This window comes from Oryx dammah, unplaced genomic scaffold (genome assembly GCF_014754425.2).
Source record: "Oryx dammah isolate SB20612 unplaced genomic scaffold, SCBI_Odam_1.1 HiC_scaffold_5, whole genome shotgun sequence".
NCBI lineage: Eukaryota > Metazoa > Chordata > Mammalia > Artiodactyla > Bovidae > Oryx > Oryx dammah.
In genome coordinates, this window is record NW_024070189.1 from 11,074,615 (window position 1) to 11,146,703 (window position 72,089).

Below are 72,089 nucleotides of genomic sequence, written 5' to 3' on the forward strand. Positions count from 1 at the left end.
ATTTCTAGCTCAAGCACCACATATGTGATCTTAAAGTTTCTATTGCTCTCTGAGGGAGACCCTTTCCTTCTATAGCTTCAGGGCTGAGATTGCTAAAAGTAAGTGCAGAATCTCCTTCTGCACTGGCCGAGATACAAGTTGAATTTACAGTCTTACAGGATGTTTATGGTTAAAGTGAAGGCAATGATTAGTAAAGAATGAGACCTTGCGGACAGTAGTAAGGGATATGTAGGAAGATCCTGGCGAAGCTGGAGATATTGAGTTTCTATATTCTGATGAGCTCACTTTGCCAGTGAACAAGGCCTCCCTACTCCCAGTAGAAGCAGTCTCCCCATCCTCAGTAGAAATGGCCTCTTTACCACCAGTGATATCAGCTTCTCCATCCCCATCATATGAGGTGTGAGGGAGCTGGCACTGTGTTGTCTGAGGAAACTGTTCTGGCCTCACCTGAGGCATTGGTATGACCTATGAGAAGGCATACTACACTTCCAAAAGAAATACTTGAGTTTTCAAATGTATACAGATGGGAATCCAGGGTATATGTATGGGTATAGATACTAAGGGTGTGGGACAATGGTAAAAACTGGGTTAGTGAAAGTGAAAGTCACTCAGTCCTGTCCGACTCTTTGGGACAGGAGGCCCAGAATACTGGGGTAGGTAGCCTTTCCTTTCTCCAGGGGATCTTCCCAACCCAGGGATCAAACTTGAGTCTTCCACACTGCAGGCAGATTCTTTACCAGCTGAGCCACAAGGGGTTAGGTAGAATTTTTTGATGTAGGTTCACTAAGCAGAGATTCTGCATTTCATGTTGCAACTTAGGGAGTTATAAAGGTCACTAACACTCTGGCTGAGAAATGGACTGCTAAATGGCAAACAGTCTAATTCTAATAAATTAGAATTGTGGAGTCTGTCTTGGTTTAACCCAAAGGAAGGGATTCAAAAACTTAGAGGGTATTGAGTGTTACAGTAGCTTTGTCATTACAGTCTACTCACCCATACTGAGAGGTTTCAGAATACATAATTTTCACCCGTGCTGTGACAGATAAATTTGTGATGGTTTGTCCTGGCATCCTTGAAGAGCTCTGTAATTGCTCTTCTCTGTAGGCCAGACCTCACTGCAGCCCCTGACCTGGGAACCCTAAATGCACTGGGAGAATGAGTAAGCTTTTGTAAGCTTTATCAAGTGGTGATTCCAATTGCACCTACTGTATGATGTCTTTGCTTGAGCAAAGTAACACATACCCTGGTATCTGACATGCAACTCTTGACCTAGAAAATGTCTTTTTATCCTTCCCTGTCAATGAGCTCCACCAGAGGTTTGCTTTTTGATAGCAAGGTCAGCAAAACAGTGGTTTATCAATGATCCAATCCCGTTTCATCATTTAGTTTGCAGGAATACTGGTCTTCTTTTCCTCCTACAAGAGATCACACTGGTCCATAATGTTGATCACGTATGGACCTCATGAGCAAGAAGTAGCAAATACTATAGACATTTGTGTGCCGAAGGGTGGGGAATAAATCTGACCAAAAATCAGGGGCCTTGGTGTAATTTTTAGGGTTTCAGTGGTGTGCGCTATGTCCACATGTTCCTTCCAATGTAAAAGCATACGTCACGTTATTTGGCCTCTTCTACAGCCATAAGAGAAGCACAGCAGCTAGTTTGCCTTTTTGGTTTTTGGAGACAGTATCTGGTTTTGTCACTTTAGCCTGCTTACCAAGTGACCTGAAAAGCTGTTTGTTTTGAGTGAGGCTCAAGCCAAGAGAAAGTTTTATGTCAGGTCCAGGCTGCTGTGAAAGCTGCTTGGACCACATAAATAGATCCAGTGGTGCTTGAAGGGTCTGTGGCAGATCCAGATGCTGTTGGCGGTTTTTGGCAGACCCATCTACGTGAGTCATATTGCAGATCTTTAGGATATTGGAGCACAGCCTTACCACCCTCTGCATACGGGCTGTTCAGTTCACTGTTCTCTTTTGAAGACACATTTCTTGGCCTGATACTGCGACTTAGTAGAGAGAGAATACTTAACCGTGGGCTCATTAATAAGATCTGAGCCTGTCCATCATGAACTGTGCTGTTCGATCCATGAAGCCATAAAATTGGGCGTGCACATCCTTATCGAATGAAGTGGTATGTACGTGACTGGACCTTAGCTAACTCTGAAGGAACAATAAGCACCATGAAGAAGTGGCCCAGATGCTTTCTGGTCCAAACTCCTGCTGCCCTGCACTCTCCCTGCATTCATGGCCTCATGGGGGGTTTCCTACAATCAGTTGACAAAAGAAGTAGAGACTTGGGCCCGGTTGGCTGATTCTGCACGATATTCAGGCACCACCCAAAAGTGGACAGCTGCAGCACCACAGCCCTTTTCTGGGACATCCTATGGAAAGAATCTGCTTTTGACATAGCATTTCCATTTTCTGGTGCAGGGTTCCTTGGTCAACATTAAATAGTATGAGTTGAGAAATCAAGCTTACTGATTAAAAGGCAAAACAGAATAAACATACACACATTTATTGAGAAATATCTAGAAGTATCACTGCCTTTATACATATAAATCATTTCATTAAATGTGGACTTGATTTTTTATATGAACTTACATCTACAAAGTTACTTATTAATTTCCTGTTAGTCCCTCTCTCTACACAATTATCCCTAACTTAGAGTAACAATTTATAGTTATTCTTCATACAATTTCAGTTGAAACTGAAATCCTACAACAACAACAACAACAACAAAAATCAGTAAATGTTTTGTTGAAGTGTAGAATACACCTATGGCACTTTCAGTGTTACTAGGAAATGAATAAAATTCCCACTATAAATTATACTGAAACTTTTTCATTATAACTACTAGGGGAAGGATGGTTATACATTTAATGGAACTGGAAAACTGTATGAATGATTCATCTGGCCAAGAAGGTGTCAAATGCTAAAACAATTTTTTTGTAAAAATAAAAGATAAAACAAACATAGTAGAGCTTCAAACTTTTGTTTCTTTTCAAATTCTGCAAAAAATGCAATATTTGCATTTTAACTACTATTCTTTCCTTTATCTGATTAAGAAGTTCAGTATTAGCACATTAATCTCAGCCTTCTGTCTTTCAAGAGTGGCAGACACTCATGAATGTAGGAGAGAATAGCAGTCAGAAGAAACCATCAGAAATATATATTTTCTTCTCCCCCAATATGCAGAACCTCAGTAGGTTTTGTGCCTGTTACCTTACAACATCTATATGTGGTCAAGGAACAGGTGGAATGCAACAAACTACTGCTCATGCATGCCTCATGTTGCATGTTTATATGCAAGGTAAACCTCAAAAGCCAAATTAAAAATCGGTGTAATGTCATGTACAACTTATGAAACATGTAATCACCCTAGGAATGTCAGAAAAAAGCCTCTGGGACTTCATTTAATTGATCTTGGGTATGGTCTGGACATAAGGATATATAAAAGCCTTCCAGGTTATTCTACTCTTCATCCAAGGATGAGAACCACTGAAGTTATATTTAATTTGTATTATTTCAGTTTCAATTCAAATGTTTTAGATGAAAGATAAGTAGTTAATTGTAAATAGAACATATCTCATTTTCACATGTGATTCCACTTCAACTGGGACCTAAAATGTGATTAAAAATAAAGCCCCCAATGAAAATGTAATGTGTCTGTTCAAATCAAATATATTTGATATAACTTCACAGATTCTCAAATTTCAAAATATTCATTTCTACATGAAAACAAATATGATCCTATTTGAGATTATTTCTTCCTAAGGGTTGAATAATGATGGTTGAATAATGATTACTAATTCTTAATTCTTCAGGTACAAAGATATTTGTGACACAAAATATAAAACTAAAGAAAGTTAAATTGGTAATTGTTAAGCATTTTCACAGGAAATATTTTTGTACTCTTTTAAAGTAGTGTATATACTAGTTAAGCCCTCTGTTAGAGAGAGGTTGTTAAAATGCAAAGCATTTTAATTTTGATTTTATTAAAACAAATTGGTTTATTTCCTTACAGTTTTCCCTCCACATATAGGTTGTTTTACTTGATTGAAATTATACACTATATACAATTTGCATCCTGATAGAATAGTATTTTATATATTATACAGTACACTTAATTCTCCAGAAAAATGCAGCATTTTTTGGAAAAGATTAGGTCACAATTGTATATGTAATTTTTCACCTACAAGTTCCATTTGGTTAAACTGCTTGTAGATAATTTTATATATAAAAGGCTTTGTGTATGTGCTAAGTTGCTTCAGTTGTGGCTGACTTTTTGACCCCGTGGACTGTATCCTGCCAGGCTTCTCTGTCCATGGGATTTTCCAGGCAAGAATACTAGAGTAGGTTGCCATTTTCTTCTCCAGGGGATCTTCCCGACCCAGAAATTGAAGGTGAATCTCTTATATCTCTTGCATTGGCATTGGAAGGCAGGTTCTGCCACCTGGACTTTGTTGAAGGGAATTTTCAAAAAGTTATCTTTCTGTTGCTTCATATATATTTACTAATGTTTTCTTTATCATTAGAAAAGAAGTAAGTGGTCAACAGAAAAGAATAAATAATATCACTTAGTTCTTAATGATGCACTAACCACACCAAGTGACTTGGATGTCTATATTATAAGTGTATTTTCCATGAATGGGTAGCTTCCTATCATCTCTCTTCTGGCAAAAATGTGAAAGATAAATGTGTGAATAAATCATTGCATATTAGCAGTTTTGAATTTTGCCTTAAAATAAAACAAACAGCATTATGTAGAGAATAATACTTTGATTCCAGTTATACATAAAGTGAAAGTGAAGTCGCTCAGTCGTGTCCAACTCTTTGGGACCCCATGGACTGTAGCCTACCAGGCTCCTCAGTCCATGGAATTTTCCAGGCAAGAGTACTGGAGTGGCTTGCCATTTCCTTCTCCAGGGGCTCTTCCCCACCCAGGGAATGAACCCGGGTCTCCCGCATTGCAGGCAGATGCTTTACTGTCTGAGCCACTAGGGGAGCTGGAATATTTTAAATAGGAAGCTGGCACTAAAATAAGCATGACTAACAGGCTATAATGATAAAGTAACTCAGGGGGAGCACTAACTTCACGGATCATTCTTTGGGCATGTGAAGTTTTGTACTTAGTTAGTATTACAAAACACATTGATTAGGAAATTAAATTATTAACTCCACATTATAATCAAAATATCAAATGTAATTTTAAAATGTGCACTTTCACCTCAACAAGTTAAAGGTGTTTGAGTTAAGAAGATTTCCAGTGGGAAGGAAATGTTTTGTTATTTATTTTTGAGCCTTCTAGTCTTGGGGGAAATCCTGGCATTATTTTTGCTTATAGAATGTTTTTAAGAGTATTTAGTGAACTTCTCTTGTACACAGATAACTAAAGGATACTGACTGAGTCTTATATATTTATCTTTCAACCTACCCCTTTTCATCTGTATGTCGGTAGATCAATCTGTTTATATGCTTATTTATATTTTAGCTCACTTGAAATAGAAATTTTGTTGATTTGAATAAATAGCAAATTAGCAAGATAAAATAAATAGCATAACAAAGAAATCATCCAACTGCAAATAAATGAATGGATCAATAAATATATAAGAAAGACATTTTAGTACCAGTAAATGTGCTAGTAATTTGTGCATGCCTAGTTCAGTTCAGTCACTCAGTCGTGTCCAAATCTTTGTGAACCCATGAATCACAGCCCGCCAGGCCTCCATGTCCATCACCAACTCCCAGAGTTCACTCAGATTCACGTCCATCGAGTCAGTAATGCCATCCAGCCATCTCATCCTCTGTCGTCCCCTTCTCCTCCTGCCCCCAATCCCTCCCAGCATCAGAGTCTTTTCTAATGAGTCAACTCTTTGCATGAGGTGGCCAAAGTACTGGAGTTTCAGCTTTAGCATCATTTCCTCCAAAGAAATCCCAGGGCTGATCTCTTTTAGAATGGACTGGTTGGATCTCCTTGCAGTCCAAGGGACTCTCAAGAGTCTTATCCAAAGTTCAAAAGCAGCAATTCTTCAATGCTTAGCCTTCTTCACAGTCCAAATCTCACATCCATACATGACCGCAGGAAAAACCACAGCCTTGACTAGACGGACCTTAGTCGGCAAAGTAATGTCTCTGCTTTTTAATATGCTATCTAGGTTGCTCATAACTTTTCTTCCAAGGAGTAGACATCTTTTAATTTCATGGCTGAAATCACCATCTGCAGTGATTTTGGAGCCCTCCAAAAATAAAGTCGGCCACTGTTTCCACTGTTTTCCCATCTATTTCCCATGAAGTGGTGGGACTGGATGCCATGATCTTCGTTTTTTGAATGTTAAGCTTTAAGCCAACTTTTTCACTCTCCACTTTCCCTTTCCTCAAGAGGCTTTTTAGTTCCTCTTCACTTTCTGCCATAAGGGTGGTGTCATCTGCATATCTGAGGTTATTGATATTTCTCCCGGCAATCTTGATTCCAGTTTGTGTTTCTTCTAGTCCAGTGTTTCTCATGATGTACTCTGCATAGAAGTTAAATAAGCAGGGTGACAATATGCAGCCTTGATGTACTCCTTTTCCTATTTAGAACCAGTCTGTTGTTCCATGTCCAGTTCTAACTGTTGCTTCCTGACCTGCATATAGGTTTCTCAAGGCAGGTTAGGTGGTCTGGTATTCCCATCTCCTTCAGAATTTTCCACAGTTTATTGTGATGCACACAGTCAAAGGATTTCACGTAGTCAATAAAGCAGAATTAGAGGTTTTTCTGGAACTCTCTTGCTTTTTCCATGATCCAGCGGATGTTGGCAGTTTGATCTCTGGCTCCTCTGCCTTTTTTAAAACCAGCTTGAACATCAGGAAGCTCATGGTTCACGTATTGCTGAAGCCTGGCTTGGAAAATTTTGAGCATCACTTTACTAGCGTGTGAGATGAGTGCAATTCTGTGGTAGTTTGAGCATTCTGTGGCACTGGCTTTCTTTGAGATTGGAATGAAAACTGATCTTTTCCAGTCCTGTGGTCACTGCTAAGTTTTCCAAATTTGCTGGCATATTGAGTGCAGCACTTTCACAGCATCATCTTTCAGGATTTGAAACAGCTCAACTAGAATTTCATCACCTCCACTAGCTTTGTTTGTAGTGATGCTTTCTAAAGCCCATTTGACATCACATTCCAGGATGTCTGGCTCTAGGTGAGTGATCACACCACTGTGATTATTTGGGTCTTGAAGAGCATTTCTGTACAGTTCTTCTGTGTATTCTTGCCACCTCTTCTTAATATCTTTTGCTTCTGTTAGGTCCATGATATTTCTGTCCTTTATCGAGCCCATCTTTGCATGAAATGTTCCCTTGTTATCTCTAATTTTCTTGAAGAGATCTCTAGTCTTTCTGATTCCGTTGTTTTCCTCTATTTCTTTGCATTGATAGCTGAAGAAGGCTTTCTTATCTCTTCTTGCTACTTTCTGGAACTCTGCATTCAGATTCTTATATCTTTCCTTTTCTTCTTTGCTTTTCACCTCTCTTCTTTTCACAGCTATTTGTAAGGCCTCCCCAGACAGCCATTTTGCTTTTTTGCATTTCTTTTTCATGGGGATGGTCTTGATCCCTGTCTCTTCTACAATGCCATGAACCTCCTTCCATAGTTCATCAGGCACTCTATCTATCAGATCTAGGCCCTTAAACCTATTTCTCACTTCCACTGTATAATCATAAGGGATTTGATTTAGGTCATACCAAAATGGTCTAGCGGTTTTCCCTACTTTTTTCAATTTAAGTCTGAATTTGGCAATAAGGAGTTCATGATCTGAGTCACAGTCAGCTCCTGGTCTTGTTTTTGTTGACTGTATAGAGCTTCTCCAACTTTGGCTGCAAAGAATATAATCTATCTGATTTCAGTGTTGACCATCTGATGATGTCCATATGTAGAGTCTTCTCTTGTGTTGTTGGAAGAGGGTGTTTGCTATGACCAGTGAATTTTCTTGGCAAAACTCTCTTAGTCTTTGCCCTGCTTCATTCCGCATTCCAAGGCCAAATTTGCCTGTTACTCCAGGTGTTTCTTGACTTCCTACTTTTGCATTCCAGTCCCCTATAATGAAAAGGACATCTTTTTTGGGTGTTAGTTCTAAAAAGTCTTATAGGTCTTCATAGAACCGTTCAACTTCAGCTTCTTCAGCGTTACTGGTTGGGGCATAGACTTGGATAACTGTGATATTGAATGTTTTGCCTTGGAAACGAACAGAGATCATTCTGTCATTTTTGAGATTGCATCCAAGTACTGCATTTCGGACTCTTTTGTTGACCATGATGGCTACTCCATTTCTTCTGAGGGATTCCTGCCCACAGTAGTAGATATAATGGTCATCTGAGTTAAATTCACCCGTTCCAGTCCATTTTAGTTCACTGATTCCTAGAATGTGTACGTTCACCCTTGTCATCTCTTGTTTCACCACTTCCAATTTGCCTTGATTCATAGGCCTGACATTCCAGGTTCCTATGCAATATTGCTCTTTATAGCATCGGACCTTACTTCTATCACCAGTCCCATCCACAGCTGGGTATTGTTTTTGCTTTGGCGCCATCCCTTCATTCTTTCTGGAGTTATTTCTCCACTGATCTCCAGTGGCGTGTTGGGCACCTACTGACCTGGGGAGTTCCTCTTTTGGTATCCTATCATTTTGCCTTTTCATACTGTTCATGGGGTTCTCAAGTCAAGAATACTGAAGTGGCTTGCCATTCCCTTCTCCAGTGGACCACATTCTGTCAGACCTCTCCACCAAGACCCGGCCATCTTGGGTTGCCCCGCGGGCATGGCTTAGTTTCATTGATTTAGACAAGACTGTGGTCCTAGTGTGATTAGATTAACTGCCGGGGTCCAGCCCCGGTGGATCCAGGGTGATTCGTAGGTGGGGGGATGGCGTCCGCGTCTTTGTAAAAATACATATTTAATTACAGATATAGAGAGAGATTAGAAATGGATAGTGTAGTAGGAGAATTAGTGGACAAAAGAGGCTGAATTCAGCCAGAGAAACGGGAGCAAGAAAGAAGCGACATGGTGGAATCAGTCTTTCCAGAAACTGATCCGATTTCTTTATTTTGGGGTTTGCTTATATACCTTTTGTTACACAAAGGGATGAATACAGAGTCATGCAGGGGTCTTAGGGATATTACATCATCTTCTGGCCATGAGTGAGACCTGCTAACATTCTATGATCCTTTTTTTCTGATAACCAAAAACCTTATTTCTTCCAAGGGTGTTTTTTCTTAAACCAGGCACCACCCTCTAGATAAAGTTGCATTTCTATAGGGTGAGGGTGTAGTGAGTTACAATCAAGAAAGGAATTTATTTAACCCAAGGTTAACAGGATTAATCTTAAAGGTTAATACTTATTTCTCCTATATGTTTAAAGGTTAATACTTATTTCTCCTATATGTTAGTTATATTCATTATACAGGCAGGGAATATGGAGATTTAGCAGCAAACATCAGCCCAACAAATGAAAATCCTTTTACCAATGCTCCCCTTAAGATCTATTTAGTCTTAAGATGGTGATAAAGTTACATTTTTACATAACAAGGACAAAGTGATTTATAACAAAGCACAGTGATCTATTACAAAAGAGAAAATCCATTAACTCAAAAAGTCTAGTATTGCTAACATCAAAAACTACTATATTTCCTTTTCTATATTCCAAATACATTGATTAATATATTCCCAGGTGCCTAAGGATATGGAGGCCTGGCGGCAATCATTGACTCAATGATAAGAAAAAGTCCTATGCTAATTAAGACTCTCAAAATACTCTTTGCTGTTTATGGTTAAGAGGTAGTAAACAATCATGTGGCAGGGCGAACCTATACAGGTGGGCTAGATAACCTTCAGAGGGGTCCCTAAGCTGAAACACTCTTGTCACGCCCAGGAATTTTTATTGCCTTGGAGCTGCACGTTTACTCCTTCTCTGAGAGAAACAGTTATGGGGGAGAGCCCCCGTAAAGTCAGAGGTGTAGGTGAGAGCATAAAACAGACTCTGGTTTGGGGGTAGATGCTCGGGAACAGGGGGTTTCCTGAGGCTTGGTCATGCCTTTGCGTATGCCAAGCCTCCTTCCTCATGACCTTTGCCATGGGCAGAGTTCCTCACGCTGGCCCCCAACAATTAGCTAGTTTTTTGTGAGTATGGTTTCAGTGTGTCTGCCCTCTGATGCCCTCTTGTAACACCTACCACCTTACTTGGGTTTCTCTTACCTTGGGCGTGGAGTATCTCTTCACGGCTGTTCCAGCAAAGTGCAGCCGCTGCTCCTTACCTTGGACGAAGGGTATCTCCTCACGGCCGCCCTTCCTGACTTTCAATGTGGGATAGGTCGTCTAGGACCTCCTGTGCCAGGCAGCCATGGCTCCTTGGACAGGGGGTTGCTCCTCCCGGCCACAGCCCCTGGCCTCAGGCGCGAGGTGGCTCCTCCTACCGCCCCTGACCTCAGACACCTGGTAGCTCCTCTCGGCCACGCTTAGTGCACAGGTTGCAGCCGCCCGCACTAAATATTTGGCTTTTAGTTTTTGAGAGGATAAAGCAAAGAGGTCAGTGGAGTATGTTAATTCAATGCCCCTAAGATGAACTGCAAGGAGATCCAACCAGTCCATTCCTAAGGAGATCAGCCCTGGGATTTCTTTGGAAGGAATGATGCTAAAGCTGAAACTCCATACTTTGGCAACCTCATGCAAAGAGTTGATTCATTGGAAAAGACTCTGATGCTGGGAGGGATTGGGGGCAGGAGGAGAAGGGGCCGACAGAGGATGAGATGGCTGGATGGCATCACGGACTTGATGGACGTGAGTCTGAGTGAACTCCGGGAGTTGGTGATGGACAGGGAGGCCTGGCGTGCTGCGATTCATGGGGTCGCAAAGAGTTGGACACGACTGAGTGACTGACCGGAACTGAACTGAAGATGAAAACAGATGGCTTGATTAGGAAAAGCAAATGACTGCATTAAAAAATTTTATCCTCTAAGGCCTTATAACGTTAGCTAATGTTAAGGAAAGGGTTCTTAATGTTAAAGTGCAATATTCAGAGTGAAATATCATGAGTCTCATGCAAACATAATATTAAAATGTCAATTGTCTTATTCCCTAATCCATTTATGGAGAACCAATAACATGTTATGATGGCTTGAAAGACCATTTGAAATACTAGGCATATTTATGTATTGTTAGGTTAAGATTTATCAGTTAGGTACAAAGCTGGCTAATATTCTACACATCTCTACCATGTTATCTATTTCCTCCCCTGGAGAGAAAGTGTTTGCATCACTATCAGACAAATTCTACAAGTTAATCATAGGTTGAAAAGGTGTGAAATAACCCAGGAGATAGAAAAATCAAGACTATCACTGCACTGAAAATACATCCAGTAATCTCTTAATAAATTGTTAAGGCTCAAGAGACTACCACTGAAAAATTAAAGAATAAAAGGGAAAAAATGTGCTGAAATATAAATAATCTATAGCAAGATAAAGAAAAATAATATAAAGTGATGAGGTTTGAAAAAAACACATTTTCAGAAAAACTTGAGGTTTCTTTCTCTTAGTTGAAAATTACTTTATGTGTAAAATTTTCTGTCTTTAATATAGCCTATTCAAATAAACTATGCTGTGAATTTTATAGAGGAATATGTTTAACTAAAGGCAACTTCTCATGTACAAAATCATTTTCCGTAAGAATGAAGAAGTGCATTTTTAAAAATTCAGAGGGTTTGTTTTTATCTTTAGCTAACAATTTAAACTCCATTCAGTAGCTTGAAAGTTCTAATCTCTAGTTGTATTTAGCTCATTATTCTCAGAAATTGTATCTGTAATTGATCTGGTCCATAAATAGACTAGAGTTTTACATGGATATATTTGAGGTGTAGAATTGTGTTTCATGGATAGCCACTCAGTTGGTATTCTTTAACACTGGAATACTAATAACTATACAACTCATATGAGCCCTGTTCCATCCCAATTTTTAGTAAAATGGACTTTTGAGAGAATAAATTATATAATCTTATTTCTGCAAATTGTAAATATGTCACTGACTGATGACTTAGATTAGATCTGAACTGGTGACCTTGAACTAAAAGGCTTAACATACCATTATAAGTCAACCCCTTGAGTCTTCTTTCTTCCGATTTGTGTTTTGTTATTATGTGCATGTCTGAATACTGTTATTTAAAGATGCATTAATGCTCTTAAGCACATTCTACTAAGTAAATTAGTCATTCACTTGTTTCCAGGAGGATATATATTAAATATTTATCATCAGAATAAACAAAAACTACTTACATTATAATTGTGATTATCCCAAAATAATTCTTATCACATAAGAGTACTTAACCATGTGTCAGTACTCAGAGGTTTATCTCCAGATTAAAAACAAAATTGTTAATATAGTAGTGTTTTTGAATATTATTTCATTCAAAGAACAAGATTTTGTGCTGGAGAGACTATGGGGAAAAGGGAACCTTCCTAAACTGTGTATGGTGTATCCACTGTGGAAAACAGTATGGAGATTCTTCAGAGACCTATAAATAGTTTTCATATGACCCTGGAATCCCATTCCTGGGCATATATCTGGATAAAACTATATTTCAAAAAGATACACACACCCCTAGGTTCATAGCAGCACTGCTCACAATCTCTGAGACATGGAAACCACCTAAATGCCCACTGACAGATAAATGAATAAAGAAGGTGTGGCACAGTGGAATATTACCCAGCCATATAAAAGGATGAAAGAATGCCATTTACAGCAACACGAAAGACAAATGCCATATGACATCTCTTATATGTGGAGTCTAAAATATAACACAAACGAACCTATCTATGAAACATAAATGGACTCGTACAACAGACTTGTGGTTACCAAGGGAAAGGGGTGGGTCGGGAGTTTGGGGTTAGCAGATGCAAATATAATGGCAAGGTCTTACTTGTATGGTATAGGAAACTATATTCAATATCCTGGGATAAACCATAATGGACACAAATATATAAAGGAATGTTTATATATGTATCATTGAATCATTTTGCTATACAGGAGAAGTTATCAGAACATTAAAAAAAAAGGAACAAGATTTTGTCATTCTTTAGCTAAGATCTCAAGAAAAATTATGAAAATGTTCATTTTTCTGAGAAGTAAGGTCATATAAAATTTTCTTTTTTTCAAAATTAGTTAAATTATTTTAATTGGAGGCTAATTACTCTTCCTTTTTAAGAGGATCTATCCATTTGTTCATCCATTATCCATCTGTCCATCATTCATCTATACACCTGTTCAAGTAGTATTTGCTGGAACCTGTGTGTGTGTGTGTGTGTGTGTGTGTGTGTGTGTGTGAACGTTGCTCAGTTGTGTCCAACTCTTTGTGACCCCATGGACTATACAGTCCATGGAATTCTCCAGACCAGAATACTGGAGTGGGTAACCGTTCCCTTCTCCAGGGATCTTCTCATCCCAGGGATTGAACCCTGATCTCCCACATTGCAGGCAGATTCTTTACCAGCCGAGCCACAAGGGAAGCCCCACCGTGCCTCAAATACAGTTCTAAGTCCAGAAATAAAACAAACCTCTGTTTGTATGGGAACATTATGTTTCCTATAAATTTAAATTTTGATTCATTCAAGTAGACTTCTGTTCCTTTTAATATATATAATGCTATCTGACAGACAAGGGTATTAAACATTCAAGATTTGGTTTATCTTTTTATCTTTGCTATCTCCTCTCACTGTCTTCCTAAGTTACACTTTATTATTATTATTTTTTTGACTTTCCAAATATTTATTTCTGATTAGAAAAGAACAGTGAAACATAGAGTGGAATACATTCCCACATCAAAACCCATGTTAAAATTTTTATCTTTTTCATCTGCCTCTGTTTGTATGCCTCTAACTTACCTCCTATTATACTGATTTGTTTTACTATTCACATCCTCTACTAATATTTTTTTCTTTGAGTAGTCGTGTTTCTCTTGCCACACAAAAATTTTCTTATTTCAATTTTTTTTTGGTTGTAATTTGAATTCATTTTATTGGAAGTGTAAATACTCCCATTAAAATATTTTTATTTTAAAACCTATGTGAAAGTATAACAAACACACTTTAAACAAATTCTCCTTTTATATTTTTTCCACTGTTTTTGCCTTCACTGTAGTATATTTTCTCTAATTTCCCTAGGTCTCTATTTTTCAGTTGTTCATTCTCTTTATTTGTCAGTTGATTTTAATTTTTAAAACTACCTACTTATATTAATATAACATGATATGCACTATCTACTATTAGTAGCTAGTATGGGCTCTTGACACCACATTTTTTTTTTCAAAATTTGATTTTTCCTGGTTAAGTCATGCTCACTTTTGCTCTCCAAGCTGTGGCCTGGTGGATTGTTGGGTACCTTCTGTAGATCAGTATCAAGGTGCTTCTTCTAAGTGGGAGGGGAAAAAAAGTGGCCTTAAAGAGAGCCTACTCTTCAGCTCATCTGGAGGCTGCAAGATTTGACAGACAGAACCTTCAGTAATCCTCTTCTGACAGCAGAAAAGTGGTTAATAACTATCTTTTCAAACATGTTAATTAAAGTAAGAAGCAATAAGCCTCCTTAGAATGGGGAAATGGATGTAGAGATTTCAAGCCTGGCCACAGAGCAGATTCTTTCATAACTCTTTCATCAGCACCTCTTGAATTTCTAGGTGGGGCTGATACTTTCCTTTCCCACTGGCCACTCAGGAAAGTTGGGGTAAAGGGGCATGTTCTTTATGCTTAGGTCACCTTCTCTGCCCTCTCATTACTATAGTTGCTAATTTTCAGAGCTCTTTCTAACATAAAAAAAAAAAAAACTATAATAAAAAATACTGTACATTTTTTGTTTTAAAAAATAAGGGCATAGAAATAGAGTTGTAAAAGCGTCTAGAGAAGTACATTTCTTAACAATATTTTATTGTTAAGCATGGAGCAAGATTTTCTCCAAATTTATGTACTGGTACCAGATAGCTATGTGTTTCAGAACAGTGAACTCATGTGTCTTTGCAATTGGCCTTGAAGGCAGGCCTATTAAGAATGAGATGAAATTCATCAATCATTTTCAGTGCCATATTTCCCTGCTGAGAATGTTCTAGTCTTGAATGGCTTTATACCATATGGCATTGTATTGTTTTAGTTGAGAACAGAAGACTCTTCTACAAAAGAAACAATTAAAAGAATTTATTTTGGAGCCTCTATGCTCATTAGACTCATAATCCTTAATGTTGTTCCCCAGTGCACATATATATCACTAATAAACATTAATAATATTTACAAAATTTGAGTATTACATATATCCAAGAAAAGTATGAAGGCCAAATTTAATTTACTGTTCAAAAATTCTATGCTATATTTTGCCTTATTATGTAGAATTTTTAAGAGGAGACCTTAAAGGATAGTATAAGACGTAGTACACCATGTCATTTTAATTTCAAAGAAAACAATCCATGTTAACTTAAACACTGTTTTTATTCTAATAGAAAAATGTGCCAATTTTTCAGTATTATTCAACATTCTATTGATTATCTTCTTTGGGATGTTTATTTAGCCCTCCATAATTTAGATGTATGAAAGAAGCATCAGTAGATTTCGTTGATTAGGTTGAAGCACAATATTCAATTTTTTAGCTGTGAAACAAATTATCCTTGGAGAATTACATTTTGGTTACCATTTTTTTATGTTAGTGCATTGATTCCTGCATAGTACTTTATACCTATCTTAACATGACCTTATATGATGTTTTAATGTCAGTTGATAAATTACTTTGTAAACATATGATCGCCACATCACAGAGTATTAGTGTCTATGCCTCAAGTCCTAAACTTGTCTAGCCAAGCTTGCTTGATAAAGTAATGGTCAACTAAAGTAATGGTCAACTCAAAACTGACTTTTGTAATAAATTAAGCAGATAAGCTTTTCAAAATCAGTTTCCTTTTCTTTTGGATGTACATTTAGCCAGCATTTCTTAACTGCCTCTGTTGTTTGTTTAGTTGCCAAGTTGAATCTAACTCTGTTTTGGCACCATAGGCTTTTTAGCCTGTCAGGTTCCTCTGTTCATGGGATTTCCTGGGCAAGAATACTGGAGTGGTTTGCCATTTCCTTCTCCAGGACTTCTTCCTGACCCAGGGATCCAACCCTCATCTCCTGCATTGCAGGAGGATTGTTCACTACTGAGCTACCTGGGAAGCCCACTATAACAGTTTGTAGCTGTCTTTCAGTTCTCTAAGTCACGTCCGACTCTTTGCAACCCCATGGACTGCAACATGCCAGGCTTCCCTGCCCTTCACTATTTCTGGGAGTTTGCTCAAACTCATGTCCATTGAGTTGATGATGCCATCCAACTATCTCATTCTCTGTCACCTCATTCTCCTCCTGCCCTCAATCTTTCCCTGCATCAGGGTCTTTTCCAATGAGTCAACTCTTCTCAGGTGGCCAAAATATTGGCACTTTAGCATCAATTCTTCCAATGAATCAGTTCAGTTCAGTTGCTCAGTCGTGTCTGACTCTTTGCGACCCCATGAATCGCAGCACGCCAGGCCTCCCTGTCCATCACCAACTCCCTTCCAATGAATAGTCATGGTTTATTTCTTTTAGGATTGAGTGGTTTTATCTCCTGCTGTCCAAGAGACTCTCAGGAGTCTTCTCCAGCATCACAGTTCCAAAGAACCTGTTTTTTGGCATTGAGCCTTCTTTATGGTCCAACTCTCACATCTGTACATGACTGCTAGAAAAACCATAGCTTTGATCATACGGACCTTTGTCTGCAGAGTGATGTCTCTGCTTTTCAGTACACTGTCTAGGTCTGTTATAGCCTTTCTCCCAAGGAGCAAGCATCTTTTAATTCCATGGCTGCAGTCACCATCCACGGTGATTTTGGAACCCAAGAAAACAAAATCTGCAAATATTTTTTCCCCAACTATTTGCCAAGAAGTAATGAGACTGGTTACCATGGTCTTAGATGTTCAAATGTTGAATTTTAAGCCAGCTTTTTCACTCTCCTCTTTCACCTTCATCAAGAGGGCTCTTTAGTTCTTCTTTGCTTTTTGACAGTAAGGTGGTGTCATCTGTTTACCTGAGGTTGTTGATATTTCTCCCAGCAATCTTGACTCCAGTTTGTGATTCATTCAGCCCAGAATTTCATATGATATACTCTGCATGTAAGTTAAGTAAGCAGGGTGACAATAAACAGCTTTGTTGTACTCTTTTCCAAATATTGAACCAGTCAGTTGTTCCCTGTAAGGTTCTAACTGTTGCTTCTTGACCTCAAAGCAATAAGAATTTGATGTTATTTCAAAAACCTCCTAGGTAAATTGTTTCCCTCTTTTCCAACTTGGTGCAGAGAATTGCATGTCCCCAGGAGATGGTGGAGCCCCTAGTTGAAAAGAATAGCCACTCAGTGATTTACAACACTACAATTACTACATAAATGAATAATAATCTTTTGTTTTGTTTGAGACCTTGTACATTTTGGAGGTATTTTCTTATGATAATTCAGCCTATTCACATGAGTGTAGAATCTTTTTGGCTGAGGAGAAATTCCCTTAGGAGTTTGAGTTCAACTTCATGATTATTTTAGTCTGCTTCTTGTAGCCCTTCTGCTTTTCCAGCTTTTGGACTTCTAAAAGGACTCAGTGAAGTGAAGTGAAAGTTGCTCAGTCGTGTCTGACTCTTTGTGACCCCATGGACTATAGAGTCCGTGGAGTTCTCCAGGCCAGAATACTGGAGTGGGTAGCCTTTCCCTTCTCCAGGGGATCTTCTCCCACATTGCAGGCGGATTCTTTGCCAGCTTAGCCATGAAGGAAGCCCAAGAATATAGGAGTGGGTAGCCTATCCCTTCTCTAGCAGATCTTCCCGACCCAGGAATTGAACCAGAGTCTCCTGCATTGCAGGTGGATTCTTTACCAACTGAGCTATTGGGGAAGCCCAAGAGGGCTCAGTGAGATATTATAATCTGTTTTCTTACTACTTTCCTGGTTCTTAAATGATTGTCTCACTGTATGTCTTGCATGCTCCTGACTGTCTTCTGGTAACTGAATAGTGGTCTGCTTATCCTTTAATCGCTGTACACCTCTTGACATTTTAGCTAGGCCCTGATTCTGAACTCCATAGTAAATGCAAATTCCTGGGACTGTCTTCTGTCTAGCCAGCTCTTACATATCGACTCTATCTACCAAGCCTCACAGTCTGGTCTCCCCAGTTTGTTTTGGATTAAAAATTGATATATCATTGCATAAATTTCCTGTTTGAACACTTGCACATCAACAGGAAAGCTGGGCTAGATTTCTGTTAAAATGTATCTCTGGCCAAATAAAGATGCAGGGAGGGACTCAGCAGAGTGTTCTGCTTATTATTAAGAGAGTAAGCATTAAGTCAGATTGTCTTAATTTCAATCCTGGATTCATTACATACTAGTTGTAAACTATTAACTGTTAAGTGACCTATGGAAAGTTTCCTGACTTACTTATTACCATAACTGATAAATATCTGAGTTTTATTATCAGAAAAATGTTGTCTTTTCCAAGAAGGATCTCCTCCTTATCTTATTACTAGAAAAGTGTGTCTGGGAAACCACTTTAGGCACTCAAGAAGCCTTTACTGAAAGAGTTCAATGGATATGCAAGGTTTCCACCAGCTCAGCATTCTTAAATATATTTCATGTGAGCCATTCTGATGATTTTTAATATTACCTCCCTTTTAAAGAGTAGCTCCTATATTATCTTAATCATATAATATTTGGATAAAATAATGACATAGTAATGAAAAAATAATACAAGAGTTGGAAATGCACATTTTTATTTTTAATTCTCAGAATATTATATATCTCCTTTGGAGTATTCCTTAATGTTTAAAAGAAATAATGTTTCTAAAACTCCTTAGGAAATTGACTGGCATGTAATTGGTACCTGTTAGAAAGTAGACTAACTCGTAAAACAACAACAAAAAAATAAAATGAAAGCCAAACGAAACACACATGAATAAAAAAGTCTCCATAAAATGGTCTGAGGTTTGAAAGTAATAGAAATTTATCCCTAATGCATATAATAGTGCTGAGCATGCAAACAGGTTGGCAGCATAGCCCTCCTTCGGGTGATTCTGCGTGATTAACAGGCATTCTGGATCACCCTAAAAGTTATCTCTGTTCTAGCTACTGAGATCATGAAAGATCATGAAAGAGCTTCCAGAGGAAGATTTTGGGATCTTCCTGGACCCCAAAGAGCTGGAAGAGCTCTGGACCCCTTCCTGGACCCCTGAACCTGGAAGAGCTGTGTGTTACTTCTCATATGCCACTATCAGATTGCCACATGTCCACAAGTAAGTTCAATGGAGCCTTGGAAATGTACTTTTTTTTTTCCCCAGAAAGAAGAGTAGCTCTTTGGAGAGTAGATATTAATCTTTATCACAAAATCTTATCTCCAGTTCACTTTCTACCAATTCCTGCTCCACAGAAAATTAATCAAGTTAAATTGCATTTATAAACCTTAGCTATATCCCAAAGTTCACAACAGGTGAATATGATAATCAAAGGTAGAATTATTTAAGCAGATTAATGTGGTAAGCAATAATGCTCTGCACCTATTTAAGAACTTGTTAACATAAAGATTTTTTTTTTAATTATGGTAATCATAAATTAATGAGAGATATTTTTAAGTGAGTCTTCCATTTTTATTTTCTATTTTCAATTACTGTAGACAATTTAAAATTATGTAATACTTTCTAAAAACTTTAAAACATATCTTTATAATTTTGATGAGAGATTTTTCTGTTTTTCTTTAGCAGTGTTATAGAAAAATTAATGTCCAGGTGGCATTTCAGTTTAGTGAAGAAATGAATTGTTTAGTAAAATTTGCCCAGAGAGGCATTCAAAGACCAACAATTATAAATAACCAGTAATTATAAAATCATATAATAATAATAATAGGGAAATCCATTGTAAAGTAACACATCTCTTTTTCACTTCTCATAATTTCTAAAATTTAACTGTGAAAATACTTAGAGGCATAATACTGTAATACATTGTGAATGGCGATGTGAATTGACACATATTTTGGAATATTATCAGACATTATTTATTAAATCAAAAAGATGCTTATGCTCTGACCCAGAAGTCATTTTTGTAAGATTCTATCCTCTGTAAATTAAGCTACCAGTATATAGTATTACAGGAATAGACATATTTATTACAATAGTTTCTAATGCAAAGAAACTGGAAACAGACTGAAGAGGAAATAATTTAGTATTATGTGCCAAGCCATAGAATATTTTTTAGCCAAAGAAATGAGTTAGAGCTGTCTTCTATTTTCTCAGAAGCATTGCAATGATATATGTTTTAAGTTAAAACAAAGATGTGGAGAGTCATGTATAAAATAAACTGGTTTTTTTGTAAAATAACTAGGAATATGTTTTTACTAAATGAATAATTCAACATGTACATATTTAAATTATCATGTGCCCACTTTGTGGGTACCCACTATTGTGGGAAAAGTGAATCTGTAAGCAGCAAAATAAGTTAGCAGCAAAGTAAGAAATCAAAAATAAAATTCATGTCAAAATCTGTTGTATTAATTTTTTCTGTGGCTGCACAACAAATTACTACAAACTTTTGTTGCTTGGTTCAATCGCCAAGTTATGTCCGACTCTTTGCGCCTCATGGGGTGCAGCACGTCAGGCTTCCCTGTCCATCACCATCTGCCAGAGTTTAGCCAAGTTCATGTTCATTGAATTGGTGATGCCATCCAACCATCTCATCCTCCGTCTCCCTCTTCTTAGAGGTAGTGAGATTTTTCTTGTTTCTCAGCCAATTGTTACATTTTTCCCCTATACTTTTCTCCATAATCTTAAATTTTTATTTTGATTTAAAGTGAGCATATGTTCTTTACAAAATCAGAAATTTGATAGTTATCTTTATTATTAAAGGTAGAAAATAGCTTACGTTTGGGTTATGGATAAATGTTTTAGGGACATATCAAGTGAGTATAAATGGGAATACTTAGAGTGACATGTTTTAGTAAGTTGCATAATAATATAGACGTTGTATGCAAGCTCAGTCACTTCAGTCATGTCCGACTCCTTGTGACCCCATGGATTGTAGCCTGCCAGGCTTCTCTGTCCATGGAATTCTCCAGGCAAGAATACTGGAGTGATTGCCATTTCCCCCTCTAGGGGCTCTTCCTGACCCTGGGATGGAACTAGCGTCTCCTTCGTTGACAGGCATATTTGTTACTGCTGAGCTACCCTGTTTAGTTTCAGCTGCTGCTACTGCTACTAAGTCACTTCAGTCGTGTCTGACTCTGTGTGACCCCATAGACGGCAGCCCACCAGGCTCCCCCATCCCTGGGATTCTCCAGGCAAGAACACTGGAGTGGGTTGCCATTTCCTTCTCCAATGCATGAAAGTGAAAAGGGAAAGTGAAGTCGCTAAGTCGTGTCCGACCCTCAGTGACGCCATGGACTGCAGCCTTCCAGGCTCCTCCGTCCATGGGATTTTCCAGGCAAGAGTACTGGAGTGGGGTGACATTGAAATCCCCCTAAATATCCACTAAGATAACAAAGTTGAAGACCGTTAGAACATTGTCCTGATGGCCCCTTTGGGCATTCATTGTCCTTTACTTATTGTTTCTCTAGTTTATGTATTTTATGACAAGCCTGGCTCTTTATCTCTTCCTTCAGCGACCCTATAGCTCCCCTTTTGCCTGCATTTTGTAGTTCATTTCTTTGTTACTAATAAAGAATCTTATATAACAGAATAGGTTTTGCAGAAGATAATTTGGGTTCAAATAAAACATGTCAAGTTGGAAATACTTGTTTACTTCTGAAATAAGAGTGATCCAGGGACTCTTATACTTGTTATAATATGACTTTGCCCCAGTCCTAAATGAGCCTTGGTATAAAGTTTTGTTTCCCACAAGTTTATACATATTAACTCATTGTAGTTATCTGTTCTATTATGTATAGGAATGACAAAGTGATACTAGGGCTCCTGTGGTCAAAATATTTGTGGTTAGAACTTCATGTAGCCTCATTTGATTGTCTTAAAGTTTTATTTTTTTTACTATGCTTCAGGATATTTAGTAAACAATAAGCAGCATGGCAATCTTCAAATAAGTCCCCTCATGGTGCTTTAAATATCTTGCATTGCTTTCTACATCTCATATTATTCTTTAGATGTAGCACTTAGTAAAATATCAGGGTGCCTCATTTTATTTTAGAATATTGGAAAGTTTAACCCTTCTTTTAGAAAACACTGTAAATCCAACTGCTAGTATTTCAAATTTTCTTGAGATGCATGTCAATGGACATAATTATTTCAAGGAATTACTTACACAATTAACTTTAAGTAATTTTACAGTCACACACAGCAATAATATTATTTACATAAAAATTAAACCATGAAAACAAACTCTTTTGAAAATTGAATCCTCAGTAACCCTCTACATGCTCATTGTTTTAGCCAGGCTTTACTATAGAAAGGAATATAAACATTTCTGGTTGTTGTCCAGGAAGATAAATATACTATCAAGAGAGTGTTGACTTTATATGTGTGAAAGAAAGATGATACAAGCAAGTCCTGTCATAGAAACTGCAGAGTAGCTTATTTTTATAATACTCTCTGCCTTCTTTTAGTTGTTTTAAAATTTCTCATAAGTCACTGGATCAGTTGATTAAAGAAAGGTGTTGAAGTGGAGAGTGCTAAGATCCAATCAAGCTCAGACTTCTATTGATATGTTTAGTCTTGATTTAAGGTCCTCTCCTAATACATAGAATATTTCTTCATGCATCATTCTGAGAAAAATCTCTTTCAGAATTTATCAGTCAAAAAATAATAAATAAGGAAATTTGGGTGGAGAAAGGAAAATAAATGCATATATCAGTGCATTTTTAAAATACATTTGTTTGCTTTGGGAGGCATAATAACTCTATTTTATCCTCTCCATTTCCTCCATCGTCTAGTTATATCTTATCTCGGAGGATGATCAAGAAGCATGGAGTTAAAGGAAGAACAGGGCAGCTTTAGCAAAAAAAGGTTTCACGTGGTTCAAAAATACAGTCAAAAGTATGTTCTTAATCTTTAGCTGTAAAATGAGCAGGAATATTCTCTACAATGCAAATTGACATCTAACATATACATGTTTTAAAAAAATAAGAAAGCTATTGCATTTAAAGATATTTATTCACTGACATAGTCATTTTCAATGAACCTGTCCTCAAACAGTCTAGAATGGCAACATTTTTAGAAAACTAGGGCACCAAACAAGAAGTAAAGAACGAATACTAGGTAAACACAGGTGATAAAAAGGTGTGAACATTTTGAGAATTCATGGTAATGACATAGCCTTACTCTGGGTAACTGACCCTCTTTTATTAGTGGGTTCAATACTCTGAAATTATATTAATCATTTGTAATCCCAGGATTATAAATTATAACATTGTGATGTTATAATTCTATTTACATTCCAAGTTATTCATAATATGCATAGGCTGATCCAGTTGTTAGTGTGTGAACCAAATGTTTATGGTTGCATGAGAAGAAACAGCCTTTTATGTTCTCTAAGCTATTTAGAAGACAGGTGCTATTCCAGGGGAGCTTAAACCATGTTTCTATGCATGTTTTACTGTTTCTTTATCGAAACTTAAAGAAGCAAAACCATAATTATTTACATACATTTTCAGAATTGTTACACAATTTGATACCACACTTTCTAGTTTTCAAAATTTAACCTGTTTACTATTAGTAATAATTTTTGCTGACACATATTCAGAATGTACTTTTTCTGACCCTCCTCTTGACAGGCCCAAAGACTACACCATTAACTGGTGAGGTTATTTTATATAGTTTCAAATAGCTTCTTGTCTCTTTAATGAGAGGATAAAGCATCTCTGGGCCAGCCTGAACTTACAGCAGGGAAAGGCACCTAGGACTGCCACCAGAGAAGTTTTTTCACTCCTAAAGCTTCTGCGCAGACAGTTTTCCTTTCTTGACTTGGGAATCTTTCTGAAGGACACAAGCATTATAGCCTAGTTGGAAGCCACCAGGATGAGGGGAGTAATACTGGTTGGAACCAGGAGCAAGATTCTAGTTCTGAATAAGAACAATGATAGAGAATTCTGATCCAGGAGTCCCTTGTGTGACTCTGTGAGTTTCTTTATTCTAGTATTTTATCCCTGTCATTGTGCAATGTGATGGTCTGGATGAATCTCGTATAAGGCTATGGGAGTATGGGTTAAAAGTAAAATATACAAGGCTTTGAGTCCTTTAATCTTTTTTTTTTTTTTTTACAATTTGTAGTGAATGCTTTAAAATTTTGCTATCACAAACTGCATAACATCATACAAAGTAGTATGAGCTTCTCATAGGTTCAGGAGCAAGAGTCTATCACAGAGTTCAATGATTGTGAATATGCATTAGTTTTCACAGTCAACAATAAGTGAAACCTTTTTACATACTTTAATAATAAATCATCAATATGAAATAACTTTATTATTTTTATAGACATTTTCATTCTAACAAGATTAACTGTCTCCAGTAATCCTCACAAATGTCAAGTTATCAAACTTAAATAAAGATGTAATAAAGATGTAGAGAGAATGGGGTGGTGATTCACTACTTATATGCCAGTGCAGTTTTTATTTGTGGGTATGTTTCAGGGAGAATACAAGAAGGAGTAACTCTGATGACTATCTCGGTAATTGTGTTTCTAATCTTGTTTCATATATCTCTTTGATATGTGAAGCATGATTAAAGTGTAAATTATGAAATTGAAAACAAAAAGCATAAACGTAAGTAAGTTGTGATAACCACGTTGGTGTTTCCCTTTAACAGGGGTTTTTGGAGTCTTTGCATCTTTGAGAATAGATTTTTCGATTTTTTTATGATGCTTTGTAATCATCAGTCCCCCAGAGAAGGAGAAGCTGTCTCAGTCAGAGTTCTCTGCATCTTTTATGTGCAATGCTTTGATAATAATGACTCGCCCTTTGCTTTATATTACTTTAGTGAAGGATCTCTTGACTGCTGTCATCTTCTGGAATCGAAGCGCAGTCCATTTGCTTTCCCACATAAGTAAGCCATCCTTGAAATGTGGTCAGAGTTCTTTATGCTGACTGTGCCTCATTTGGGCCAAGGCGTGGAGAAATAGAAAACTAAGAACTTAGCTTGAGGCACAGACAGAATGGATTTCAGTTTTGTAAGGAATTAGAAATTGCTGTAGGATAGATGGATTTTACACAGATAGGAAATAAATGTCCTCAGAGAAGAACCTCTCCTGGTAGAGGGAATGGGTATAAAGTGTGAGGAGAATGTTGAGAGAAGGGATAAGCACACAGAATGAAAACGTCAAAGAGGTGCATGTGTGTGAAATGCCATTAAGGCCGAATATTATAAAACTACTGTGCATGCTAAAACAAAAAGCAAATGCAGCACTAGCCGTCTGGAGGAAAATATTGCTCATATATCTGGCTAGATCTGCAATAGGAAATACATTTGAGAAAGGCAGTCATCGAGTATGTATGCGAAACAAAGTAAGGCAGTAAACTGCATGACACTTGGAATCGCATGTACTTCGCTACATGTGTGAGACTGTGAGAGTGGCTTAAATGCCACAGAAACATAAATGACTGGAGTATCAATATAACAAAGTATAAGCTGCTGTGGAAATACTCAGAGGGGTAGTGAGAAAATAGAACTCAGAGAAACGTGTACTCTGCCTGTGGCTATTACTTTCATATAAGAAAGTATATTGTACTTACATTTCATACTCAAATGCTTGCCTTACTGAATACGAACTGAAGTTAAATTATATTAATGTTACTGGTCAAGGTTAGACAGTAAAAAAGAACCAGTACTCTAAGCATACTTTAATAGCACTGCGTTTTTAGTGCTTCCACAATGCACACTGTAATTTTTCCTTTCCTATGGATTGTGAATATTTCTTTTCTTCCCTCCCTTCCCTCTTCTTTTTTCCTCACTTCTGCCTTCCTTCTTCCCTTTCTTCTCCTATCCCAAGACCGACTCTGAAGATTCTGCTTGGCCATGAGTTTTTAAAGGGTAAAAAGGTAGGGGCTGGGGGAGGATCTCTGTGAGTCCTCTAGGCAGTAATGGGTCTGTGTCAGTCTCTGCTGCCTAAAGACTTGCCTACTCCCTCTTCAGGTTTTATCCTGCCCATGTGATGAGCCTGCAGGATTGCTAAGAGAGCTGTTATGGTGGAGAGATAGTCATTCAGTTCAGTCACTCAGTCGTGTCCAACTCTTTGCAACCCCATGAACAACAGCATGCCAGGACTCCCTGTCCATCACCAACTCCCGGAGTTTACTCAAACTCATGTCCATTGAGTCAGTGATGACATCCAACCATCTCATCCTCTGTCATCCCCTTCTCCTCCTGCCTTCAATCTTTCCCAGCATCAGTGTCTTTTCCAATGAGTCAGCTCTTCGCATGAGGTGGCCAAAGTACTGGAGTTTCAGCTTTAGCATCAGTCCTTCCAATGAACACCCAGGACTGATCTCCTTTAGGATGGACTAGTTGGATCTCCTTGCAGTCCAAGGGACTCTCAAGAGTCTTCTCCAACACCACAGTTCAAGAGCATCTATTCTTCAGCACTCAGCTTTCTATATAGTCCAACTCTCACATCCATACATGACCACTGGAAAAACCATAGCCCTGACTAGTGGACCTTTGTTGGCAATGTCTCTGCTTTTTAATATATTGACTAGGATGGTCAGAGTTAGTCCTTATTTAACTATTAATACTGAATTCTTCTCTTTTTTATTAATTTATTTTTTATTGAAAGATAATTGCTTTACAGAATTTTGCTGTTTTCTGTCAAACCTCAACATGAATCAGCCATTGGTATACATATATCCCCTCCCTCTTGGAACTCCCTGCCATCTCCCTCTCCACCCCACCCTTCTAGGTTGATGCAGAGCCCCTGTTTGAGTTCCCTGAGCCATAGAGCAAATTCCCATGGGCTATCTATTTTACATATGCTAATGAGGTGGATGAACCTAGAACCTATTATACAGAGTAAAGGGAGTCAGAAAGAGGAAGATAAATACCATATTCTAATACATATATATGGAATCTAGAAAAATAGTGCTGAAGAATTTAATTACAGGGCAACAGTGGAGAAACAGACATAGAGAATAGACTTACGGACATGGGAAGAGGGGAGGAGAGTGTGAGATGTATGGAGAGAGTAACATGGAAACTTCCTTCTTTTTCTAAAATTTATTTCTTAATTCTTACTTTTTATCTAAGGAAGGAATCAACAGTTTAGGCGAGGCGTGGTGTGTGTTCAGGAGAGCATTAAGTCTGGAGTTGGTTTAAATTGGCTAGTGATCTCATTTCTGTGATTCGGTTCTTTCAGGGTTAGTTGGGGGCAAAAATGGGCAAGCAGTAAAGGAGCAAAAGAGCCACTTTTGATTGTATCATTTTTCTAATTCTATAGACATGAATCATATACAAACATCGATTGTTGTTTAGTTGCTGAGTCATGTCCGACTCTTTTGGGTGCCCGTGGACTGTGGCCCTCAGGTTCCTCTGTCCATGAGATTTCCTGGGCAAGGATACTGGCGTGGGTTGCCATTCCCTTCTCCCCACCCTGGAATCAAACCTACATCTCCTGCACTGGCAGGCGGATTCTCTATCACTGAATCACCAGGGAACCCTGCATACATAGATACTTATTTATTATTTTAAAACTCCATCTTTTCTAGGGCAGACTGAGAGTCTCCTAAGCTCTTTGTATAAAAAAAATTAAGAACAAGATTTGAGAAGTTTCTGGATTTCCTGAAGTTCAGTTCAGTTCAGTTCATTTCAGTCACTCAGTTGTGTCCGACTCTTTGTGACCCCATGAATCACAGCAGGCCAGGCCTCCCTGTCCATCACCAACTCCCAGAGTTCACTCAGACTCACGTCCATCAAGTCAGTGATGCCATCCAGCCATCTCATCCTCTGTTGTCCCCTTCTCCTCCTGCCCGCAATCCCTCCCAGCATCAGAGTCTTTTCCAATGAGTCAACTCTTTGCATGAGGTGGCCAAAGTTACCTTACTCAAATTTACCACTGTTTTTGCTGTGTTTGGCCACAAAATGGATAAACTTATTTAGAGGGCTATAAGGTACATAGGCTGATTTTGAGTCACAATACACTTTCTAATTTCCTGATAATAGATCTTGATCATGCATAGAAACCTGTCTGAGTGCTTTCTTTGAAAAGAAAGTGAATACCTCTGTGTGTGTATATGTGTGTGTATATATACATACACATAGCATTTTTATTTTTAGTCTAACATGGTAAAATCTTGGTTACAGCCTCTAAATCCATCATCTTTAGTTGTCTGAATGAGGCACATAACTATATCCCTCTGAGCTTCTGGTTTTCTCATATGTAAAATATGTATAATAAAAACTGCCTTGAATTGTTTTTAATAAAATAATAAATATAAGTGTTTAGCACAGCACCTGATATATAAAAAGTACTTAATGAAAGTTATCATTGCTATTATAAGCTAATGATGTGCATATATATATATATATAATTACAGAAACATATATAGTAAAATTATAAAGTGATTCATATTAAAATTTCAGAATATTCCACCTAATGCCGGAATGAGGGAGATCATGAGATGGTTTGCATCCTTTGGAGATATGCTGTCTAGCAGGGTGGATGTTGACAACAGTAGGAGAAGAACGTGGGGCATTCACAGATCTACAAGTTGTCGGTGCCTTGGAGACCAATTTTAACATATGGTGATTGTAGAAGAACAGAGTATGTAGAGTGCTTTGGTTTTGTAGCTTACTTGATTGCTTGAGGTAAATTACATTTTGAATATAATAATTGTTTGTGTCCTGAGAATCTTGAATTTTTATTTGGAAATGAAAAGTTTCCATGAATGAAGCCAGGATTCTTTGCCTCCAGAGGATAGAATTTCGATCTGGGGCCAGAAAAGAGGCTTGATCACTTGGAGCTTTTGTGCAGCAAGATTTTATTAAAATATAAAAGGGATAGAGAAAGCTTCTGATGTAGATGTCAGAAAGGGTCAGAAAAGATACCCCCTTGCTAGTTTTTAGAGAGGTCTTATCTACCTGTTGCTGTTCTTAGTCCCCCAGTCATGTCTGACTCTTTGTGACCTCATGGACTGCGACCTGCCAGGCTCCTCCGTCCTTGGGATTTTCCAGGCAAGAATACTGGAGTGGATTGCCATGCCCTCCTCCAGGGCATCTTTTGAACCTAGGAATCAAACACGGATCTCCCACATTGCAAGCTGCGGATTAGCAGCCTCATGACTGAGAGAGTTGCACCAGAGTTCTCGCTGAACTTATGCATTTTGAGACAGCGTTGGCATGTGGAAAATTCTGAAAGAGATGGGAATAGCAGACCACCTGACCTGCCTCTTGAGAACTCTGTATGCAGGTCAGGAAGCAACAGTTAGAAATGGACATGGAACAACATGTTCCAGGGAATTGGGAGGGGGTTCCAAATAGGAAAAGGAGTACGTTGAGGCTGTATATTGTCACCCTGCTTATTAAACTGATATGCAGAGTACATCATGAGAAACACTGGGCTGGAGGAAGCACAAGCTAGAATCAAGATTGCCGGGAGAAATATCAATAAACTCAGATATGCAGATGACGCCACACTTATGGCAGAAAGTGAAGAAGAACTAAAGAGCCTGTTGATGAAAGTGAAAGAGGAGAGTGAAAAAGTTGGCTTGAAGCTCAGCATTCAGAAAATGAAGATCATGGTCCCATCACTTCATGGCAAATAGATGGGGAAACAGTGGAAACAGTGGCTGACTTTATTTTTTGGGGCTCCAAAATCACTGCAGATGGTGATTGCAGCCATGAAATTAAAAGATGCTTACTCCTTGGAAGAAAAGTTATCACCAACCTAGACAGCATATTCAAAAGCATAAAAATTACTTTGCCAACAAAGGTCCGTCTAGTCAAGGCTATGGTTTTTCCAGTGGTCATGTATGGATGTGAGAGTTGGACTATAAAGAAAGCTGAGCGCTGAAGAATTGATGCTTTAAAACTGTGGTGTTGGAGAAGACTCTTGAGAGTCCCTTGGACAGCAAGGAGATCCAACCAGTCCATTCTAAAGGAGATCAGTCCTGGGTGTTCATTGGAAGGACTGATGTTGAAGCTGAAACTCCAATACTTTGGCCACCTGATGAGAAGAGCTGACTCACTGGAAAAGACCCTGATGCTGGAAAAGATTGATGGCAGGTGGAGAAGGGGATGACAGAGGATGAGATGGTTGGATGGCATCACAGACTCAATGGACATGGGTTTGGGTGGACTCCGGGTGTTGGTGATGGACAGAGAGGCCTCGTGTGCTGCGGTTCATGGGGTTGCAAAGAGTCGGACACGACTGAGCAACTGAACTGAACTGAGTCACCCCAGGCCATAAAACAATTGACATGAATCTTGAAGAAAGGCAGATTTCCAAGCAAATACATAGTTTCATTAACATAACTTAAGAAAAACATTTTCATGAGTGAGAGGTATAGGTTTGCTGAGCCTTTAGCAGCTCAAGGTTTGAAAAATAGTTAAGTTTAGGTGGAACCAAATGCCATCATGGCAGCACAAAATTAAAAGAAGGCTCCAGCCCCAATCATCCTGTATCCTGCATCGAACCTAGACTGGTGATTTGTTTCTTATATGATATTATACATGTTTCAATGCCATTCTCCCAAATCATCCCACCCTCTCCCTCTCCCACAGATTCCAAAAGACTGTTCTATACATCTGTGTCTCTTTTGCTGTCTCGCATACAGGGTTATCATTGTTACCATCTTTCTAAATTCCATATGTATGTGGTGGTGCACTGGGATGACCCAGAGAGATGGTATGGGGAGGGCATTGGGAGGGGGGTTCAGAACTGGGAACACATGTACACCCGTGGCGGATTCATGTTGATGTATGGCAAAACCAATACAGTATTGTAAAGTAGAATATATATATAAAAGGAGGCTCCTTTAATCTTGTGTAGAGAAAAAAAAAATAAAGTCTGCTACCTGGAATTTATTTCCTCCTGCCTCTTGGAGACCCCTGGCTTCCCTACAGAGGCTGATCTAACCTCAACCGTCTCAAGACCATCTGGGATATCTTGTAGCATGTTTGATAATATGCTTTGCCATGAAAGGCAGGTGAAACAATTCTCCAATTGTTGAAACAGTCAGATTTTTATTTCCTTTAATAACTTACAATCTGATGCTATTTCCTCAAACAGGCTATTTTTCTTTGCACTATTGACCACCTCCCCAAATTAAGGAAAAGGCCACATTTAAGCTTTCTCTTACCATTACTTTTCTCTGTCTTCTTGAATCTCTCCTAGGACATGTTCTAGAGTTTTATTGAAATTCATTGTGTTGTGAAGTGATCTTTGTCAGCAGTGAGAATCAAGAACAAAATGCTGAATGTTGGCAAATTCTTGGCTATTTATAATCTCATCAGATGATAGACACTGTTGAGAAAAGATGTAAGCAACATTTAGTAACTATCATGAGACTTTCTGCTTCTTTAGTTGTAGGAAAAAAGCTTTTTTTGTTTCTTCAGAGCAATAGAGTATATGCCACATACCCCTTCTCTCAACTCCAGATTTAAAAACTTTAGAAGTTTGCTTCTTTGTGGTCTGTACTTTTGTGTTACATTAGTTGCAAAAACCTTAAAGTTGAAAACAAATTGAAAAGTATTGATTCAGCCTAGGTTTAGAGACAGTAGCTCAGAAAAAGAAAACCATATGATTGTATTGCACATCTCTGTTATAAAGTAGTAATTTCTTTCTTTGAACCAGCACACTTTCTAAAACAGGTTTGAAATAATTCTTAATACAGACTTCATAGACTGTTTTTCTCAAGATGAAGACATGCTGTGTTACATTGAATAGGTCACTAATGTTAAAGTATTTATTTTTTTTTTTTTTTAGCAATTTGTATCTTATCTTTAAAATAAAAGTGATTTCTAGAATGTGTGGTGACCGACTGCACCAATTTGCCTGGAACTGGGAGGTTTCCTGCACTGGGCTTTTAGTTTTCAAATCAGATAGTCCTAGGCAAACTGGATGACTGGTTACCCTAAATGTATCACACAGAAAAGCAGGCAGTGCACATGAGAAAACCAGATGAACACTTCCTATACGGCCTGCCTCTGTCATATAATCACATTTCAAAATCAACCAACAGAGAAATTAGTTCAGATTCTTAAAAAGGATTCAGTACATTCTATTTATCTTCATGAACATTTGTACAAAGAACAACTTCTTTTGGAATATTTATGATCATATGCATATGAAATATATATGTACCAAGAGACTCATCATTTAGTATTAATAATAATGTTCATAAAGTTTTTGCTATTTTAATTAAGGTGAGATCATAATTGAATTTTAAGCCATATTAAAAGGGACAACAAATAACTGTGATATGAAATTGAGCAGATGGTAGTTTCAGATAATAAAAGAAAGAAGTAATAAAGAAAACTATGGAGTTAAAATATATCCTTTTCCTGTTTATCTCTAAACTACTATTTAATGTCTAGAGTTCATTAAACTTTAAGGTAACAATTTAGGAAAACCCAAGACAATCAGATGCTAATCTAGGATAATTTGTTTCAGGTGGAATATTGATTGAACCATACAATATTTGTAGTCAATACTTTGCAGTATTTATGAGCATTGGCTAGTAAGCCTTTTATATATTACTTCAACTATATTAACAGGGAAAAATAATACTAATAGCAGTAAACAGATGCTTAGGAAGTTCTCTGAAAGTCATTTGGGACAAATATTATATTTATATATTTATTAAATATATAAATATATATATATATATAAAACCTTTAAATCTCCCCTTGATGTCAATTAAATATCCAGATATTTCTGCATTTGTTTCCCATCACAGCTGCTGCTGCTGCTGCTGCTGCTAAGTCGCTTCAGTCGTGTCCAACTCTGTGCGACTCCATGGACGGCAGCCCACCAGGCTCCCCCGTCCCTGGGATTCTCCAGGCGAGAACACAGGAGTGGGTTGCCATTGCCTTCTCCAATGCAGGAAAGTGAAAAGTGAAAGGGAAGTCGCTCAGCCGTGTCTGACTCCTAGTGACCGCATGGACGGCAGCCCGCCAGGCTCCTGGGTCCCTGGGATTCTCCAGGCGGGAGTGCTGGGGCGGGCTGCCACTGCCTTCTGCAGCAGGACTTCCTATATGCAGTGTCCTTCAAGTTTTTAGTCTCTACTGTCTTGCATGCGTTGTTCCTATGTGTGTATCTATTTGTATTTTTAGCCACAGTTTTTTCCAGTGTGTTCAAAATACATAAGAACATATCCATTAACATCTTAACTTTTCTACTTTGTTGTCAAGGTATTTCAAGCATAAGGAGGCAATATATACTTTTGGTTCTGATCTGAGCTTTTCTTCCTCAATTCAGTAGCTGCTGCTGCTGCTGCTGCTGTCGCTTCCATCGTGTGGGACTCCTAGCAACCCCAGGGACTGCAGCCTACCAGGCTCCTCTGTCCGTGGGCTTTTCCAGGCAAGACTACTGGAGTGGGTTGCCATTGCCTTCTCCCAATTCAGTAGCATGCATCATCAAACCACCTACCAACTCAACTGAAAATCCAAAAGCCATAATTGATTCCTCTCCTCTTTCCTAGAATATTGTATAGTACTTAGTTGAGTTTAACAAATAATTGTTAAGCCTGTTAATAAAATTTTAGTTATATTTAGAAAAACATAAAAGAGAAATTTAAAACCATTCTGTATCAAGCACTTCCTCTGAATAATAAACTTTTACACTTTTATTTTTTATACGTTTAGTTGATTTACAACATTGTATTAGTTTCAGGTGTACAACATAATGGTTCAATGTTTTTATAGACTATAGTCCATAAAAGTTATTTTTAATATATTGGCTATAATTCCTGTTCTGTACATTAGTTCTTTGTAACTTATTTATTTTAAACCTGTTAGTTTGTATCTCTTAATCTCCTTCACTTAACCCTCTCCCCTCTGGTTACTGTTAGTTTGTTCTCTGTGAGTTGGTTTTTGTTTTGTTATATTTTTTCCTTTGTTTTACTTTTTAGATTCCACATATAAGTGAAAGCATACAGTGTTTGTCTTTTTCTGTCTGTTCTTATTTAACTAACCATAATGCCCACCAGGCCCATCCATGTTGTTAAGATTGGCAAAATTTCATTCTTTTTTATGATTTAACAATAGTCTGGTGTGTGTATGTTTGTACACACACGCACACACACGTTTGTCTCTATTGAGGCGTACCTCGGAGATATTATAGGTTTGGTTCCAGATCACCATAACAAAGTAAATATCAGAGTAAAGCAGGTCACACAATTTTTTTTTTTTTAATTTCCCGGTGCAAATATAAGTTTTGGTTACACCACACTATAGCCTACCATGGGATTTCCCAGGCAAGAATACTGGAGTGGTTTGCCTTTTCCATCTCCAGCTAAGTGTACAATAGCATATCTAAAAAGACAATGTTCATACCTTAATTTAAAAAATGCTTTATTGCTAAAAATGCTAACCATCATCTGAGCTTTCAGGGAGTTGTAATATTTTTGCAGGTGGAGGGCCTTACCCAGGTGTCGATGGCTGTTGACTGAAGGCTGGGGTGGCAGTGACAGTTTCTTAAAGTAAGACAACAACAAAGTTAGCTGCATCAGTGAACTCTTCCTTTCATGGACACTTTAATATGCAGTGCTGTTTGAAAGCATTCTATCCACAATAGCACTTCTTTCAGAATTGAATTTAATCCTCTTAAACCTTGCCACTGCTTTAGCAACTAAGTTTATGTAGTATTTTAAATCCCTTTGTTATTTCAACAGTCTTCTCAGCATCTTCACCACGACTAATTTCCATCTGAAGAAACCATTTTCTGTGTTCATCTGTAAGAAGCAACTCCTCACCCATTAAAGTTTTATTATGAGATTTTGGCAATCAGTCATATCTTCACCCTCCACTTCTAGTTAATTTGCAATTTCTACCGCATCTGTAGTTATTTTTTCTGCTGAAATCTTGAAGCCCTCAAAGTCATCCATGTGGGCTAGTTTCTTCCAAACTCACTCATGGTGATTTTTTTGACCTCTTCCCATGAATCATGAATGTCCTTCATGGCGTCTAGAATGGTGAATCCTTTTCATGTTTTCAGTTGGCTTTGCCCAGGTCCATCAGAGGAATCACTGTCTATGACAGCTATAACTGTACAAAATGTGAAAGAACAACAATTGAAATTCTAAATGACTCCTTGACCTGTGGGCTGCACAATAGGTGTTATGTTTGCAGACATGAAGATGATATGAATAACCTTGTCCATCCTGATCAGAGCTCTTGGGTGACCAGGTGTATTGTCAATGGGCAGCAATATCATGAAAGGAACTTTTTTTTTTTTTTTCTGAGCAGTAAGTCTTAGCAGTAGGCTTAAAATATTCAGTAATCTATGTTGCAAGCAGATGTATTGTCATTTGGGCTTTATAGAGCACAGGCAGAATAGATTTAGCATAATTCTAAAGGGCCCCAGAATTTTCAAAATGGTAATTGAGCACTGGCTTCAATTTTAAATCTTGGGCTACACTAACCCCTAACAAGAGATTCAGTCTGTCCTTCGAAGCTTTGAAGCCAGGCATTGACTTCTCTCTAACAATGAAAGTCCTAGATGGGATCTTTCAATATGGGATCTTCTCGTTTTGTTAACATTGAAAATCTGCTGTTTAGTGTCACCAACCATTATTCATTATCATAGATCTTCTAGATTACTTGCTGCAGCTTCTATCAACACATCAGCACTTGCTGCTTCATCTGGCTCTTACTTTATGGAGGCAGCTTCTTTCCTTCAACCTTAAGAACCAGATCTGTTGGCTACAGACTACTACTGCAGCTTGCTCACCTCTTGCAGCCTTCATAGAAGTGAATGGTTAACACTCTTAACCATAGAGTGTTAGGGCCTTGCTCCGGACTAGATTTTGGCTTAAGGGAATGCTATGGTTGATTTTATCTTCTATCCAGACCACTGAAACTTTCTCCATATCAGCAATAAGCCTGTTCCACTTATTGTTTGTGTTCAACTGGAGTAGCCTTTCTAATTTCCTTCAAGAACTTTCCTTCTGCATCCACAACTTGGCTAACTGGTGCAAGTGGCCTCGCTTTCAGGCTGTCTTGGCTTTTGATATGCCTTTCTCATGAGGCTTAATCAGTTCTAGCATTGGATTTGAAGTGAGAGATGTGTGACTCCTCCTTTTGCTTGAATACTTAGAGGATTGTAGGGTGACTGATTGGCCTAATTTTAATATTGTGTCCCAGGGAATAGAGAGGCTTGAGGAGAGGGAGAAACATGGGGGAATTGAGAACTGCCTGTTGGTGGAGCAATCAGAATGCACACAACATTTACTGATTGTTTGCCATTTTTTATGGCTTTGATTGGTGGTGCCCCAACAAAAGTTGTAATGATATCATCAAAGCTTATTGTTCACTGCTCACCATAACAAATACAATAATAATGAAAATGCTTGAAATGTTATGATAATTACCAAAATGTGAGACACAGACTTGAAGGGAGCACATGCTGTTGGAGGAATGGTACCAATTTAGTTGCTTGACTCAGGATTGCCACAGAGCTTCAATCTGTAAAAAAAGCAGTATCTGTAAAATGCAGTGAAGCAAAGCACAATATAATGATGTATGCCTGTGTCTACATTTATCTCTCTATTGTTTTTTAAACCCATTTTTTCACCTAAATTCTTAAAAATAAGCAAAATATTTCAGTAACCACAGGCTCAAAATCCTTTGACTAACACATTTATGTAAATTAAAAATATTATTAAGGGTCATTAATTTTAAAAATAAAACTGAAATATTTTGTAACTGAGTATTAATTCATTCTGTCAGTGGTTTGACAAAGCTGTGGTCTTACTACATATTAATATTTTAAATTTTTTTATTGAAATATAGTTAATTTATGGTGTTGTATTAGTTTCATAGGTACAGCATATTAATCTTACTATTTATGTTTACTGAAAAATCACAACTATGTTATTTCTTTGGATATTTAAATTATTGCAAAAATTGTATGCCTTTGTTTATTCAGTGAAAAATCTGATGCACTTCATTGGTGCACTTCTTTACAAAATTTGCCCATGGACTAAATTGCAAAAGTCTTGAAAAGCACCTACCAGATATTAAACCATACTATAACGTCTCTAAAAGGTGATATATATGTGTGTGTGTGTGTGTGTATATATATATATATATACACATATGCACACACACACACACATATATAATAAAATATTTGATTTAAATAAAAAAACTCAGAAATAGACCAAAATATATGGAAATTGTCTGTGTCATGTAGATGAAATCTTAAATCATTGGAGTAAAAATCTATTCTTTAATAAATCATATATGATCCATATCTTATGCCACAAAAAGGATAAAACATATATGGTTTAAGGATCTAAGGTTAAAAAATTAAACCATACAGATAGAACAATAATCATGGGTGAGTTTCTCTTTAACATTGGTACAGATATAGAAGTTTTTAACTTTTACTCAATATCCAAGGATAATAAATGATTCATTCATTTTATGTGTTTAAAAATTTGCACTGTGGTTAACATTGAAAGGAAAACTGAAAGACAAGTGAAAACTAAGAGAAAATAGAATGTTAACCATGAGGACTTCATATTTCTAATATATAATATAGTCTTAAAAACTTGACAACATGGAAACACAATCCAAGAAGAAAAATGGGAAAAAAAAGACATGAACAGGAAATCCATACATACTCAGAAAACAGACATGGTTCCTAAAAGGAAAAAATCTGAAACTCTTTCCCCTATCAGAATGGCAAAAATTATAAAATTATGATTTTACAGGGAAACAGATATATTCATACATTGCTGGTTGGAATGTGATTTGGTACGTCTCTCCTGGAGGACATTTGGTGATATTGAACAAACTGCTAACACACATGACCTTACCTAAAGAAACAAGTGGAGAAGGAAATGGCACCCCACTCCAGTACTCTTGCCTGGAGAATCCCATGGAGGGAGGAGCCTGGGAGGCTACAGTCCAAGGGGTTGCAAAGAGTCGGACACGACTGAGCGACTTCAATTTCAAAGAAACAAGTGTGTGATCCTACTTGCATGGCAATTATTACTAGGACCATGTTCATACATCACATACCCCCTACCTCCGTGTATAAATAATTAAAATCAGCAAGGGAGAGAGAAGAGATTGACCTGGTGTTGACTGCACACCGTATCAAGGTAACCTAATTATATCACAAGCGAATTACAAAGTTTAGTGAAGACGACTGGGAAGAAAAGAACTAACATCTAATTTTGGTAAACAGTATTTTAACTGTATGTTTGAAGGCTTAAGATTTTAAAATCTTTAAAGCATTTTATTCTAGTTAATAAATTTGTTTCTTACACAGAAATTTGTTATTCTGAAACACCTTTAAGTATGTGTATTACTGCAGTTAATAAATATATTGTGCATGACAGCCAGATTTCACATCATTAGAGAAAACAATTATAAATAAGGAGAGGAGGAAGGTTAGAATGATCTCTGTGGTGGCAGACTGGTGTTAGTAGCTGATGGCAGTGGTCACACCTACTGTCCAAATCTTGATTTCCAATTATTATTTTCCAGTTAAAACAAACAAACAGAAAAAAAAAATAAACAAATGGAGCTCCTTGGAAAAATCTTGTGAGATTAGGGAAATTATAGAGTAAGCCTAGAACGTCAGGATGCTAATTAAAGAAGTACTCAAAAATGTACAGTCATAAAAAAGGACAGTAGCACCAACATGGAGATCTCAGTGGCCAAAACTGAGACAATTTGAACATCAAAATAAAACATAGATAAAATAAATTTTCATTTAGGAAAATACCAAAGAAAGAAATATTGTATATAAGATCCGTTGATGATGCTAAAATTAGTGGGTGAAAATATCATGTGAATCAGATTATTTGCACATTATTGTATTCAAGGACACTGAAAATAATGTTGAGGAAAGAGTGAATAAGGCTTAAATTAAAGTAGATAATACTGTTAAAATGATGATGGGGAAAATATTTGACCAATGAGGTACCAGTATAATTAGGCATGACCAGTTGGAAATCATTAAGTAGAAAAATGGAAACTCTCTGCTATGGAAATACTGTGAACAAAGCTGCAGTCTGTTAAATGTCTGCAACTTGGTGTTTTGTTTTGTTTTGTTTTGTTTTTTAGATCGACAACTTTGTTATGGGTTGTGAAGTGAGAAATACTAGAAAATAGTGAAATCAAACTTTCAATCTCTGATTTACAGTTTTGTGTTTGACAGTCTTTGGGTTTTTGATTCTAGTTTTCACTGCAATGTATTTTGGTAAGACAACAGCATTGTATAACCTCAGTTTTTTAAGCATTGCAAGTGAAAAAAAAAAATCATTTACACAGGCAGTTGATCTTCTGTTCATCAAAATTATCTGAAAAAAATGCATTGGAATAAAATTAACCATGTCTGAGAGTTCAAACACATACTAAACCTTTCTTTAGGATATATGCTGATTTATATTTGATAAGAAATATAATTTAAAAAGGAGATATTGTAATTAATTTATTTCATTCTTTCCAGATAAGTAAAATGAAAATGATCAGAGGGAATTGTTTAACAGGATGTATTTTATTTTTTTCCGTAAGAAAATACTAATCAGTGAGTTAAACTCAAAGTAAGCTGTTTTAATCTAGAGCAGCTCATGTACTATGAGACTATGTTCTATCAGAAGGCTTGAAGGAATAAGCCATTTTATGAAAGACTGCAGATACCAATATATTAACCCAGTTTCTGGAAGAGATGCCCAATACTTTGTAATCTTAATGAGTATATACATAGCAAAAAACAGTTTCTTATGAAATTAAAATAAACTACAAGTTCTGCTATGAAGAATTAAAAAGGAGAAAGAAGAAATAAAAACAAAAAATGAATATGCTAGAAAATTGACTAAAATGGCAGTAGATAAATTAATCATTAGTTACAAAAGAAGTGACAGTCACTTTTCTTTAATATATTTTATTTGTATTTCTTATAAATTATTGTTTGCTTTATAAACTCTTACTGCTTGCTGTATCTCTTATCAACCTTCTACCACAAAAGTAAGCTAAACCACACAAATAATGCTATTACCTCCCTGTTGAAAAACTTTTGAAGCCTCCTCTTGCCTTGAACAAGCTCAGCAAAAATGTTTCTATTCTTGGCTTAAATACATTGTTCAGACACCATATTGTTTCAGTTTGACAGTTAGCTTTGATGGGTGACAAAATAATTAAGGCTGTTCAGTTTATTTAAGAAGGTAACGATAGCATCAGTGCAAGTTTATGCCATCTTTGTCCTTCAGGCATGGATTTGGCTCTTTATCAAGGGAAACATAGCCTGTCAGTGTTTTGGATAAAACCTGTTTTGACTTAAGCTTCAATATCCAGAAATGCCCTGTTTGGACTATATCACATGTGGCACCACTCACCTATCAGGCTTCATACCTTGGCCTGTGAGCTCCACCCAAGGTAACACTGCTGAATCACAAATACCCTACTCCATCTTGCTTTCACTTCAACCTCACCCTTCCCAGCAAACTTTTGACCAGCCAATTCAGCTTATCTTTTGATCACAATTTAGACAACTTACATTGCTTGCTATATATTTTACAGAGAATCTGCTGCTGCTGCTGCTGCTGCTAAGTCGCTTCAGTCATGTCCGACTCTGTGCGACCCCATAGACGGCAGCCCACCAGGCTCCCCCATCCCTGGGATTCTCTAGGCAAGAACACTGGAGTGGGGTGCCATTTCCTTCTCCATTGCATGAAAGTGAAAAGTGAAAGTGAAGTCACTCAGTCGTGTCCTACTCTTCACAACCCCATGGACTGCAGCCTACCAGGCTCCTCAGTCCATGGGATTTACCAGGCAAGAGTACTGGAGTGGGGTGCCATCACCTTCTCCAGGAGTGGGTGTCTACTATATGCCAAATAGTATGGTTGACTCAGGAGCTAAACATGTTTAAAAAACAACAACAACAACAACAATGGCTATTCACCATCCTCATGAACCTTGTAATTTAACAATAATGAACTTATACATGTAATTATACACTTATACTTGAGATAGATAGTTTTACTGATGAGAAAATGTTGTATAAAAAATATCCTGAAATTTTCCAGGATAGGCTCAGAGTCCCTCTTCTATGTTTTACATAATACTATTTTCTCACTGTAATGTAATGTTCAGGGACAGTTCTAAAGTACTGAGTACAGAACTTCAGCCCTAACAGCTGTTTAGTAAATGTCTCTTTAATTTAAAGATGTGAAATGAGCATCCATAAATCAGCAGTACATTGACTTCCCTGATATCTTGTTAAAAAATGTTTATGCCTCAAAACTTCCTTCTTAGAACTGCTTTTGCTGCATCTCATAGGTTTTTGAGTTGTTATGTTTTCATTGTCATTTGTTTCTAGAAATGTTTTGATTTCCCTTTTGATTTCTTCAGTAATCTGTTGGTTATTTAGAAATGTATTGTTTAATCTCCATGTGTTTGTGTTTCTTACAGCTTTTTGTCTTGTAATTGATATCCAGTCTCATAGCATTGTGGTCGGAGAAGATGCTTGATATGATTACAGTTTTCTTGAATTTACAGAGGTTTGATTTCTGACCCAAGATATGGTCTATCCTGGAGAGTGTTTGATGTGCACTAGAGAAGGTGTATTCTTCTGCATTTAGATGGAATGTCCTAAAGATATCAATGAGATCCATCTCATCTAATGTATCATTTAAGACTTCAGTTCAGTTGCTCAGTTGTGTCCGACTCTTTGTGACCCCATAAATGGCAGCACACCAGGCCTCCCTGTCCATCACCATCTCCCAGAGTTCACTCAGACTCACATCCATCGAGTCCGTGATGCCATCCAGCCATCTCATCCTCGGCCGTCCCCTTCTCCTCCTGCCCCCAATCCCTCCCAGCATCACAGTCTTTTCAAATGAGTCAACCCTCCACAAGAGGTGGCAAAAGTACTGGAGCTTCAGCTTCAGCATCATTCCTTTCAAAGAAATCCCCAGGTTGATCTCCTTCAGAATGGACTGGTTGGATCTCCTTGCAGTCCAAGGGACTCTCAAGAGTCTTCTCCAACACCACAGTTCAAAAGCATCAATTATTCGGCGCTCAGCCTTCTTCACAGTCCAACTCTCACATCCATACATGACCACAGGAAAAACCATAGCCTTGACTAGACAGACCTTAGTCACGAAAGTAATGTCTCTGCTTTTGAATATACTATCTAGGTTGGTCATAACTTTTCTTCCAAGGAGTAAGCGTCTTTTAATTTCATGGCTGCAATCACCATCTACAGTGATTTTGGAGCCCTAAAAAATAAAGTCTGACACTGTTTCCACTGTTTCCCAATCTATTTCCCATGAAGTGATGGGACCAGATGCCATGATCTTAGTTTTCTGAATGTTGAGCTTCAAGCCAACTTTTTCGCTCTCCTCCTTCACTTTCATCAAGAGGCTTTTTAGTTCTTCTTCACTTTCTGCCATAAGGGTGGTGTCATCTGCATATCTGAGGTTATTGATATTTCTCCCGGCAATCTTGATTCTAGCTTGTGTTTCTTCCAGTCCAGCATTTCTCATGATGTACTCTGCATACAAGTTAAATAAGCAGGGTGACAATATACAGCCTTGACGTACTCCCTTTCCTATTTGGAACCAGTCTGTTGGTCCATGTCCCATTCTAACTGTTGCTTCCTGACCTGCATACAGATTTCTCAAGAAGCAGGTTAGGTGGTCTGGTATTCCCATCTCTTTCAGAATTTTCCACAGTTTATTTTGATCCACACAGTCAAAGGCTTTGGCATAGTCAATAAAGCAGAAATACATGTTTTTCTGGAACTCTTGCTTTTTCCATGATCCAGCGGATGTTGGCAATTTGATCTCTGATTCCTCTGCCTTTTCTAAAACCAGCTTGAACATCAGGGAGTTCACGGTTCATGTATTGCTGAAGCCTGGCTTGGAGAACTTTGAGCATTACTTTACTAGCATGTCAGATGAGTGCAACTGTGCGGTAGTTTGAGCATTCTTTGACATTGCCTTTCTTTGGGATTGGAATGAAAACTGATCTTTTCCAGTCCTGTGGCCACTGCTGAGTTTTCCAACTTTGCTGGCATATTGAGTGCAGCACTTTCACAGCATCATCTTTCAGGATTTGAAATAGCTCAACTGGAATTCCTTCACATTCACTAGCTTTGTTCATAGTGATGCTTTCTAAGGCCCACTTGACTTCACATTCCAAGATGTCTTGCTCTAGATTAGTGATCACACTGTCATGATTATCTGGGTTTGAACATCTTTTTTGTACAGTTCTTCCGTGTATTCTTGCCACCACTTCTTAATATCTTCTGCTTCTGTTAGGTCCATACCATTTCTGTCCTTTATCGAGCCCCTCTTTGCATGAAATGTTCCCTTGCTATCTCTAATTTTCTTGAAGAGATCTCTAGTCTTTCCCATTCCATTGTTTTCCTCTATTTCTTTGCATTGATTGCTAAAGAAGGCTTTCTTATCTCTTCTTGCTATTCTTTGGAACTCTGCATTCAGATGCTTATATCTTTCTTTTTCTCCTTTGCTTTTTGGTTCTCTTCTTTTCACAGCTATTTGTAAGGCCTCCCCAGATAGCCATTTTGATTTTTTGCATTTCTTTTCCATGGGGATGGTCTTGATCCCTGTCTCCTGTGCAATGTCATGAACCTCATTCCATAGTTCATCAGGCACTCTATCTATCAGATCTAGTTCATTAAATCTATTTCTCACTTCCCCTGCATAATCATAAGGGATTTGATTTAGGTCATACGGAGAAGGCAATGGCAACCCACTCCAGTACTCTTGCCTGGAAAATCCCATGAATGGAGGAGCCTGGTGGGCTGCAGTCCATGGGTCACTAACAGTTGGACACGACTGAGCGACTTCACTTTCACTTTTCACTTTCATGCGTTGGAGAAGGAAATGGCAACCCACTCCAGTGTTCTTGCCTGGAGAATTCCAGGGATGGGGGAGCCTGTTGGGCTGCCATCTGTGGGGTCGCACAGAGTCGGACACGACTGAAGTGACTTAGCAGTAGCAGCAGCATACCTGAATGGTCTAGCGGTTTTCCCTATTTTCTTCAATTTGAGTCTGAACTTGGTAATAAGGAGTTCATGATCTGAGCCACAGTCAGCTCCTGGTCTCGTTTTTGTTGACTGTATAGAGCTTCTCCATCTTTGGCTGCATAGAGTATAATCAGTCTGATTTCGGTGTTGGCCATTTGGTGATGTCCATGTGTAGAGCCTTCTCTTGTGTTGTTGGAAGAGGGTGTTTGCTATGACCAGTGCATTTTCTTGGCCAAACTCTATTAGTCTTTGCCCTGCTTCATTCCGCTTTCCAAGGCCAAATTTGCCTGTTACTCCAGATGTTTCTTGACTTCCTACTTTTGCATTCCAGTCCCCTATAATGAAAAGGACATCTTTTTTGGGTGTTAGTTCTACAAGGTCTTGTAGGTCTTCATAAAACCGTTCAACTTCAGTGTCTTCAGCATTACTGGTTGGGGCATAGACTTGGATAACTGTGATATTGAATGGTTTGTCTTGGAGACGAACAGAGATCGTTCTGTCGTTTTTGAGCTTGCATCCAAATACTGCATTTCAGACTCTTTTGTTGACCATGATGGCTACTCCATTTCTTCGTGTTTCCTACCCACAGTAGTAGATAAAATGATCATCTGAGTTAAATTCACCCATTCCAGTCCATTTTAGTTCGCTGATTCCTAGAATGTTGATGTTCACCCTTGTCATCTCTTGTTTGACAACTTCCAATTTGCCTTGATTCATGGACCTGACATTGCAGGTTCCTATGCAATATTGCTCTTTATAGCATTGGATCTTGCTTCTATCACCAGTCCCATCCACAGCTGGGTATTGTTTTTGCTTTGGCTCCATCTTTCTGGAGTTATTTCTCCACTGATCTCCAGTAGCATTTTGGGCACCTAATGACCTGTGGAGTTCCTCTTTTGGTATCCTATGATTTTGCCTTTTCATACTGTTAATGGGGTTTTCAAGGCAAGATGCAGGGTAGCTCCTCTCGGCCGCCACCCGACCTCGGACGCGGGGTAGCTCCTCCCGGCCGTTCCTGTGCCATCGCAGCCTGGCATTCTGGGCAGCTGTCCCTGACTTTGGACATGGGGTAGCTCTCCGCCGCGCTTAGTGCACCAGCCAGCCTAGTGTTTCCTTATTAATTTTCTGTTTTGATGATTTGTCCATTGGTGTGAGTGGGGTGTTATAAACTCTCACATTATCATTGTGTTACTGTTAATTTCTCCTTTTATGTCTGTTAGTGTTTGTCTTATACATTGAGGTGCTCCTATGTTGGATGTATGGTTGCATCTGTTATGTCTTCTTCTTACACCAATCCCTTGATCATTATGCAGTGTCCTTCCCTATCTCTTGCAGCTTTCTTTATTTTAAGGTCTATTTTGTCTGATATGAGAATTGGAAACAAGAAAAACATCAAATAGACAATGTAACTTAACACCTAAAACAACTGGAAAAAGAATAACAACCAAAAAAAAATTAGTAGAAGGAAAGAAATCATAAAAATACAAGCAGAAATAAAGAAAAAGGAATGAAAAAAATTTGTAAAGATTAATAAAACTAAAAGTTGGTTCTTTGAGAAGATAAACACAATTGACAAACTTTTGGCCAGACTCATCAAGAAAAAAAGAGGGAAAATTAAATCAATAAAATTAGAAATGAAAAAGGAGAGGTTACAACAGACAATGCAGAAATACAGAGGATTATAAGAGACTGTTATGAACAACTATATGACAATGAAATGGATAACCTAGAAGAAACGCACAGATTCTTAGAAAAGTTTAATCTTCCAAGACTGAACCAGGAAGAAATAGAAATTATGATCAATCCAGTTACAAGTGCTGAAATTGAAACCATGATAAAAAAAAATCTGCAAAAACACAAAAGACCAGGAACAGATGGCTTCACAGAAGAATTCTATCAAACATTTAAAGAAGAGCTAAGGCCTATCCTTCTAAAACTCTTTCAGAAAATTGCAGAGGAAGGAACACTTCCAAATTAATTCTACAAGGCCACCATCACCCTGATAGCAAAACCAAAGACAGCACACACAAAAAAGAAAACTACAAGCCGGTATCACTGATGAACATTGATGCAAAAGTCCTCAACAAAATTTTAGCAAACAGAATTCAGCAACACATCAAAAAGCTCATATACAATGATCAAGTTGAGTTTATTCCAGGAATGCAAGGATTCTTCAATATACACAAATCAATCAATGTGTTACACCATATTAACAAACTGAAAGATAAAAACCATATGATAATCTCAAAAGATGCAGAAAAAGCCTTCAACAAAATTCAGCACTCATTTATGATTAAAAATCTTTAAAAAACTGGTATAAAAGGAACCTACGTCAACATAGCAAAGGCCATATATGATGAGCCTACAGCAAGCATTATTCTTAATGGTGAAAAATTGAAAGAATTGCCCCCAAGATCAGGAACAAGACAAAGATGCCCATTTTCACCACAGTTACTCAACATAGATCTGAAAGTCCTAGCTACAGCAATCAGAGAAGAAAAAGAAATAAAAGGAATCCAGATTGGAAAAGAAGAAGTACAGCTCTCACTGTTCGCAGATGATAGGATACTAAATGATACTCCAAAATCACTGCAGATGGTGACTGCAGCCATGAAATTAAAAGATGCTTGCTCCTTGGAAGAAAAGTTATGACTAACCTAGACAACATATTAAAAAGCAGAGATATTACTTTGCCAACAAAGTTCCATCTAGTCAAAGCTATGGTTTTTCCAGTAGCCATGTATGTATGTAAGAGTTGGACTATAAAGAAAGTTGAGCACCAAAGAACTGATGCTTTGAACTGTGGTGTTGGAGAAGACTCTTGAGTGTCCCTTGGACTGCAAGGAGATCCAACCAGTCAATCCTAAAGAAAATCAGTCCTGAATATTCATTGGAAGGACTGATGCTGAAGCTCCAATACTTTGGTCACCTGATGTGAAGAACTGACTCTTATAAAAAGGCCCTGATGCTGGGAAAGATTGAAGGTGAGAGGAGAAGAGGACAACAGAGGATGATTGGCTGGATGGCATCACCGACTTGATGGACGAGTCTGAGTGAACTCCGGGAGTTGGTGATGGACAGGGAGGCCTGCTGTGCTGCATTTCATGGGGTCACAAAGATTCGGACACGACTGAGTAACTGAACTGAACTGAACTGAACTGAACTCTACTATGCCCAGTTCACTTAGGTATGCAGGCAACTTAACAAGAGTGTGAAATGAAATCAGTTCAGCTTCTTAACATGGTTCAGAATATGATCAAATATTTGCCTGATGTTTAATTGGCTCTTGCTTCTATCTCCATATTGGAAAGAGGTCACAGACCAGGAGATAAATGTTGTCCCTTAGATTAGAGTAAAAGGCAGAAACTACACCTACAGCAGTTAGGGCTGGTTTCTCTATGGTCGTTTCATTGCGTTGTAAAATTGAGCATTTAGGGCACACCAAAATTTGGTACTGTAAGTAGTACAGACTTGTTGCAATATGTAAGCTTGTCTAGTTCGCTATAATTTAAAAATTTTAAGTGCATTGAAGATTAGATGAAAATGTTACATAATGAAGTTTAGTATATTCTTATATTATGTGGCAAGTGATATATTGATAGTTATTGCAACTGCTTGACTAAAAAGGGCAAACCAAGCATATAATGCCCAAATATATTGGGAAAAGATCTGTTAACAAGATGCTAATTTTTTGTGGTTGGTAAAGACTTTATTTTTTGACTCTGACATATGTGTTGTCCTTCTAAAATGATTAATGCTAACTTGGTGGAAAACCAGTAGACCATTCAAGTATGATCTAAATCAAATCCCTTATGATTATACAATGAAAGTGAGAAATAGATTTAAGGAACTAGATCTGATAGACAGAGTGCCTGATGAACTATGGATGAAGGTTCATGACATTGTACTGGAGACAGGGATCAAGACCATCCCCATGGAAAAGAAATGCAAAAAAGCAAAATTGCTGTCTGAAGAGGCCTTACAAATAGCTGTGAAAAGAAGAGAAACGAAAAGCTAAGGAGAAAAGGAAAGATATAAGCATCTGAATACAGAGTTCCAAAGAATAGCAAGGAGAGATAAGAAAGCCTTCCTCAGCGATCAATGCAAAGAAATAGAGAAAAATAATAGAATGGGAAAGACTAGAGATCTCTTCAAGAAAATTAGAGATACCAAGGAAACATTTCATGCAAAGAGGGGCTTGATAAAGGACAGAAATGGTCTGGACCTAACAGAAGCAGAAGATATTAAGAAGAGGTAGCAAGAATACACAGAAGAACTGTACAAAAAAGAGCTTCATGACCAAGATAATCACAATGGTGTGATCACTCACCTAGAGCCAGCCATCCTAGAATGTGAAGTCAAGTGGGCCTTAGAAAGCATCATTATGAACAAAGCTAGTGGAGGTGATGGAATTCCAGTTGAGTTTTTTCAAATCCTGAAAGATGATGCTGTGAAAGTGCTGCAGTCAATATGCCAACAAATTTGGAAAACTCGGCAGTGGCCACAGAACTGGAAAATGTCAGTTTTCATTCCAATCCCAAAGAAAGGCAATGCCAAAGAATGCTCAAACTACCGCACAATTGCATTCATAGGGTCACAAAGATTCGGACACGACTGAGTGACTGAACTGAACTGAACTGAACTCTACTATGCCCAGTTCACTTAGGTATGCAGGCAACTTAACAAGAGTGTGAAATGAAATCAGTTCAGCTTCTTAACATGGTTCAGAATATGATCAAATATTTGCCTAATATTTAATTGGCTCTTGCTTCTATCTCCATATTGGAAAGAGGTCACAGACCAGAGATAAATGTTGTCACTTAGATTAGAGTAAAAGGCAGAAACTACACACGCTAGTAAAGTAATGCTCAAAATTCTCCAAGCCAGGCTTCAGCAATACATGAACCATGAACTTCCAGAAGTTCAGGCTGGTTTTAGAAAAGGCAGAGGAGCCACAGATCAAACTGCCAACATCTGCTGGATCTTCAAAAAAGGAAGAGAGTTCCAGAAAAACATCTATTTCTGCTTTATTGACTATGCCAAAGCCTTTGTCTGTGTGGATCAGATTAAACTGTGGAAAACTCTGAAAGAGATGGGAATACCAGACCACCTGACCTGCCTCTTGAGAAACCTATATGCAGGTCAGGAAGCAACAGTTAGAACTGAACATGGAACAACAGACTGGTTCCAAATAGGAAAAGGAGTACGTCAAGGCTGTATATTGTCACCCTGCTTATTTAACTTATATGCAGAGTCCATAATGTGAAATCCTGGGCTGGATGAAGCACAAGCTGTAATCCAGATTGCTGGGAGAGATATCAATAACCTCAGATATGCAGATGACACCACCCTTATGGCAGAAAGTGAAGAACTGAAGAACCTCTTGATTGAGGTGAAAAAGGAGAGTGAAAATGTTGGTTTAAAATTCAACATTCAAAAAATGAAGATTATGGCATCTGGTCTCATTACTTCATGGCAAATAGATGGGGAATAAATGGAAACAGTGAAAGACTTTATTTACTTGGGCTCCCAAATCACTGCAGATGGTGACTGCAACCATAAAATTAGAAGATGCTTGCTCCTTGAAAGAAAAGCTCTGACAAACCTAGACAGCATATAAAAAAGCAAAGACATTACTTTGCTTACAAAGTTCTGTCTAGTCAAAGCTATGGTTTTTCCAGTAGTCATGGATGGATATGAGAGCTGGACCATAAATAAGGCTGAGTGCTGAAGAATTGATGCTTTTGAAATGTGATGTTCGAGAAGATTCTTGAGAGTCCTTGGACTGCAAGGAAATAAAATCAGTCAATCCTAAAGGAAATCAACCTGGAATATTCATTGGAAGGACTGATGATGAAGCCAAAGCTCCCATACTTTGGCCACCTGATGTGAAGACCAGACACATTAGACAAGACCCTGATGCTGGGAAAGATTGAAGGTGGGAGGAGAAGGGGACAACAGAGGATGAAATTGTTGGTTGGCATCAGCGACTCAATGGACATGAGTTTGAGCAAGCTCCTGGAGATGATGAAGGACAGGGAAGCCTGGTGTGCTGCAGTCCATGGGGTTGCAAAGAGTTGGACATGACTGAGTGGCTGAACAACAATAATGTAAGTACTAATCACTTACATAGTTTTGAAAGGCTAGTCAAGCAAACTGTGAAGGCAATCAGTGACACCCTACCTCTCCTGAAAATCATTTTTGCAGACATCTTGTATTCTACTTTGTAATCATATGCAACTCACATCATAATCTTCATATTATTGTCATTCAATAAATGGTATATATCAAAATTTGCCCTAGAAGTTTTTTAAAGTATGAACTCTTGAGGATCTAGTTTAGAGTTACATAATTACAATTTCTGAGAATGAGCTCTGACCATACTTCAGTTAACGACCACTAACATTTATTGTCGATCCATTATATATTTATATTCTGATATATTTCTTAACGTGTACTGTATGTTTTGTATAGGATATTTTTTTAAATTATTGAAGAATAGTTGATTTATAGTGTTGTGTTATACTTTCAGGTGTATAGCACAGTGAATCAGTTATATAGATACATGCTTTTTTTCTTTTTTGGATTCTTTTCTCAAATAGATTATCACAGAATATTATGTAGAGTTGCCTGTGCTCTACTGTAGGTCCTCATAAGTCATCTGTCTTTTACACACTAGGTTTGTTCATCCCAACCTGCCGATTTATCCCAAGTCTTTCCCCTTTGGTAATCCTAAATTTCATTTCTGTGTCTGTGAGTCTGTTTCTGTTTGGTAGCTAAGTTACATTTGTATTACTTTTTTAGATTCCACCTATAAGTGATATTATATGGTATCTGTCTTTGTCTGGCTTACGTCACTCAGTATGGCAATCTCTGGGTCCATCCCTGTTATGGCAATGGCATTCTTTCATTCTTTTTTATGGTACACTGTATATGTATCACATCTTCTTTATCTGTTCCTCTATTGACAGACATTTAAGTTGCTTCCATGTCTTGGCTATTGTAAATAGTGCGCAGTGAAGAGTGAGGTGCATGCATCCTTTTGGATTATGGTTTTCTCTGGATGTATGCCCAGGAATAGGATTGCTGGATCATATGGTAGCTCTATTTTAAGTTGCTAAAGGAACCTCCATACTGTTCTCCATACTGGTTGTACCAGTTTACATTCCCACCAATAGTGAAGGAGGGGGTCCCTTGCCTCCATACTCTTTTGCTAGAGTACTGTTTGCATTTTTGATGACGGCCATTCTGACCAATGTGAGCTGATAGGTCATTGTAGTTTTTATTTGCATTTCCCCGATGTTAGTGACTTTGCATGTGCTTTTTGGCCACCTACATGTCTTCTCTGGAGAACAGTCTGTAAGTTAAGTATGGACATTAATACAACATTTGTATAAATTGCCTCATGTGTGTTACAGCCCATTACCCAACTAGACTTCTAGTATCTTACAGGAGAGAGCATGGTTTATGCTACTAAAATATCTAACCTAACCAACATCTCATTTCTTTTTTATCTAAATAATTTTTGTTAATCTTCTGATACACTTTTTCTTAATAATGAACTATGTTCACCCTCCCACTTCTCTGTCCAGTTTCTCCCAAGGTGACACTCTTATATATAAAGATGAGAGCTCTGGAGCCAAAGTATAGTAGTAGCAGTGTAGTGAAAGTCACTCAGTCGTGTTTGACTCTTGCGACCCCATGGACTGTAGCCCACCAGGCTCCTCTGTCCATGGGATTCTCCAGGCAAGAATACTGGAGTGGGTTGCCATTTCCTTCTCCAGCGGATCTTCCCAACCCAGGAATCAAACCCATGTCTCCTGCATTACAGGCAGATTCTTTTTTTTTTAAATATAAATTTATTTATTTTAATTGGAGGTTGAAAGTAAAGGTGAAGGTGAAGTTGCTTAGTCATGTCCGACTCTTTGCGACCCTGTGGACTGTAGCCTACCAGGCTTCTCTGTCCATGGGATTCTCCAGGCAAGAATACTGGAGTGGGTTACCATTTCCTTCTCCAGGGGATCTTCCCGACCCAGGGATTGAACCCGGGTCTCCCACATTGGAGGCAGACACTTTAACCTCTGAGCCACCATGGAAGCCTTACTTTATAATATTGTATTGGTTTTGCCATACATCAACCTGAATCTGCCACAGTTATACACGTGTTCCCCATCCTGAACGCCCCTCCCTCCTCCCTCCCTATACCATCCCTCTGGGTCGTCTCAGTGCACCAGCCCCAAGCATCCTGTATCATCAAACCTGGACTGGCGATTCGTTTCATATATGATATTACACAGGTTTCAATGCCATTCTCCCAAATCATCCCACCCTCTCCCTCTCCCACAGAGTTCAAAAGACTGTTCTATATCTCTAAGCCCTACAGCCAAAGTATATTGCCTCCCTAAGCACTGGTTTTCTAGGCAAGTTTTCAAGGGGAAGAAAGCAACAGCTGTTGATCATCACTCTCAGAATATTTACATAGTTGATATTCAGAGTTATTTGGGGGTCCTGCACTAAGGAAACAAAACTAAGGATCTAGCACTGTGGTTGAAATATAATGGATAAAAGGCGATTTTTGATACCAGTTGGTACAGAAGAAATTAAGCTCTAAATTGTCTTTTAGGTTTTGAAGAGTTCTTTTTCCATGAATGATCAAATGGGCAAGTCTGCCCCAGAAAAGTTTTCAGATCCTCATTCCTTTATGGTTGGAGTTAAACCACAAAATCACAAACAGCAACATGAATATTAAGGTCAGATATTTAACAGTTCATCATAGGCCAGGACTTGTTGAGTCCTCTATATGCACTAAGTAAGTAAGTAAGTAAGTAAGTAAAGTCACTCAGTTGTGTCTGACTCTTTGCGACCCCATGGACTGTAGCCTACCAGGCTCCTCTCTCCATGGGATTTTCCAGGCAAGAGTACTGGAGTGGGTTGCCATTTCCTTCTCCAGGGGATCTTCCTGACCCAGCGGTCGAACCCAGGTCTCCCGCATTGCAGACAGATGCGTTACCATCTGAGCCACCAGAGAAACCCTATATGCATTATAACATTTAATTCTGATACTATGCGGTAGGCACTATTATGGCTTTTATATTATTAATGTTTGTTCATATGTAATAATGATGTTAATTTTATAAGCATAATTGGTCATAAATGATAGATTTTTCTGAACTCGTTCTACAAGCATCCATTGAGCCCTTTATAAATAATATACAGAAATAATGATTATAAAGCACCAAGGCAGCTTGAAATATGTTCAATACCTTCATCTCATAAATCAGCCTGTGTTTATAAAAGAAGAGCAGCATGGTGATACACGTTGGCAAATGTGGCTCACTTCCTCTGCTTTAGTTATTTGGGGGGAAATGAGAACTCAAAACTGACATAAACACTGAACATAATATCCTTGCATCAATATAAAAAATTACAGATTAAATGATTGGGATGTGTAAACCTTTATCAAAATAACCTGACTAGGGCAATTGGAGAAATTGGGTGGGTATTTAGGTGAAACAATATTCTTCATGATTTATTAATTGTTGAAGCTGGATGCTTGGTGTATGTATATAATTTTGCATAATAAAGTATTAAAAATTAGAAAAAGATCAATATGTGATTTAAAACTCTAATGAGTTCACAAGTAACCAAATAGTTGTTTTGTCTTAACGTTGTAGTTCAATTTAGCAAATGCATGAATTTCTCTTCCTCATCGAAGATGCAATTACCATCCATGAAATTGTACAATTTTCCATTTGCCTTTGCCCACCTATAATAATTGTGGCTAACAGCCATCTAAATTATTCATTTTATGTAGCAAACAAGTGATTATTCTTAAAACAGATCCTGTGCTCTTTTAAATTGCTTTTCTTCATTCTCCAGTTGGCCCAGACCATTACTGAGTTAAATGTTTCTTAATGAAGAACACTGCCTCACTGAACTTTGCTATGTCTGCGAATCAGAGGAATAATTTGAAATTCCTAAAGTCCAGAATGGTATCTCAAAATTAGATAGCAAAATGCTAAAGTTTTTTTTTTTTTTTTTAATCTCTTCACTAATGGCCTTTCTCTGAAGTGCTTTTTCATTTTCTTTAGAAATAATACACTCAGAGGATATACTTAAAGTCTATAAACCTGGATACAGGTTTATATAGTAGTCAGTGGGCTGATTATTCTAGGAAGTTAATTTTATCAATTAAGACATATAACACTTATAAAATGAATAGAAATGAATAGAAACAGGCTGTATGAGGGCAGAGGGGCAAAAATAAGGCTTAGAATAATGTTATACTTCCTTCTTTTACCACCCCAGAGCACTTCCTTAGAGAAGAAGCTACCGATCAAATTGCTTGAGTCCAAGGCATTGATAGGGTTATACTTTTTAGAAGGTGAGATCATTGTGTTAAATCTATTGTGCATCTTCCATTCTTTTTTTGATTTTCCACTTCCTTTGTGTACCATCCACTTTGATATAGCCAAGATTTACCAAAGTTCGCCGTACATATCTGACGATATCACTTGCCCTTCTACTTTGGTTCCTGTTAGGGAGGCAGATACAGAAAATAAAGCCAAAGTTTAAGAAGCCAGGAAAGTAAGGTTTTCCATTAAACTATATAGGGCATTGGAGAAGGTAACGGAACCCCACTCCAGTACTCTTGCCTGGAAAATCCCATGGACGGAGGAGCTTGGTAGGCTGCAGTCTATGGGGTCGCTAAGAGTTGGACACGACTGAGTGACTTCACTTTCCCTTTTCCCTTTCATGCATCGGAGAAGGAACTGGCAACCCACTCCAGTGTTCTTGCCTGGAGAATCCCAGGGACAGGGGAGACTGGTGGGCTGCTGTCTATGGGGTCGCACAGAGTCGGACACGACTGAAGAGACTTAGCAGCAGCAGCAGCATATACTGCATCACAGTTTTTACGAGACTTTGTTTCATGGTATGGATTTAGCCTATTAGATAATACCCTGAGATTTTAATTTGTATATTGTTGCTTTTTTGTACCCATCTCTTCATGGTTAGTTTGCGTGTGTGTGTGTGTATGTGTGTGTGTGTGTTTGTGTGTGTTTTCAAGTGAGAGCCATTAAAGATGGTTGGTGAGATATTCCCAGTATCCTGGATCAAGTTACAAAACTACTAGCAGAAAAGCTTAACTCTACAGACTGTACATGCACACTTTGCAGTGGCATTATTTTAACACTGTATTATTTTTTGGTTTAAAAGCTGAAGACTTGGTTTATTTTATGAAATGATTTCAGTGAGCAAATAATTATTTTTAAACTTGTGGGCCTGACTCAATGGCTGTGTAAACCATTGGTGCAAACATACCAAATTAGAACTTGAAAGTTACAAAATCCAGAAACATTTACTTTTATATCACCTGTGTTTGCTTGAGCTTCTGGTTGACACAGCATGTCTCTAAGATATGGAAATCCCTTCTCCTCCTTTGCTCCCTTCAGGTGCCAGGAGTTGACTTTTGCAGCCAGCAGGAGCATCATATCCAGCTGTGTCCTTTTTCATTTTTGCCTTTCCCCTGACTTTACCTTATAGTTAGTCAGAAAGCAATCCTATAACCCCAACAGTGTCAAAATTGTAGTACTAAATGTCTCAGCTATGTACTTTCAAACTTTCAAAAACACCCTATTTTTATGATCAAGGACCCATATATGCCTAATTGTGCCTTCATACAGAGACACTCATTTAGCAAAACTATTATGTATTGTAATCAAAAAGTAATTATTGTGCTGAAAAATTACTTACCATAATGATAAATTTATTTATATAATACTTAAAACATGAAGTAAAATTAAATAAACACAATATATTATAACTCATGAACGTAATAAATTACCTTTCTTTGAATATACAACTTTTAAGTGAGAGTTTTTCCCTCTGCTCTGATAGTGCAGGTAACGGATTTAAGCTTTCTGAAAATTAATAAATATGAAGAGTATGATCAAATATAAAGTTTGATTTCTAAATTTAAATTTTTTAGTTCATGAAGTTTTTTTATTTATTGTTAACTGGAACAACTGCCTGAGAAAACAGACTTGAAATAAATACTTTATCAACTTATGTGGATAATAATACAGGTATACCTCATATGTATTATAGGTTTAGTACCAGACTACTGAAATAAAGCAAATTCATATTAAAGAGAGTCACACAAATTTTTGGTTTCCCAGTGTGTATGAAAATTAAGTTTACAATATGCCACAGTCTTAAGTGTGCAAGAGCATTATATCTAAAAAAAGTTCAGTTCAGTTCAGTTCAGTTCAGTCGCTCAGTGGTGTCCGACTCTTTGCGACCCCATGAATCGCAGCACACCAGGCCTCCGTGTCTATCACCAACTCCCGGAGTTCATTCAGAACCACGCCCATTGAGTCAGTGATGCCATCCAGCCATCTCATCCTCTGTCGTCCCCTTCTCCTCCTGCCCCCAATCCCTCCCAGCATCGAAGTCTTTTCCAATGAGTCAACTCTTCGCATGAGGTGGCCAAAGTACTGGAGTTTCGCTTCAGCATCATTCCTTCCAAAGAAATCCCAGGGCTGATCTCTTTTAGGATGGACTGGTTGGATCTCCTTGCAGTCCAAGGGACTCTCAAGAGTCTTCTCCAACACCACAGTTCCAAAGCATCAATTCTTTGGCGTTCAGCCTTCTTCACAGTCCAACTCTCACATCCATACATGACCACAGGAAAAACCATACCTTAATTAGAAAATACCTTGTTGCTAACAAATCCTGTCATCTAGCCTTCAATTAATCAGAATGTATTAAAACAAAGTTTGCATGCCTATACTAAAAATCTAGTGACTGAAAAATGCATTGGAGTGTGGAAAGTAGTTTGTGAACTTATGTGGGGGTGGGATATATTCTAGGACTGGGGATGCAGCTATCCCCATTCTAGCTATCCCCAGATTTTAGCTATTTCAAGTATACCAAGACCATGGATAAATGAAATGTGCTGGGAGAAACTGTAAATGCATGGCAAAGGGAGCTACAGCCACTAATTCCAGTGCCTCAAAATATGATAATAAATCTTTGTCTCTAAACCTACTACTCTTGATGAAAGTAAAAGAGGAGAGTAAAAAGTTGGCTTAAAGCTCAACATTCAGAAAACTAAGATCATAGCATCTGATCCTGTCTCTTCATGGCAAATAGATGGGGAAACAGTTGAAACAGAGACAGACTATTTTGGGGGGCTCCGCAATCATTGTAGATAGTGACTGCAGCCATGAAATTAAAAGACTCCTTTTAATTTGGAAGAAAAGCTAAGACCAACCTAGACAGCATATTAAAAAGCAGAGACATTGCTTTGCCAACAAAGGTCCCTCTCATCAAGGCTGTTGTTTTTTCAGTAGTCATGTATGGATGTGAGAGTTGGACTATAAAGAAAGCTGAGTGCCAAAGAATTGATGCTTTTGAGCTGTGGCATTGGAGAAACTCTTCAGAGTTCCTTGGACTGCAAGGAGATCCAGCCAGTCCATCCTAAAGGATATCAGTCCTGAATATTCAGTGGAAGGACTGATGTTGAAGCTGAAACTCCAATACTTTGGCCACCTGATGTGAAGAACTGACTCATTTGTAAAGACCCCGATGCTGGAAAAGATTGAAGGCGGGAGGAGAAGGGGATGACAGAGGATGAGATGGTTGGATGGCATAACCGACTCAATGGACATGAGTCTGAGTAAACTCCGGAAGTGAGTGATGGACAGGGAGGCCTGGAGTGATGCAGTCCATGGGGGTCACAAAGAGTCAGACATGACTGAAAGACTGAACTGAACTGAAACCTACTACAATTTCTGAGTTGGATTTTATGCTTCCTGCTTATGTATCTTCAGTTTTCAAATAAGCCCTGAGGAAGCCCAAAGTCTGTACTTTATAACTGAGATATATCCTGTTGTGTAAATGATGGCAACAACATTTTTAGGGAAAACTATTTAGAGAGCAGCTCTATAGATGCAAATGTAAGTGTATCTTTCAGAGGAATTCCATCAGTAAATTTTGTATTGATACCAACATTTTATGGTAATGTATTTATTTGATCAGTTTTCCACTTAAAATCTTTTGAAGTGTTTCTATAGTCCACCAATTAAATCCTGATTTCTCAGCAAATCATTTTTGTTCTCCACAATATAGGTCACGTTCAGTTCAGTTCAGTTCATTTCAGTTGCTCAGTCGTGTCTGACTCTTTGCGACCCCGTAAATCGCAGCACTCCAGGCTTCCCTGTACATCACCAACACCCGGAGTTCACTCAGACTCACGTCCATCGAGTCAGTGATGCCATCCAGCCATCTCATCCTCTGTCGTCCCCTTCTCCTCCTGCCCCCAATCCCTCCCAGCATCAGAGTCTTTTCCAATGAGTCAACTCTTCGCATGAGGTGGCCAAAGTACTGCAGTTTCAGCTTTAGCATCATTCCTTCCAAAGAAAGCCCAGGGCTGATCTCCTTCAGAATGGACTGGTTGGATCTCCTTGCAGCCCAAGGGACTCTCAAGAGTCTTCTCCAACACCACAGTTCAAAAGCATCAATTCTTTGGTGCTAAGCCTTCTTCACAGTCAACTCTCACATCCATACATGACCACAGGAAAAACCATAGCCTTGACTAGATGGACCTTAGTCGGCAAAGTAATGTCTGCTTTTGAATATACTATCTAGGTTGGTCATAACTTTTCTTCCAAGGAGTAAGCGTCTTTTAATTTCATGGCTGCAGTCACCATCTGCAGTGATTTTGGAGCCCCCCAAAATAAAGTCAGACACTGTTTCCCCTGTTTCCCTGTCTATTTCCCATGAAGTGGTGGGACCGGATGCCATGATCTCCATTTTCTAAAAGTTGAGCTTTAAGCCAACTTTTTAACTCTCCTCTTTCACTTTCATCAAGAGGCTTTTTAGTTCCTCTTCACTTTCTGCCATAAGGGTGGTGTCATCTGCATATCTGAGGTTATTGATATTTCTCCCAGAAATCTTGATTCCAGCTTGTGTTTCTTCCACTCCAGCGTTTCTCATGATGTAATTAGCATATAAATTAAATAAGCAGGGTGACAATATACAGCCTTGACGTACTCCTTTTCCTGTTTGGAACCAGTCTGTTGGTCCATGTCCAGTTCTAACTGTTGCTTCCTGATCTGCATACAGATTTCTCAAGAGGCAGGTCAGGCAGTCTGGTATTCTCATCTCTTTCAGAATTTTCCACAGTTGATTGTGATCCACACAGTCAAAGGCTTTGGCATAGTCAATAAAGCATAAGTAGATGTTTTTCTGAAACTCTCTTGCTTTTTCCATGATCCAGTAGATGTTGGCAATTTGATCTCTGGTTCCTCTGCCTTTTCTAAAACGAGCTTGAACATCAGGGAGGTTCATGGTTCACGTATTGCTGAAGTCTGGCTTGGAGAATTTTGAGCATTACTTTACTAGCATGTGAGATGAGTGCAATTGTGCGGTAGTTTGAGCATTCTTTGGCATTGCCTTTCTTTGGGATTGGAATGAAAACTGATCTTTTCCAGTCCTGTGGCCACTGCTGAGTTTTCCAAATTTGTTGGCATGTTGAGTGCATTACTTTCACAGCATCATCTTTCAGGATTTGAAATAGCTCAACTGGAATGCCATCACCTCCATTAGCTTTGTTCGTAGTGATGCTTTCTAAAGCCCATTTAACTTCACATTCCAGGAGGTCTGGCTCTAGATGAGTGATCACATCATCATGATTATCTGGGTCATGAAGATCTTTTTTGTACAGTTCTTCTGTGTATTCTTGCCACTTCTTCTTAATATCTTCTGCTTCTGTTAGGCCCATACCATTTCTGTCCTTTATCGAGCCCATCTTTGCATGAAATGTTCCCTTGGTATCTCTAATTTTCTTGAAGAGATCTCTAGTCTTTCCCATTCTATTATTTCCCTCTATTTCTTTTCATTGACTGCTGAGGGAGACTTTCTTATCTCTCCTTGCTATTCTTTGGAACTCTGCATTCAGATGCTATATCTTTCCTTTTCTCCTTTGCTTTTCGCCTCTCTTCTTTTCACAGCTATTTGTAAGGCCTCCTCAGACAGCCATTTTGATTTTTTGCATTTCTTTTCCATGGGGATGGTCTTGATCCCAGTCTCTTGTACAATGTCACGAACCTGATTCCATAGTTCAGCAGGCACTCTATCTATCAAATCTAGGCCCTTAAATCTATTTCTCACTTCCACTGTATAATCATAAGGGATTTGATTTAGGTCATTGCTGAATGGTCTAGCGGTTTTCCCTACTTTCTTCAATTTCAGTCTGAATTTGGTAATAAGGAGTTCATGATCTGAGCCACAGTCAGCTCCTGGTATTGTTTTGTCGACTGTATAGAGCTTCTCCATCTTTGGCTGCAAATAATATAATCAATCTGATTTCAGTGTTGACCATCTGGTGATGTCCATATGTAGAGTCTTTTCTTGTGTTGTTGGAAGAGGGTGTTTGCTATGACCAGTGCATTTTCTTGGCAAAACTCTACTAGTCTTTGCCCTGCTTCATTCTGCATTCCAAGGCCAAATTTGCCTGTTACTCCAGGTGTTTCTTGACTTCCTACTTTTGCATTCCAGTCCCCTATAATGAAAAGGACATCTTTTTTGGGGTGTTAGTTCTAAAAGGTCTTATAGGTCTTCATAAAACTGTTCAACTTCAGCTTCTTCAGCATTACTGGTTGGGGCATAGACTTGGATAACTGTGATATTGAATTGTTTGTCTTGGAGACGAACAGAGATCATTCTGTCGTTTTTGAGATTGCATCCAAGTACTGCATTTTGGACTCTTTTGTTGACCATGATGGCTACTCCATTTCTTCTGAGGGATTCCTGCCCGCAGTAGTAGATATAATGGTCATCTGAGTTAAATTCACCCATTCCAGTACATTTTAGTTTTCTGATTCCTAGAATGTTGACGTTCACCCTTGCCATCTCTTGTTTGACCACTTTCAATTTGCCTTGATTCATGGACCTGACATTCCAGATTCCTATGCAATATTGCTCTTTATAGCATTGGACCTTGCTTCTATCACCAGTCCCATCCACAGCTGGGTATTGTTTTTGCTTTGGCTCCATCCCTTCTTTCTTTCTGGAGTTATTTCTCCAGTGATCTCGAGTAGCATACTGGGCACCTACTGACCTGGGGAGTACCTCTTTCAGTATCCTATCATTTTGCCTTTTCTAACTGTTTATGGGGTTCTCAAGGCAAGAATACTGAAGTGGTTTGCCATTCCCTTCTCCAGTGGACCACATTCTGTCAGACCTCTCCACCATGACCACCACCCCCCGCCCCGCCCCGTCTTGGGTTGCCCCACTGGCGTGGCTTAATTTCATTGAGTTAGACAAGGCTGTGGTCCTAGTGTGATTAGATTCACTAGTTTTCTGTGAGTATGGTTTCAGTGTGTCTGCCCTCTGATGCCCTCTTGCAACACCTACCATCTTACTTATTAAATCCTTATATCCTTCTTTTCCTTTATTTGCAAGTACTTTTCATCATATCATTTCCATCAACTTTTCCATGTTTGTTTCAAGGCCCACTTCAAGTGCTTTATTCTTCAAAAAGCTGTTTTTCTCTCGACTCTGTAATTTGATTTTATCTTTCCTTTTCCCTGAAGCACCAGGGGATATTTATCTTCTCAAATGACACTTTAAGTCAGTTTGCTCAATGGTCCCAGAATTACTTGGGTATTCCACAGACAAAGCATCTATACCCAAGGGCCTGTTCTAGCCTCAGAGCACACCTGGCTTTGTCATGGAATACTGGGGTTTTTCATTTTGTAGGTATTATGGAAAGTAAGAGAACTATTGTGTACTGAGTACGTATACAAAGCTGAGCACTTGGTTTTATTACTGGGAAATATTCAAGTTGTTTTTATTCTTCTAGTGTTTCATAGTTTTAATTAAAACAACCAATGTGTTTGTGATAAGAACTGATACATATTGCCACGAAACATCTGTCAGAGAAATGATACTTGAAGGTGTGCCTCATATCCATTCATTTACATGTTACCCTTCCTGTGTCAGCTGGGAAACCTATTATAAATTTAACATTGAAGCATTAAACAAAATGACAGCTGTGAGCTGTAATAAGAAAAAAAATAATAAGCCTTGTTATTGGTTATTTTTCTAATAGTATTAAAGCCAGTTGCCTGCCTGCTTGTGAAAGTGCTGCTGTCTCAGAAGATCATGTTTTATTCTGTTGTGGTAGATGTCAGCTCCAACAGCTTTCATTGGATCAAGCCATTTATTTCCAGTCTAGCATCTTTCCATTTATTCCACTCACAGGTTCCAGAACCCTCTTCTTAAAATACGTATTGATCATGCTCCTTCTCTGCTCAAGTGCCTTCTCATGAATTTTCGAATGAATCCTGCTTCCTTACCAATGCATTTAAGAATCTCTATAATCTAAATCTAACCTAGCTCTTTATCATTATTTCCCTCCTACAATCTCTCTCTTTGTTGAACAGATTTATTCCTTATCAAAAATCTTTTGAAGCTGTATCAGTCAGGGATTAGTCCAAGAGATAGAAAAATTCAATCCTAGAAAAATCTCTAGGTATTTTAACAAGAAAGATATTTGGAATAGATAGGGAATTAAGTGACTCCACAACTGGTAGAAATGCTGAAGGGCAAACCAGTTTCCAACGCATGGTCCAGGATCATTTCCACGGTGAAGAAATGATCCACTGGGACAGCTACTTCCTCTGAAGCCACCATAGAAGCTAATGTCAGAACCGATAGTCGCCACCAGAAGTGACATCTGACTTACAGAATACTGACAGATAGGCTATGCAACAGAACTGCAGAGAAACTACCACCAGTTTTGGACTGAAAATGGTCTCTGCCATATTTTTGCCTTTTAACCATGTTTTTCATCATCTTTTGGGGGAACATCATTTCCTCCTTGGGGAGGGGATGCAAAGACACTGGGAGACAGTGGTTATCCTTTCCAGCTTTTCCTTCCTGATGTATCAGCATTTGATTGAGTGAGGTTCTCAAATGTTTATCACACAGTGTCATTACGTAGAAACAGAAAGTGTTCTCTGGTAAAACATTTAGAATACAGATAAAGATAGCTTGAGATTGAGAGTTCAAATATCTGAAAATCTGAATTTATCCTAAGGGATTTAATTTCTATTCCCAATACAGAGCAATATAGGGAAGATCATTTGTCAGTTCAGTTCCGTCGCTCAGTCGTTTCCGACTCTTTGCAACCCCATGAATTGCAGCACGCCAGGCCTCCCTGTCCATTACCATCTCCCGGAGTTTACTCAGACTCATGTCCATCGAGTCCATGATGCCATCCAGCCATCTCATCCTCGGTCGTCCCCTTCTCCTCCTGCCCCCAGTCCCTCCCAGCATCAGAGTCTTTTCCAATGAGTCAACTCTTTGCATGAGGTCAAAAGTACTGGAGCTTCAGCTTTAGCATGATTCCTTCCAAAGAAATCCCAGGGTTGATCTCCTTCAGAATGGACTGGTTGGATCTCCTTGCAGTCCAAGGGACTCTCAAGAATCTTCTCCAACACCACAGTTCCAAAGCATCAATTCTTTGGCATTCAGCCTTCTTCACAGTCCAACTCTCACATCCATACATGACCACTGGAAAAACCATAGCCTTGACTAGACAGACCTTAGTCGGCAAAGTAATGTCTCTGCTATTGCATATACTATCTAGGTTGGTCATAACTTTTCTTCCAAGTAGTAAGTGTCTTTTAATTTCATGGCCACAGTCACCATCTGCAGTGATTTTGGAGCCCCCCAAAATAAAGTCTGACACCGTTTCCACTGTTTCCCCATCTATTTCCCATGAAATGATGGGACCAGATGCCATGATCTTCGTTTTCTGAATGTTGAGCTTTAAGCCAACTTTTTAACTCTCCACTTTCACTTTCATCAAGAGGCTTTTTAGCTCCTCTTCACTTTCTGCTATAAGGGTGGTGTCATCTGCATATCTGAGGTTATTGATATTTCTCCCAGAAATCTTGATTCCAGCCTGTGTTTCTTCCAGTCCAGTGTTTCTCGTGATGTACTCTGTGTAGAAGTTAAATAAGCAGGGTGACAATATACAGCCTTGATGTACTTCTTTTCCTATTTGGAACCAGTCTGTTGTTCCTTGTCCAGTTCTAACTGTTGCTTCCTGACCTGCATACAGATTTCTCAAGAGGCAGGTCAGGTGGTCTGGTATTCCCATCTCTTTCAGAATTTTCCACAGTTTATTGTGATCCACACAGTCAAAGGCTTTGGCATAGTCAATAAAGCTGATGTTGGCAATTTGATCTCTGGTTCCTCTGCCTTTTCTAAAACCAGCTTGAACATCAGGGAGTTCACGGTTCACGTATTGCTGAAGTCTGGCTTGGAGAATTTTGAGCATTACTTTACTAGCATGTGAGATGAGTGCAATTGTGTGGTAGTTTGAGCATTCTTTGGCATTGCCTTTCTTTGGAATTGGAATGAAAACTGACCTTTTCCAGTCCTGTGGCCACTGCTGAGTTCTTAATCTCTTCAGCCATTTTCCATCCACTGCCTTTCTAGGTATTCTTATTCCAACTTAACAGACAAAGAAAATTAATCTCAGAAAGTAAAAACATTTTCACAATTTTAAACAGAAAGGTATATTCCAAGTTAATTATGCTTGTGATCAATGCTCTTTCTTCTGTAAAATAAAATTCATTTTTTTGTGTTTATATTTATGTCAGTAAAGATATTAAAAACTTCCTGTGATTTTGCATTGTTTAAAACTGGGGCGGGGGGAGGTAAATGGAAATAAACATGTTTCAGTTAAACTCCATACAAAGGTAATTCTAACTATATATTATTGTGAAAGAACAATTTACATTATTTAAGTGGTGGAGAAAGGATTATTTGGCAAGTATTCAAGTAACTCACAGGGAAAAAGCAATATATTTCACATTTATTGTTACAACGTGTATGTTTTTCTCCTTAATAATTGTGTGTTCCCTCTTGTCACCTCTGCACAAAACAGAATAATTAACATACATTGGCTACATTGTGGAAGGGACATTTGGTTTTAATTAATATTGGACCATAAGAAAGGCAATTTGCTTTATATTATCATTCATTATTTGATGCACACATGCACATAGTCACAAGTATGTGGAATGTTAGAAAGGTAACTATGTGAATGTGAGAAAGCTTCTCTATCTGAAGTTACACAAAGCTTACCTAACAATACACAACTCTTTTTATTCAGTAAATCCTTTGTTCTCTTTCATGTTATAGACAGTGTGTAGCATTTAATGTAAAATGATTTAAAACCAGAAGTTGATTGTATGGAGATTATTCCAAAAATGAACTGAACAATCAACAAAGCCCCTGGTGTTCATATGGCAAGAGCAGTAGTCCAGAACTCACTGGAAACTAAAAGCACAATGCAAACCCATTTTAAAGTATAACCTGAAGATCGAGACTGATACCTCTGACTTGTCTAATATATTTTCATGAAAAAGTTTATCTTATAATTGAGTGAAGTGTCAATTAAACTTATTTCATATATAACAGGAATGCATTTAGATTGCCTGTGTGGTAAACCCTTAACCTTATTCTTTCATCAGGAGGATATTGACCATGTGTATCAGTTAGCTTTTGCTTTTTTACAAATGACTTGCAAATCTTAGTGGTTTAACTCATGAGTCTCTGATTGGCAGTTGGGCTGGCCTTATCTGGGCAGTTCTTGTGTTGGTGGGCTGACTCATGTGTCTGAGCTGATCAGTATGGTCAGCTGGGAAGTGGCTAAGTAGAATTAGTATAGCTGGGAGGATGTCTCTGCTCTCTGTTCTTTCTTATTCTTCAGCAGGCAAGCTGGAACTTATTTACATGACAACTGAGAAGGAATTCAATAAAGAGAGGGGAAGTGACTCTGGACTCAAGCCCTACATTCAGAATCCACATGCTGTCACATATACTACATTCTATTGGCCAACCAGGTCACACAGACAGCCTGTATTCAAGAGACAGTAAAAAATAAAAATAATAAAAAAAAAAACTTCACTCCTTGATAGAAATAAATGTAAAGCAACATTTAAAGGGTGTGAACATAAGGAGGACTGAGGGATTATAGCCAGTTTTTCAATCTTCTCTTCTACATTGGGAAACAAATTTTGTTGGTGAGGTTGTTCCTTGATAACGAAGTGTCCTATGAAAAAGGTAGGCTTCAGAGGTGGGGGGTATATAAACTACTCTTCCAATCTTCCCCAAACTTATTCACTGTCACCTCTGACTCAACAAGTGTCTCCTGTGACTCTTCATGAGAGTCATCCCATGCACTTTAGACTGCTGTTCAACAATTCTGCTTTTGTGAGTTTAACTTATTTTAACATCCAAATCTTATACATAAATATTTCTACGTATGGCCTTTTTGCGGTCCAAAAGTTGATGCCCCAAGAATCTCAGGAAACCCAGATTACTCTGTGTTTCTCATATAGTGTTTTCATGTAAAACAGTCATTCTGCGCTACCCACATGGGATTGGCTCCAGAATCCCCTCCATCCCTTGGCAACCAAACTCCTTGGAGACCAAACTCTGCAGATGCTCCATCCCTTATAGAAAATGGCATTGTTGTGCTTATAACCTAAACAAAGCCTCCTGTATATTTAAAATCATTTCTCTGTTACTTATACTATCTAAAATACTGTAAATGCTGTGGAAAGAGCTATAAATACAATTTAAGTGCTACATAAATCATTGCTGTTGTGTACAACTTCAAGTTTTGCTTTTCTGAAGTTTATGGATCTTTTTAAAAAAATATTTTCAATCCATGGTTAGTTGAAACCACAGATGCAGAATCCACAGATATGGAGGGCCAATTGTGTTTTGTGCTTCTCACTTCTGTAGTATTATTCTCAAGTTTACTTCATGTTTTTAGATACAATCTCTATATCTGAGTTCTTCTATGCATAAGACTCATTGCCTTGAAAATGTATGCTCTGATTAAGTAAACTTAATCTTTATATTCATTTGAATATAGAAATTGCCAGTATCACATATATTTTCAGTGTTTGCTGATAGTAAGGATTTTATCTACCTAGTCTTCCTATTGCTATTTTAATACCATGTAGGGCAAGGATAGGGAGAAGGCGATGGCAACCCACTCCAGTACTCTTGCCTGGGAAATCCCATGGATGGAAAAGCCTGGTAGGCTACAGTCCATGGGGTCGCAGAGTCAGACACGACTGAGCGATGTCACTTTCACTTTTCACTTTCATGCATTGGAGAAGGAAATGGCAACCCACTCCAGTGTTCTTGCCTGGAGAATCCCAGGGACGAGGGAGCCTAGTGGGCTGCCATCTAAGGGGTCACACAAAGTCGGACACACGACTAAAGTGACTTTACAGCAGCAGCAGCAACAGGGCAAGGATAACATTGTTTCCTTTGTATCATTTATACAGTTTACTACTCTAAGTATCTAATTATTATTGGGGTTAGATTAATATATTATGTCTTTCTTCCTCTGTCTATATGTGTGTATGAGTACGGGTGTGTAAATATGTAAATATACATAAACAGCATACATACACATATATATGTGTACATGTGTACATAAAGGTGTGTATAGATAGATGTTATATAGATTCAGTTCAGTTCAGTTCAGTCGCTCAGTCGTGTCCGACTCTTTGCGACCCCATGAATCGCAGCACACCAGGCCTCCATGTCCATCACCAACTCCCAGAGTTCACTCAGAATCACGTCCATCGAGTCAGTGATGCCATCGAGCCATCTCATCCTCGGTCGTCCCCTTCTCTTCCTGCCCCCAATCCCTCCCAGCATCAGAGTCTTTCCCAATGAGTCAACTCTTCGCAGGAGGTGGCCAAAGTACTGCAGTTTCAGCTTTAGCGTCATTCCTTCCAAAGAAATCCCAGGGCTGATCTCCTTTAGAATGGACTGGTTGGATCTCCTTGTACTCCAAGGGACTCTCAAGAGTCTTCTCCAACATCACACTTCAAAAGCATCAATTCTTCAGCACTCAGCCTTCTTCACAACCCAACTCTCACATCCATATGTGACCATTGGAAAAACCATAGCCTTGACTAGACGGACCTTTCTTGGCAAAGTAATGTCTCTGCTTTTGAATATGCTATCTAGGTTGGTCATAACTTTCCTTCCAAGGAGTAAGCATCTTTTAATTTCATGGCTGAAATCACCATCTGCAGGGAATTTGGAGGCCAAAGAAATAAAGTCTGACACTGTTTCCCCTGTTTCCCCATCTATTTCCCATGAAGTGATGGGACCAGATGCCATGATCTTAGTTTTCTGAATGTTGAGCTTTAAGCCAACTTTTTCACTCTCATATAGATTAGATCAATAGAAAAAGATAATTATTGACATTTGAATTGAGATATAATGACTAACATATTGTTAAAATTTCAGTACATTCCTACTCAGATAAGGCATTCTATTTTTCCTGTTTTCATACCTTGATATGTTCCTGATGAACAATTATCAGTTATATGTATGTACACAATTGTTTACATGGTGAAATTTTAAAAATTATTATTTATTTATTGATTTTTTTATTTTACTTTACAATTCTGTATTGGTTTTGCCATACATTGACATGAATCCACCACGGGTGTACATGCGTATTTTTGACAAGAGTGGCAGTAGGATTTACGCTCTGAAATAGGAAGGTGATAAAGGACAATGAGGGGCTTCCCTGGTGGCTCAGTGGTAAAGAATCCACCTGCCAATGCAGGAGATGTGGGCTCGATCCCTGGGTCGGGAAGATCCCCTGAAAAAGGAAATGGCAACCCACCCAGTATTCTTGCCTGGGAAATCCCATGGACAGAGGAGCCTGGCGGGCTACAGTCCTTGGGATTGCAAAAGATTCAGACATGATTTAGCAACTGACAACGACAGGACAATGAGATGTTGAATGAAAGTAGTAAGACTCTTGAACAAAAATGTACTGTTTTAAGGTTTCAAAATTTTAATTTTCAGTACATAAATTAAAATGAGAGCTAAAATTATATTCCTATAGATTCTGCCATGAAAAAAGTATCTTTGGCTAATTTTGAATCTATATAGAAAACAGAATATAGGTATATAATATTCATCATTACTATGCTTCAGTGCAATAGGAATCAAAATCGTAAACCCTTTAACTATCTGAGAGATTAATTCTTTTCTTTTTTTTTTTTAAGATCAGAGGGAGGCCCTTTGTTTATCTTGATGACTGGTAGTTACTCATCTCACCAAACTTAATCTGTAACCCTTGCCACCTTGAACTATACTAATAAGAGTAGCTGTTAGGAGCTAAAGATCTTGTGTTACTTGATCTTGGGGATAAAACCTTACTTTCAACTACTTACATATTGTTTTTCATATTAAAATAAATTATGCTATTTAGTGCCCAGTTTTCTCACCTGTGAAATATGAAGAAGAATCACACCATTTTTTGTGATATGGTTAAGTTAAAAAAATGCATGCATTGTAAAAATGATGAAAATAAAGTACTCAACTCAGGATGTTGATACAAAAGTGAGATGAACCTCCCCTAAGTTTCCTACTCCCAATGTGTGTTTGTTGTAAGAAAAGTAAATTTTTCTTAGGCTTGTTTTATTTGTGAAATTGGAAATTAAAAATAATGACTTTGTGGTATTATACATATTCATTAACAACATGTATGCATGAGCATAGCATTGTTTGTAGTAAATCCATATGCAGTAAATGCAGCTTCCTTCTAAAAATATCTTAAAAAGCTCAAGTGACCTTAGCAGGATATGTAATGAGAACAAGGTCAAGTGACTACAAACAGCCTATGGCACACACTCTGTCCATTGTGTTACAAGCGCCATGAGAGTGGAAACACGATATACTAGCCAGAGCCACACATATGGTGAACACTGGTAGGTATGTATTCTATTTAAAAAATGAAAAAAAATCAAGGGTCATAAATTTTGGCATACCCCAGGGTGTCCAGTTTGGTCTTCTGATCTCAAAGCTCATGAAATTTCATCTTATTCAGATAGCACACTCACACTCCTTAATTAAAACACTTTTGTTTGAAACAGACTTTAACACTAAACAGAACACTTAGTTTAAATTAACCTCTTAGGACCACCAATCTGTATATCATATTGTTAATCTTTCACCTATCAGTATAAGACCAATGATTAGAAGGTTTTAAAATAAGCATGTTTCAAGTAGGCTTTCAGTTCAGTTCAGTTCAGTTGCTCAGTCAGTCATGTCCGACTCTTTGCGACCCCATGAATCGCAGCACACCAGGCCTCCCTGTCCATCACCAACTCCTGGAGTTTACTCAGACTCAAGTCCATCGAGTCCGTGATGCCATCCAGCCATCTCATCCTCTGTCGTCCCCTTCTCCTCCTGCCCCCAATCCCTCCCAGCATCAGAGTCTTTTCCAATGAGTCAACTCTTCGCATGAGGTGGCCAAAGTACTGGAGTTTCAGCTTTAGCGTCATTCCTTCCAAAGAAATCCCAGGGCTGATCTCCTTCACAATGGACTGGTTGGATCTCCTTGCAGTCCAAGGGACTCTCAAGAGTAGGCTTTAGACATTATTAAATTAAAACATCTACCACAGTGTTTACAAATTCAAATAAAATGGAAACTAGTATAACTCCCAAATGATAGCCCATTTATAGAGCATTTATGAGATTTAATGCATAGTTCGACACACTCAAGCTATTATTTTAAATTATGTTTTAATAATAACCCTGTTATGCACTTGACTTTAAGTCTTATATGAAAGAGTTCATCCTTTCTGTTTTTAAAAACTATTTTTGCTTCTACTTTGTTTAATTAGTATTATAATTCACAAGACAAACAGTACTTATAAAAAGCATGCATTTAAAACCTCAGCTCCTCTAGCCCAACCGAGCAGCCTTCCTTTTTCATCCATCCCTGACAGTGCAAATCCCTGCTTCCACAACAGGGGGCTCTCACATCACCATGCCCTCCTCTGTTTTTCTGCTTTCCCCAGCAGCTTTCTGGCTCCAGCCAGAGCAAAAAGGTTATGCCACCTATAATCAGTTCCCAGGCAGCTTCTCTGGCTCCATATTGTCATTATGGCCTGATGACAGTAGCTGTAAAATCCCTCCCACTGGGCACCTCAACTGTCAACAACCCTCTGTTGGCCAAATTGCAAATGCTAGACCCATACCAAACACTCCCAACCCTGAAACACAAGGGCCATAAATGCATACATACATAAAAGGAAGCGTTGATTCATAGTTTGAAAGAGAAAGCTGAAATGCAGGACCGTTTCTTAATTGTAGAAATCCACAGGTAACATCTGAGGATAAGGTGTTTCACAGATTGCTATGTTTCAAGCTACACTGACAATGACTCACAAGATTTATCATAGCACAACTCAGAATGTGCGTGACCACAGGTTCCTAAGTCAGAAGAAGTAGATCATACTCAAAAGGAGATGTGAATGATCAGCGTGCAATACAGGAGAAATTCCTTTCATTAAATTCTGTTTAAATGTCAGAGAACATGTTGACTGAAGAAGGAAAATTCTGAGGAATGGACTTCAAAGTGGGTAGACTGCCAGCTCCTCATGTGTCATGGTATATAAATGGAAGTGTTTTGCAAAATGATAGTGACTTAGGAGGGTTTTCATTCACTCATCCTTGAAGTGAGCAGAGCTTCAGGTTCAGGAGCTTACTCATGTATTGCCATGAACAGAACGGGGGAAGCTACCTTAACTGTACAGCTGGACATTCTTGCAAGAGAATGTAGAACACTGATATTTATCTACAAAACATAACTCAAAGAAGTTTTAGGGGGAGACTCACTAAAGCCAGAATGCCAGCTCTCACCCGTGCCTCCTTTGAAGGTGTTCTGGAGAAGAAATCATGAAATGGTAAAGTTCAGCACTGACTGAAGAAGCTTATAGCATGATAATTATAGATTACTTTACTAATAAAAAATATAAATAAGG

The 72,089-nt window shown here is 38.3% G+C and overlaps 1 pseudogene; it reads left to right on the top strand.

Annotated features, from left to right (window-relative positions):
* Window positions 1-69,975: 69,975 nt before the first annotated feature.
* The window catches only part of LOC120863443, a 2,128-nt pseudogene continuing 14 nt past the window's right edge, over window positions 69,976-72,089 (top strand).